We start from the raw sequence: 57,622 nt of genomic DNA on the forward strand, positions 1-57,622 counted from the left end.
AAGCTGTAGTCATTTTGACTATTTTAACAATGACTTTACTACTTTTCTGGACCTTGAATGACAATAATTATGTTGCTTTCTATGGGGGATTAAAAAAAAAAACTCTTGGATTTCATCAAAAATATCTTAATTTGTGTTCCAAAGACGAACGAAGGTCTTACGTGTTTGAAATGACACGAGGGTGAGTACTTAATGAAATTTCATTTTTGAGTTAACTAATCCTTTAAACGCATTGCATAAGCAAAAGTTTAGTTTATTATACCTCAATGTTTATATCTCTTTAACTAAATAAGGCAGAGAAAAATTATGTATTTCTGTGTGATTTAATTTGCATCCCAATTCATGCACTTATGCACTATTCTATGCCGTTTTATAATGATGTGTTCACGCCATTTCATAATTACCGTAAATAAGATGAGTAAATGAGATGACAACACGTGACGCTGTAATTGGAGCTGTTCACGTCTTTGGATTCGGACTTATACATTTCTCTTGCACAAATAAACCTGCATTGGTTGCATGGTACAGCGGTCACATGGTACTGTAGCTGTAGCTCTCAGAAAATTACAAGCCTAAGGTTTTTGTTACAAGTTCTACAATCACGTGAATGTTTTTTTACAAATCAGAATAGTTACGGTAGAATGTGGTTGTGAACACACCTTAAATAGTGTGAGTAGTGTGTTCACACAGAAAATCCTACATTGAAAAAAATGCACTTTTAATACCTGGATGATGCACTTAATTAACTGAAAAAAAAAAACAAATTGTGGAATGTTGTGCACTTCATGCACTCAACTGTTGCAGCTTTATTTACATAGTAGAGGGGGGAGGGGCTAACAGACTCCAATGCTGAATGACAAAATAACCTAAAAAGTTCATACACTACATGGTTGTATACATAGTGCATAAGTGCATAGTGTATTAGTGCATAGTGTATAGTACGTCATTTGAGACTCAACTATAGTCTTCAGAAGCAAATCTATAATACTATTGGCAAATAAAGTAGATTTTACAAGTAGACAGTAGCATTACAAATAAGGCCACCGAGTGAATGACTTACCTTAAAAGTACTTTTGTACACTTTTTTTTTTGTAATTTTCTTCATAAATGCAAGAAAACTGTATGTAAGGATCATTAAGCAAAACTTGACACTTTCATTATATTGACAAATTTGTTTAAACCCAAATTGTTTTGTTTAAATTGTTTTGACCATGTTGAGTATCACTATATTCAATATACATTACTGTTTAAATGTTTGGGGTCGCCAAGTCTCACTAAGGCTGTGTTTATTTGAGTAAAAACAGTAATATTGTGAAATTACACAAATTACAGCCATTTGGTGCTCAAGAAACATTTCTCATTATTATCAATGTTGAAAATGGTTGTTCTGTTGTTATTATATTTATGTGGAAACGATGATACATTCAGGATTCTTTGATGAATAGAAAGTTCAAAAGAACAGCATTTATTTGAAATAGGAATCATACATTTCTTTACCGTCACTTTTGATCAATTTAATGCAATATTGCTGCTAAAAAGTATTAATTTCATTTAAAAAAAAAATGGTACTGACCCCAACCTTTTGAATGGTAGTGTACAAAAAAATAATACAATGATGATATGTTTGTGGTCATATCACACTCTTCAGAGGAGCTGTGAACTCAATGAACATGCATTCGGCTGGATTATCACTGTTAATCTGAGCAGATTTGTGTGGGTTTTTAATCTCCCATTTTGAGTTAAGACCAACTTAAGTGAAACTGGCACATTTTACATTGTCTTTTGTTTGTCAAATCATTACCATCTCACTCTCTCTCATCCACCAGGTCTAATAAAACAGCACGGACAGACTCTTGGCTGCTTAGCAACCATGCATTCTGATAGACACAGGAGGGCCCCTTATTTCAACAGAAGTTGTAGCCAGGAGGAGGTAATCTGCCCACCCATACACGCACTCACTCACACACACACACACACACACACACACACACACACACACACACACACACACACACACACATACACATTCTTAGTCAGCAGTGAACTTCGTGCTTTATGACTCATTGTTTGCCGCGAAAAGCCAAGCAGCCTTCAACAGTGTGTTTAATGAACATCTTGGAGTTTTATTTGTAATTTTATTGTATTTTTATCTGATGTTCACATGTATGTCACAGAGCAGGAAGAATTGTCCCTGCTGCTGCGTATGCTGGCATGGAGGGTTCTGGGTAAGGGGAGAAAAATGCATTCCAAGGCTACCTCGGAAAAGTCACTGGCTCTCTAACACATACGCACACAGAGAGACAATTCTGGTTGGTTACTGCGGCACGATTTGGCTGCAGCTAAAGTCAGAGGGGAGGGGTCTCTCTCTCTCTGAGTCTCCGCTCAGACTGAAACTGCGCTCTTGCAGTGCTTTTGCTGGCAGGATCACATGAAACAGGACATTCTGTCCGGGACGGGGTTACCTGTGGAAAATCTGTGTTTTAATAAGATGAAATGCACTCTTGGATTGATTCAAAACACTTGAAAAGCAGGTACGTTTTCTGTGTCATATATAAATCATTAATTGAGTAGTTGCATGAGAGAGCCTCTAACTTTTCTTCAGATGTACGTATGAGAGGGATGGTTTTCAAGTCAGCTGAAGCTTTTTCAATAGCAATCACAGTCTAATAACTTATATTAGGATTGGAATGTAGATGTTTATACATTCTTGGAGCATTGCGTTTGTTCATATTGCGACTTGTTACACCTCATATATTCTCCAATCTGTTTACTTGAATGGTGCCACACTAATTACATGTACAGTTATGCAATGTAATGTTGATTTGTTTAATCATGTTATACTGGTATTGATAGGTGTGTTCTTGGAATCTGAATCACTGCAGTATATATGAATGATGTATTTATTAGAGCACATCCTCTTGTTGGATGCTTTCCAGGGCTCTTTGACATAACCAGGGTGATCTATTCATTGATCTGGTGACGCATGTTTCCTTACCACAACATTACATGTACCAGCGTCAAAGTTAAAGTGCACCAGACACTATTGCTGCTTTAGAGGGACATGACACTGTGTGTGTGTTATAAGATTATGTGCACCTATCTTTATATATTTTACCCTACCTTACCTATAATTCATAACCACTAACCACATTTTTGCACTTAATTGACCCATAAATGTTGACAGCTATTTTACTGGAGCAGTGTAAAAATAATGTTTGGAGGCATTAAAAAAAGAGTCATCTGTAGAGGCTTGTGAGTATTTTTGGTGCTGGAGACACTGCAAATGACAAAGTAGACAGCTCATCTCTATGGCAACTGTTTGGTTCTGACAGAAGTATTTGGGAGCCGAAAGAAATCCAGAAGAATCGAAGGTGCCTTTACCTGTTTGAGAATATCCAGTGTGAAACTTCCTAGATTTATCGCATCAATGTTTTAATACAGATGGGTCAAAATGGTCTTCTTAACGAGATTGAAGTTATAATAATGCTCAAAATGTGTTAAGACACAATAACCTCGTAAGCACAAGTATATAGCAATTCAGTTTAATTAAAAAAATCGAATTCTGCATCATCACATTTTGATTTTGCATGTAGTTCTCATTTCCCATTTGCTCTCTGTGCTAAAAATGTATTGAAGTGTATTGAATGTAATAAGAACCTAATGGTAAAACATTAGATTGAACTGAGTTCAGTAAAAAAAAAAAAAAATGTTGCTATACACACACACACACACACACACACACACAATAGAATAAAAATGATTAGGCATGGTTGAAATAACTTGATCTGTATAATATCACATTTTGATTTTGCTTGTAGTTCTCATTTTCCATTTGCTCTATGTGCCAAAATGTATTGAAGTATATTGAACGTGACAAGAATCTAAATGTAAAACATTCGATTTAGCTTATTTTTTATTAAAAAAATAGTAGAATGGTAGAGTAAAAATTATTAGGCAATTGGAATTACTAACTTCAGTATAATTAAGCTGTGTGTTCAACTAATCACATATAGGCATGTTTGAATCAATTTTGTGCAACCACTTAAATTAAAAATCTTTTTTTCCCATTGCCGTTCGCATGTATATTAAGTGTGTCATCTTATTAAAGGCACAATATGTAAGATTTTTGCTTTAAAATATCCAAAAATAGGCCAATAGGCCAGTATTATATGTTTTGTTCACATGAGTACTTACAATATCCCAAATGTTTCCAACTATTTGTAAATCGTGAGAAAATTGTGATTTTAACCAAGGATAAGGGACGTGTAAGTAAGTCGCCTGTCAACGGCGTCATACATGCGTTACCATCGGTTTCTGGTTTTATTTTGTAGAAACCATGGAAAAACCAAAGACGCTTTAATATATTACATGTTTTATTAGACAAGGGAACATCTGCTTGGTTACATTTATAGACAGAAAACTAATTATTGTTATGTAGCTCAACATGTTTAGTCTTATTGTTTAAATCTAGTTTTTTTTTTTTTCGAGAGTACCATGCTTTACCATGCCTCAGAGAAAAACACTGTTTTGTCAAGTAGCTAACATAGTATAACCAGATGCAGCTTTATTTTTAGTAACAGTCATTTTTCAGGCATTTTCTCCATCATACAATACATTTTAATATTAATTGCATGCCATTTATCAACACATCCAACATTTATTAATATGATATTCTAAAATCGATCTATCTTACTGCAGTGTGCAACAGTGTCTCACAGCCGCCGCCGAAGGAACGCACAGAGTAACGTTATAACATCATTTTCAACACAGTCAAATTAATCTAACATGATAAACACTGCTGAGTTACCCCATAAACTTAACCGGAAGAAGCAAAGGCGGCGACTGCGGCATAATAAAAGTTCTGCTGCTCGCGAGGTGTGTCGCGTTCATCTCTCATTAGCAATCGCTCCAGCGCCCTCGTTTAGCTCCAACATCACTTGGCCCTGCGCTGCTTAATACTACAGTAATGTTAATAATCTTATCCACGAACATGATTTCTGCCCGAGTCCCACCCCGATTCTTTTCCACTGGCTGTGAGGTGAAGACGACATTTCTCAAGATTCCACGCTCAAACTCGGCGTCATCAAGTTACGTCTTTTTTTTAATAGGCGACCTCTAGTGGCGAAAATCTACATATTGCAGCTTTAATATGTCATCATCATAACCATGAGCATTATATGCATGTTTTTTTCTAAGCAGCATAATTACAGCTCATAAACTACAGCACACTGCATATCTGATCATGTATATGCAAATAAGCAATTACATTCTTGTTTCAGAATATTCATGGTATAGCATCAGTTTTTTTTATTGTATTTTGTGGTATAAACCACATATATATATATATATATATATATATATATATATATATATATATATATAATATAATACAGATATATTGTAAAAAATGCACAAATATATAAATGATTAATATGTTGAAAACAATATGACGATTAACAATATGAATTAATACGATGGTTTTGGGGATAACATTATTATGCGTGCCAGAAAAACTGACTAAATCAATATCAACTGACCCAGAGTCCTCTGACTTTTAGTTCATTAATGATTGCCTAGAATTAAGCACAAGTACTCCTGTAGCTTTTTCTTAATATGTTTAGCATTTCTTCCAGTCAATTTATGACCTGTGTTGAGTTGTGCAAATCTGGGCTTGACGCTAAGGCATTACAATAAGCCTATGAGATCAGTTTTGGCACCAAGAGCTACTAAGGGGAATAAACACCTTTTCAACTGGTGTAGCACCAGCCAAGCAAACAGCCTGCTAATGCTAAACTATGCAGTATAATTACACAGCATGGAGAGAAATAGAGACACAAAGAGAAGCCACAGAAACTAATACTCATTCTATGTGTTTCATTCTATAATTTACAAAGGAATCTGTTATTTTAAGTTTCACTGTACCGTTATTAGTATTGCTCTGCTTGTGCAATGCAACCAGACTGTTATCAGAATGCTTGCGTAAAGTTATCACATTGCGCAAAGTCCTTCTATTTCTGAGTTTGTGCTGTTTTCAGTGGAGCAGTTTTTAATGGAACAGCTTTAGTCCTCAGGCTACGTCTATGTTTACCTGACCAGGGCACTTAGACAGGTGTCTGCATGTTCGAGAGAGAGACCTCTCTTCCGTCCTTTGTGCCTGAACCTATTTTTAGGAATTAAATGGAAGGTGGGAAGTGGAATAAAACATGTAAGTATTACCAGTTTAGTTTGATTAAGTTTTGAAATTAACAGTCTTATTTCTGAATGAAATATCTAACATTTTTTAGGGTTTTGTGTTATGCAAGAGTGGTTGTTTATAGGAAACTAAAAGAGAGTGCTGTTAGACTGAGAAATAGAGAGAGACTAGCATGAAAATTGAGACATAAAAGAATGACATTTACATGGAGGTGTAACTGGCCACCTTAATGATTTATTCTTATTTAAGTCATCATCTACAAAGCTTTGGGATGTCTGCACAGGCTTTAAGTGGTAAAGTAGAGGTTGCAAACATAAGGAAATGCATTTCGTATTCTTTTATTTGTCTCATTTTTTAAGCCAGAATTTTGACAATGCTTAAAGTAGCCAAAAATAATTGCTAAGAGCTTTGTCAATTCATGCATATGTGGTTTAAGAGGGCACAGCAGCTTTTCGTCCTCACATGCTGAAATATTTTCGTTCTAGGTCATCAGCATCATTCCTTGTTAATGGGAATACTCGCCTAATTACTAAAAACCATGTTACAAAATGGCTGCTGTTCCCAAATGATTTACCTGGGGAATTATGCAGGTGCTAAATGTGAAATGATGCTAAAGATGCTGTGCAGAAATATGATCAGATATTCTGTAAGGTTATAGTGGTGGAGTATGTTGTCATTTTTGTACTGGGAAAGACAAATGTATTGTGTATCCCATTGACAAAGAAACTGTGATTTTTCTGGAAGGTCACTGAAACTTAAGTCCCGGGTTTTCCGATACTGAAACGGCTCAGTATTGATTATATAAGTTCATAGGCTATCTTCTGTTGTTGCTGGGGCCCTACAGGCACTGAGAAGTGTTCTAGAAATCCACTCAGTTCAGTCCTAGTACATCATATTCATTCTCTGGATCATTCTGTCAGGGATGGAAGCATTAACCACCCTTCGCTTCACTGTTCTTTTTGCCCAGAGGGCTAGTGGGCAGACTAGTAAAAAACTGGGTTGATGTCAGTCATTCACTTGTGTGACGATGCCATAAAGCACCATTCCCATTTAAAAGCACATGCTTCTTTATATTTTTTAGCCTGGTGGATTTGAAAGCAACTTTCAGAACACATTTGTATGTTTGATAGTTAAATGTTTAGTTCACTAGTTCATCCAAAAACATAACAAAAATAACGACTTTATTCAACAAATTCTTCTCTCCCTGCCATTCTCTGTTTTTACATTCAGCACTTCCAGGTTCTACATCAAAATGCCGTCTCAGTATTGGCCGACGCTGTTCACGTGAGCAGCATGATGCACGCGTGTGATGCTGACGCAGGAGCCGGCCAATACTGAGCCGATGTTCTGGTGTAGAACCTGGAAGCGCTGAAGGTAAACAGTGTTGGAGAATGACGGGAGAGACGAATTTGTTGAACCACTGTAGTCACATGACTATTTTAACGATGTCTTTAAAGGGTTAGTTCACCCAGAAATGAAAATTCTGTCATTAATTACTCACCCTCATGTCACTCCACACTTCGGAACACACATTAAGATATTTTTGATAAAATCCGATGGCTCAGTGAGGCCTCCATTGCCAGCAAGATAATTAATACTTTCAGATGCCCAGAAATCTACTAAAGACATATTTAAAACAGTTCATGTGAATACAGTGGTTCAACCTTAATGTTATGAAGTGACGAGAATACTTTTTGTGCACCAAAAAAAACAAAATAACGACTTTATTCAACAATATCTAGTGATGAGCGATTTCAAAACACTGCTTCATGAAGCTTCAAAGCTTTACAAATCTTTTGTTTCAAATCAGTGGTTCGGAGCATGTATCGAACTGCCAAAGTCATGTGACTTTAGTAAACGAGGCTTGACTGTGACTTTACATTTTTACATGTCTAAATATGCTGAGTTCAATTAAATTAAATTAAATTAATCTTTCGCAGATTGTTTTAAATTGTCGCCATCTGATAATGAAACTGACTTTTTCCTGTATAACACAAAAGGAGTTATTAAAATGTCAAAGCTATTTTCCATATAAAAAAAAGAAAATTAAAGAAAATTACATAAAAATAGATTCAAACTGAACCCTCATGTATTATCTCACAGATGTATGTAATGATCTTGTCAAAGGATAACTTTCATAAGTGCTTGGAAAGAGGAGCAACGCCTATAGCTTGAGGATGATTACTGGGATAGAGTGTTAGATAATATACGCACCACCACATCATGTGTCAGGCTCAGTTTCATACAGTTTAAAACAGTCCATATAGAGCTCATCTTTCTAAGACTAAACCTAAAATATATCCCAAATTCTTGACATATGTAAAAAATGCAAACTTTTGCCCTGTAACCTTAGCCACATGTTTGCACTCTTTCACAAATTGCAGAATTTTTGGAACTCTTTCTTCAAAACTGCCTCTGATGTCCTAAGAATTAATTATTTTCATTTGGGGTTGTTGTGTTGATGTTGGGTAGGGTTGAACATGGTGGTTGGGGGGAAAAAAAGAAAAGGAAAAATAGATACAATTACTAAAATGTCTGATAGTTTGACACCTTTCCACTGTCTTTTAAAATACACTATCGTATAAAAGTTTGTAAACCCCCCCTAGTAAGAATTAACTAAATTGATTGAAGTGACATTAAAGACATTTACATTTCAAATTAATGCTGTTCTGTTGAACTGAGTAATGGCTGATGTAAATTCCGCTTTGCCATCACATGAATTAATTACACTTTAAAATATGTTAAAAATAGACAACAGCTGTTTTGAATTCTATTTCAGAATATTGCTATTGTTACTTCATTTTTGATCAAATAAATGTAGCCTTTCATTAGCAGAATTTAAATGTGTTCATTTCGTTAGCAGAGACTAAAAATTGTCTTTTATTTATAGTAATAGTATAGCAGTTCTTTAAGAATTTTAGCTGTGTATCTCTGGCCTTGAGATTTGTGATCTTTCTATCTCAGTGTGATGTCCGCTCCAAGTTATTCCAGTTGACAGGCATGCAGTGCAGCACAACAGGGCTCACATTTCTCGTTAACCAATGCATTGTGTGTATGTGCACTTAAATGTTAGAAAACTATGGAAATCTGTTGGTGTTTGGAGACAGTGTTGAGAAATGTGACATGTCTTGTAACCTCACCTTTGTTAACCCAATCCATTCGATGTCCCTCTCTTATTCTCATCACAACCCCGGGGGTAAGAGGACTGAACCTAACACAGCAAGAATCATTACTGCAGTATGTCTCTCTCTCACACACACTCTGTCTCAGGCTATTTGTCTCATCGCTATAATCTGGGTACACAGAGATGGTAAAGCAAGTGTAATTATCAATCTCAGAAGATTATAGTGGCCTTGGACAACGCATGTAAACACATTGCTGTGCAGGCCAGGGTCATGTACGTCATGTTTAGTATCCCTATCTATCTAATCTGACCACATATAGGAAGCAAGAAGTTGTTACATAATATATAGTCACTGAATGTACAGTGATGTACAGGGCTGTTGTTGGTTGTAAACAGTACTTTTAGGATTAAAAAAAAAAAAATTGTTTTCTTGTTTTCTGATTTAACTGTTAATTCAATGTTTTTGTTTCTGCTGGAATTCGTAGTTCCATTAACATACAAGACCTCATATTTCAGCACTGAGGGGTTTAATAAAAAATGTTTTGTAGCTTTTAGTCCAAATTTTTTTTTATCTTTGAAGTCATCTTTATGCAAGCTCTATAAGGCAAAATAAAGAACATACATTTTCCAGATCCCAAGTCCCTTGATTGGAAATAAGTCAACACAGGAAAGAAAACTACTTTCATCAAACACTTTCACAGAGTATTTGAGTCCTATAAGCAACCTACCAGTTCTAAAATCACTGATTCACTGTCACAGCCATATCACCCTGTAGCCCAAGACTGGTTGTCTACTGAAGCTAAGTATGGTTGAACCTGGTCAGTAACTGGATGGGAGACCTTCTGGAAAAACTAGATTGCTGCTGGAAGAGGTGTATTACCTTCATGTAATTTCCACTTCTGAAGTCGTGATTATGAGCTTGTCAACTTTCGAAATGGGAGGGCGTTCATGTGCAACTTTTACCTAGGAAACTCGTATTTACGATAATTCCGAGAGCATGTAAAGGCAGCATTAGTGAGGCCAGCAGGGGGTGCTCACCCTGTTGGTCCTAATGCCCCAGTATAGTCCCTGTCCTAAATGGCACCCTAATGGCGTCTCATGGACTTAATCGACACGCACATGGCAGACATTGAGTCCACAAGGCCGAAAGTCCATAAGAAGTGTGCCATTTGGGACAGGGCCACAGTGATGGGGACACTATATTATACCAAGCACCTTCCTTCGGATGAGATGTTAAACATGGTCCTGACTGTCTGTGGTCATTAAACATCATATGGCACTTCAAGTAAAAGAGTTGGGTTGTAAACCCTGATGTCCTGGCCAAATTCCATCCACTGAACCATATTAATCATGGACTCCTAACAGTGGCGTAACTTTGTTTTAAAAAATGGGTGGGACGGGAGTGTCTGTGTGTGTATTGTGGGGGATGCTATATCAGATATGTACAATAAGAATGGTAGAAAATAATAACATCACTATGTCCAGAAAACAATTTCCATTCAACTCATGTGTAATTCATTCTCGACTGTATCCATAATACAATATATTGTTAATCCCAAGATTCTTCACATTAGTGAATAAATACATAGATCTGCAATCAGCATTCGGATTCCTTAATGGTCTGGTGGTAGAACTTTTGTTAAGTGTGTCAGAGGTTCCGGGTTATAATCCGCCCTTGTGTAATTAAAATCAAAGATGTTCATCAATGATTGTATATCAAGAGCAGGGACACGTTTGTGCATTTTGTTTTGTGATTTCACAGCAGAAAAAAAGAATAGAGTCTCTGCAACGACATTAAGCGTTAGATTGACATGTCTGTGTGAAGACTGCGCACGAGCCAAAAGAGAATGTTCCGCCACTTATAAGACTGGCAACGAGCACTCAGCATGATTTAAAAAACAACACATTCCAGTGCCAGATTGCATCTTATTTAACACAAATGAATGCCAATTGAATATGTTTCATTTGCATTAGGTATATCATGTGACGAAAAAATTTGTGGGGACAATATTGACCCTGACAAAAGTTGGTAGGGACATGTCCCACCCGTCCCGGCCGCAAATTACGCCTAGGCCTCCTAATAATCCCTATCCACTGAATTAGCTCTGTCTCTCTCCTCTCCACCTATAGCTGGTGTGTGGTGTACTGTGGCTGCGTTCGCATCGACCCCCTGATATGATTGTAAAGCACTTTACAGTAGTACATAGTAAAGAGCTATTCATTCATTGTGTGGAACATTGTGTAGAGGTATGTTGAAACTAGTTGAAGGGGGTCAAATAAGCATACAAAGTAATATGTTATATAATAATTTGCTTTTTAAACATCTCATTAGTTTTAAAGGATAAGATGATCCGATTTAGTCTCTGTTCTGCATCATTAAGTTTGCTCATCTCGTTCTCCGGAGTGATATAAGAGCTTGCGTTGTCAGCATCTCTCTCAGCAGTAGCCATATCTGTCACACAAGCATATCTCAGGAAAGTCAACGGAGGATATTTTTGCCTACAACTTATTTATTGTCATGTCAGTTAGAAAATGCAATTATCATTTGTGACATTTTCAATAACTATAACCAATGTAACCTACCATTACCTGTATATGATTGACACCCGCAGTCCCATTCAATACTTCACAAATAATGCTTGAATTTTTGCAGTGTCATGAGATCATGCACCAGCTCTTAGAAAGGGCACAGATGCATTTTGCCACCCACTCATCCTCCCAACCCTGGTAGATATCAGCCTGTTCTTTGTGTTAAAAGATGACTTTTTTGTATATTCATTGAAAGGTTTTTGTGAACAGAACAATCAAGGCTCTTGGTCGGGACCATTCAGCATTTGTCTGGAAGCACAAGGCCACCATTGTAGAAGTAACTGTCACCATTGCCTTGTGTGTGAAAGAGAATGCCCTGAATATCAAAATAAAAGCCTTCTCCTTTTATTAGCTTTAGTCTGACCTACATTATCACCCACATTTAATTGAAAAGTGTGACTCTGACGTAACGCAGACTTGATTGTGCAGGTGTACTATCATGTGTGTGCCTAAACTATGCAAAGAGTGGCTAATTTAATGGGAAATTTCCATGCTGGCAGCTTTGAACAAGCTTTTCCATTACTCAAGCAGCCTGACAGATTTAATGCGTAAACTTAGAGAGAGATAAAGATTATTATATTATATTATATTATATTATATTATATTATATTATATTATATTATATTATATTATATTATATTACATTATATTATATTATATTATATTATATTATATTATATTATATTATATTATATTATATTATATTATATTATATTATATTATATTATATTATATTATATTATATTCTTGTTAATATACAGTACAGTCCAAAAGTTTGGAACCACTAAGATTTTTAATGTTTTTAAAAGAAGTTTCGTCTGCTCACCAAGGCTACATTTATTTAATTAAAAATACAGTAAAAACAGTAATATTGTGAAATATTATTACAATTTAAAATAACTGTGTACTATTTAAATATATTTGACAAAGTAATTTATTCCTGTGATGCAAAGCTGAATTTTCAGCATCGTTACTCAGTGTGTCACTTCAGTGTCACATGATCCTTCAGAAATCATTCTAATATGCTGATTTGCTGCTCAATAAACATTTATGATTATTTTCAATGTTGAAAACCGTTGTGTACTTTTTTTTTCAGGATTCCTTGATGAATAGAAAGTTCAAAAGAACAGCATTTATCCGAAATACAAAGCTTCTGTAGCATTATACACTACAGTTCAAAAGTTTGGGGTCAGGAAGAATTTTTATTTTTATTTTTTTGAAAAGAAATTAAAGAAATGAATACTTTCTTTAGCAGTAAAGACATTTATAATGTTACAAAAGATTCAATTTCAGATAAACACTGTTCTTTTGAAGTTTCTATTCATCAAATAATCCTGAAAAAAAATATTGTACACAAATATTTTGTACAATTGTACACATTAAATGTTTCTTGAGCAGCAGATCAGCATATTAGAATGATTTCTGAAGGATCATGTGACACTGAAGACTGGAGTAATGATGCTGAAAATTCAGCTTTGCCATCACAGGAATAAATTACTTTGTGAAATATATTCAAATAGTACACAGTTATTTTAAATTGTAATAATATTTCACAATATTACAGTTTTTTACTGTATTTTTAATTAAATAAATGTAGCCTTGGTGAGCAGACGAAACTTCTTTTAAAAACATTAAAAATCTTAGTGGTTCCAAACTTTTGGACTGTACTGTATAGCAATAGTTAGATATAAAAGCTAAATGTATAAATCAACATATGTATAATGGCAGCTCAATATATTATCTAAGCTGAACATTCATTTCTTACAGAAGCAAAAAAAAAAAAAAAAAAGAGTTTGTAGAGGTTTGTGCTACATTCTCTCCTTTGACTTTTCCTATATAGAAGAGTAGTTACCAGTAGGGGGCAGTGCAAGTGAAATTGCCAGTAGGGAGCAGTAGTGCTCTTTTTTTACACATCCCTACAAGACAGCATTTGCTTCATATTAAAAAGTATTATATCTCATCTAGATTTAATACATTTTAAGGTATTTTTTAAGGTATCTTTTTTCAAATTCAACATTACCTTTGGAATTTCTTCTTCTTATATGATCCTGCTTTCCCTGTGTTTAACTCAGGCTCTAAAATCTTTAAATATCTAACAGTACAGATCAGGACTAGATGAAATGCAACTGACATGCTGTTATCTTTTCGTGTTTTTAGAGCCATTAAAAGGGTATCAGCAAAACCATGGATGCCATCTTCTGAATGATCAAAGGAACAGACTTTCTATGATGAGAAACACCTTAATCCCATCTTCTACAAAGTTGAGTATTTACTGTCCGTCAGTGCTGAATTCGATCCAGCTATGGGGGATTTGAATGTATGATAGTGTCTCAACCCACGTGTCTCATGGAACTACCATCAACCAACAAGTCTGAACTTCCACCACCTGTGCTTCCCAAGAGACCTTCTCAGGGATCTCAGCATGGGATGTGTCTCCCGTTACACAGTAGTGACCAGAGTAACAATGCTTTCACCTCTGAGTCCTCCCTTTCATCATCAAAAACCTTGCTTCTGTACGATAGAGGTGAGACATCACCGGACTCCATGCGTAGCTTGAGCAGCCTGAGTAGTGCCAGAACAGATAGTCCTCTGGATGTGGACATGCCAGACTTGGAGATGGGAAAAGCAACAGCCAGCAGTGATGATTCAGGCATACAGAGCCCAGAGTGCAGACCAGACTACTGTGAGGACAACGACAACTCTGTGTCTGTCTATCTGGATGCTAATGAAGACTGCTGGAGTGACAATGACAACAATAATGTCACTTTGGTGGTGGCACAGAAGGTTGGTCAAACTAATGGTGATGATACATCCTTGTGCTCTTCAGGAAATGGTGGTGGCGATGATGATGAAGACTCTAAAGAAGAAGAAGAAGAAGAAGATTCTTTTCTTTCTTTACCCTCTGTAGATTTAATGATGAAAAGCCAAGTTGTTGTCTCTGCTCTGGAAGTCTCCACCAGCTCTGAAGTGGTAATGCCAATAGACATTTCTGAAGGCCAACAAGCAGAAGTGCCTAACATGGCTACGGTGAATGAACCCCAGAGGGAAGTTGTCTACGAAAATGGGGAAGTCTCTGGTGAGTTGTCATCAGCCATTCAAACAACTGACATAATGAATGAGACAGTGGTGTCTCTTGAAAACAAAGTCTTTACTCCCATAACAAGTACCAGAAACATAACTGCTTTTCACTCATCCATCTCAAAAGAGGACAACAAGCCAAAGTCCACAGCAAAAAAGACCAGTGATCTGGCAGGACATGTTTTTGCCAAGCCTCGTGCAAGGGCTGCTCTGACCAAAGCCACAAAACCTGAGGTGAAGAGGTACCCCAGGCCAGACCTGAGGAACGTGAAGGCCAAGATCATCTCCAGGGCTGCTTCTGTCCCAAGATCAGCCAATCCAGCAAAAACAAACTTGAATGTTAAGCAGTCAGCTTCAGGAAGTGTGAAGGTTCCTGCTAGTAGGAAGGTGGAAGATAATGCTGTTGGAAAAAGAAGCAGATCATCATCAACCCATACAAGAGGGAAAGAAACAAAGACTTGCCCAAGTTCAGAGGTTGCCTTCAATGGCGGTCAGGAGAAAGATGTAAACACTTTATCCTTGCCAACACAAGGAGAAGAAACGGCAATGAAGTCACAATGTCCTCCTTCAACCGATTTTAAAGATGAAGGAGAACTTCAGCTTGACAAAGAAGCAGGGGAAGAAACCTTTAAGAGTAACAGCAAGGTTAGTGATTCAGTTGTCATCTTATTCAACTTCTCTCCTGCGGTTTAATTATTGATTGTTATAATTGACTTTTTATCATCTAATTTTTTAAGCTCAAGCATAAAAAAAATCCATTTGTTTATTAGAAGGACTTATTTCTCTGGAGAAATGTGAATTATATTTAGTAAATAAAAAAAAATAGAGAAAAGTTTTTACATTTTGATAACACTTAATAAACTTTAATTTAACTTTAATAAATTATTTATTTACATTTTACTATTATAAACTATTATAACTATTTTCTACATTTAAAAACATTTTTTTATTAACAATGTAACAGTAGTTACATTAGGAACAGTAACTTGTATTATTAAAACTTTTAATAAGGTTTATTACCATTACTGTTATCAAAATATAAAATATTATTATTTAACTTTTAATATTTTTATTATTATTAATAATAATAAAACATCTTTGTTATAGTTTATTTAAACCTTATTAATATTAAATCATTTATTCATGTTTTTAGTACATTTTAGTAAAAACAAGGTGTATTTCAATTTTACTATCCTTACAGCTTTTATTGGTATTTTATATAGTGCATTTAGAACGTTAGTAGGTTTATATCAATTTTACTATTGCTTTTATTTAAAGGTTTATTATTGTTTTTTTTTATTTATTTATCAAAAAATATTACAATTAAAGCAATTATTTATATTTTTATTTAGATTTTTTTTTTTTTTTTTTTTACATTTAGAATGTGTTTTAGTATTATTATGAAAACATTTAGTTACAGGTTATTTATGGAGTCAAATGAATGCCTTAAAGTTTTGCACAAAAATAAAGTTTTGCAAAACAAAAAAAAAAGAATTGAGCAATAAAAAAAATTTTTGCAAACAAAAATAAAGAATTGCAAAGGAAATATAAATTATTGAGCAGAAAAAAAATAAGTTTTGCAAACAAAAATAATAAATTGCAAAATAAAATAACGTAGTGCAAAAATAAAAATATAGTCAATTACAAAAATCAATGACAGCTGTAATCCTATTTTATCTTTGCCACATATTTTTCATGCTCAAACCTACTAAATCAATTGCAACGCTCATTTTATTCTGCGTTTCAGTCAAGCGTGCGCTCACGATACCAGTTTTCCTTTGCGCTGCACTTTTCTGTGCGGTTCTCTTTATGGCACTGGTTTGACGTGGGGGTGGAGTCAAGAAACGGGGGCACGCCCCCGCGAAACACGTCATCGGCAGGAGACCCAGATCGGAACAGAACAGATCAAGCATAGAGACAGAGCGCGTTTATTATAATCTGAAAACCACGCCCACCGGGGGGAAAACAATCCAACCGTCTACAGGCTGCCTTCTTGTCTTTTTCTGACTCATTACAAAAAACAGAACAATGCCTAAAAGGTGCTGTGTGACAAGGTGTACAACTAACAAGCTAAAAAAAAACAGAAATAAGTTTTTATAAGCTGTCGACCCCAAAAAACGAATGTTTAAGGACACAAAAGTGGATACAGGCAGTGAGACAGAGCGCAACGAGTCATATTACTATAAGAAATGCATTGGAAGGGGTCGTAATCGGCGACAACATATGCTAAACAAACCAACAAAAACAAACCATTCATTATTTTTAACCATGTCAAAGAATTATTTAACCTGTCGCCGATTACGCTCCCCTCCAATGCATTTCGCGGAGGCGTGCCCCCGTTTCTTGACTCCACCCCCACGTCAAACCAGTGCCATAAAGAGAACCGCACAGAAAAGTGCAGCACAAAAGAAAACCGGTATCGTGAGTGCACGCTTGACTGAACCGCAGAATAACTATTGAAGAATAATAATAAGAATTGACTATATTTTTATTTTTGCACTACATTATTTTATTTTGCAATTTATTATTTTTGTTTGCAAAACGTATTTTTTTCCACTCAATACTTTATTTTTCCTTTGCAATTCTTTATTTTTGTTTGCAAAACATTTTTTTTATTGCTCAATTCTTTTTTGTGTTTTGCAAAACTTTATTTTTGTGCAAAACTTTACGGCATTAATTTTACTCCATAGTTATTTATCTAAAGTTAATTATGATTAAAAGTTTTAAATATTTTATTTAGTACATTTAATTTTCACATTTACATGTCTAATGAAGCATTTTTTGATTAGTCAAATAAGTTGCACTGGGATGCAAAAAAAAAGAAAAAAAAAAAAAGAGTCAGACTGGGACCTTAGGCAGTTAAAACATATTTATTTTTCATCTCCAATGGAAGAAATTATTAATGTTTAGGAAGTATTTTTGATTCACAACTTGTGTTAAATGTGATCCGACAGACCTTTAAGATGTTTGTGTCCATTTATAGACATGCATCCAAATCTTGCTCTACTTAAACTGAAATGTTCATTTAAACCAACATATTAATAGCAGCTGTCTGTTTCCATGTCAATCTTCTCTTTATGTAGAGAACTGCTTTAACGAGTCCGGCTTTATACGTGTCATCACATGATTGTGCTATGCTGTTACTCAGGCTTAAATGTGTTATTAGCTTGGGTCGAACCAAATGCCAAGAGTAAATGTAGACCTAAAAACAGGTTTTTCAAACGTAAATACAGTGATTAAAGTTTTTCTATATCTGTTCACTATCCAGAGTCTTACAGCAATTGCTTTTGCATGTTTCTGCTTTATTATCACTGTTAAAAAAACACCCAAGAGCCAATTCCCTCTCTCACTTTCCTGCCTTTTTCAACTTGGTTAGAGAACATGAGTGAGATGTTTTTGCCAATAAAACAACTGTCTTGGAGGGAAAAGAACAGAATGCGGAGGGAAACATTCTTTAGTAGACTCATGAACACTGATTCAGACAACAGAATCTTTCCACAAACTCACTCCATGTGTGTGTTGAGTGTTTAAAAGCGAGGGGGAGAAAAGGAAAAGATCTGGGCTGGTCCTGGCATCAGAAGCCCTGAGGGAATAACACAATAGAAACGTTTTTCCCTTTGCTTTTTTCTTTTTTTTTTCTTCTTCTGCTTTTTGGAGCTGGCGAGTCTTATTTCCCCTCCCTCCTTTCCGCTCCTCCTCCCTCTCCTTCACCGCTCTCGCTTCTCTCTCTCTATAAGGCTGCACATTTTCTGTCTGTTCTGTGGAATGGCCAACACTATGGTTACCCTGCGGCGCCCAGAGTTGGGATCTCTCGCTTGGGATGCTGTCACTAACCAAAGACTCTTTCTCCAGACTGTATCTTCCAAGCTGGGACCATCTCTAGGGACTAACAGTACATCCACTTCTGGACCCCCAGAACCCAGACTGAAGCCCTCTAGCAGAGAAGCCCGACCCACAGGTAGTCTAGGTCCACCGGGAGGCAGAGCGGTTCAGCCAGCTGGTGAGTTTTGCTTGTTTAGCACACCACATGCACAGAACAAAGTCTCAAAGGCATTGTTTAAGGAAGTAGACAGAGTGAACGCTACAGTGGAAGAGCCTGTAGATTTGTTTCGTTCAGTGTAATGTTTCCTGTAAGCTTATACTGATATAATATGTGTGATTATTTTACCTGCATCACTGTCACAGTTCAGGTAACTGTGTTGAAGTGAAGAAGTGAAGAGTGAAGAAACTAAAATTTACTGTCTTTCTTCTGCACATTTGCTATTTAATTTGATACTGCATGTTTGTGATTTTTCAATGTGCATACATATTGTTTATATATAAAGCAAATTATTTATTTATAAAGCTAATTAAGCTAAGCTAATATTATTATTTATGATTTTAATTGTACTTTTTTGGGTTGGGGGGTCAGGGAGAATTTTTTTTTTAAAGAAATTAATATTTTTATTTAGCGAGGCTGCAATAATGATCAAAAGTGAAAAACAATTGCAAAATATTTTTGTTTTTAATACTGTTCTTTCTATTCATCCAAGAATCCTGAAAAAAAGTATTACAGTTTCCACAAAATCATTAAGAAGCGCAACTGTTTTCAACATTGATAATAATAAGAAATGCTTCCTGAGAACCAAATCAGCATATTAGAATGATTTTTGAAGGATCATGTGACAATGAAGACTTGGTAATGATGCTGAAATTCAGCTTTGCCTTCACAGGAATACATTTTGAAATATATTAAAATAGGAAAGAGTTCAGATAATATTTCACAATACTGTTTTACTGTATTGTGAGCAAACGAGACCTCTTTTATAAAACAGAAAAAAACCTTTTTAAACTGTATAATAATATAATATAATATAATATAATATAATATAATATAATATAATATAATATAATATAATATAATATAATATAATATAATATAATATAATATTTTCTTGGATTATTTTTTATTATTTTAAAATTAATTTTGTCAAATAATCGACTTCTATCCCTTCTTCAATTACTAACAATTTGACAAAAATAAATGATAATACCCGGAAATAATAAAACATAAATAATTACCTAAACCCAAAAGTAAACTTTTTGAATTATGTTGTGTAAAAAACATTATTTATGATTCAGGTTTAAGGATGTCCTTGGGCACCCTCAAATGAGAGGTTTCAACATATTTAACTTCTTAACTTTTTTTGCCTCAAACATGCCAAAAATGAACTTTTATAGTGGTCCTCATTATTTTGAAGGATCATAAATATGTTTCTTGCTCTAAATCGATTGATATCTACAGGTTTGTGTGAGAATTAGGGTTGGCGTAAAGCCAAAAAATCGAATCCATATGAAAACCATTAGGCCTATGAAATGTCCTTCCTTACTATAGTGAATCTAACATGTGTCTGGGTTATCGAGTGAGCGGAAAGCTACAGGTGGTGTTAATAAGCCTGCAGAATTCAACACTTCAGAGTCCAAACTCTGCGTAGTGTTACGTAACTCTCCTCTCTTTCTGTGACCACATGTTCATCATTTAAAGCCATAACACACACTTGAGTTTAACACTTCACACTTAACTATCTCATATTGTCCATTTATCTCTTTGTCATTCTCTCTCTTTCCCTCCTCCCATCCCATCGTGTGTATGTCTGTCCATTTATGTGTGTAGCCTAAGGCAGTTTTCCTGTTCTGGTCAGAAAAAGACATCTCATTGTGCTCAGTGTGTGTATGTGTGTGTATGTCTACACTTTTGAAAAGTTTGGGGCTGTCCCGTAACTTAACCTTCCTCTGTGACACATCCTTTTCTTTCTTTGTCTCTTTTTGCGTGTTTCCTATTTCTTTCTTTACATGTGGATGCAAGGATATGTTTGGGTGCATGTGGTTTCAGGGGCCATATTCTATATGTTTGTGTGTGTCATGTTTCAGTGTCAATGAAAAGTAGTATTGAATCAAGGAGAGAAGGTCACATTCCTCCTAGACAATCGTCGTCTTGTTTCTTCACAGAGACCACAGGCCCACACTGACTTTTGCGCCACAAATTAATAGACAATCAGGAGAAAGTTTTTTGTTGAAGGATATCTGTTACTCTGGGGTCAGTCTCAGGTCTCAGTGCCATTTTTTACTCTTTTTAGCTTATAATGCAGAGGACATTTAAATATATATAATTAATTTAATGGAAATAAGGGACTGACATAATAAAGGTGTAAAGTTTCTCTTACAATCTTTATCAGTTTTTTCATTTTTATCAGTTTTTATAATGTCACTTATTGGCCACATCAAGCTGAATAGTTCAACTTTGTTATGAGGATAAAATTAGTGATTTTTTCCCCATAAAATATTGTTTTTTATGAATAATTTTTATAATTATTCTTTGTATAAAGCAGAAGATTATTGATTGTAATAAGTTGTTCAATATGTGTAGTGTGTTTCAATGATATTTACTGGTTAAGGACATATTGCACCTTCAATAGCCTATGAACATATTAAATGCATTATGCAATATGTTCATATATAAATTTCACTCAAACATGTTTCTGCTCAACAGTTATTTTATTAAGATTCGTATTTATACTTGGATATCATAAAAGTAAATCTTGGATAATAGGCCTAAACTACCTTTCAAAACTTTGGGGTCGGGTTTTTTTTTTTTTTTTTTTGGAACAAAAGAATATTTTTATTCAGCATTAAATTGATAAGAAGTGAAAGTAATCATTTCACATAAATACTATTGTTTTGAACTTTTGATTTATCAAAGAATCCTGAAAAGAAAGTGTATTACAGTTTCCACACAAATATTAATCTTAACAACTGTTTTCAACTTTGATAATAATAATAAGAAATGTTTCTTGAGCACTAAAATCAGCATATTAGAATGATTTCTGAAGGATCATGTGACACTGAAGACTGATGCTAAAAAATCAACTTTGCCATCACAGGAATAAATTACATTTTACAGGTGCTTGATTTAAATTAAAGGTATTTTGAATTGTAATGATATTCGCAATATTACAATTTATGATGTATCATCATAATAAATAAATATCTTCAAATTTACATATGACACTATTTCCTATGAAATATCCTGTAAATATCCTGTTCGTTTTGCCACAAAAATGTAGCTGCACCACTTTCTATGTGTTTGTTTGCTTTCCTTATCTTATTTTAATAGTTGATAGTGATCAGATAAGCACTTTCAGATTAAAAAAACAAAGTCAAGACTTTGCCTGGAGGTGAAGCAAAAGCAAAATGTAGTACCATGTGTTCTCCAACAGGTGGCATTTATCCCATTTATTATTGGTCTCACTGCTTTTGAATTCAGTGCCACTTAAACACTTTGGAAAGGAAAGAGCAGGGGGTTCAGAGAGTGGTTTCTGGATCAGACTGTGGAGAAAGTGAGGAATTTCTCTGTACCAGACCAACAAATTCAAACCTGCATGTAAATACACCAGCTGACATAATATGTGTTTGTGTTTGTTGGTCTCCATAGCAGTGCCCCCAGATGACCTTACATTATGTACAGTACAGGATGTGCTGCACTCTTTAATTAAAAAATAAAACACACACAACTTCTACCCACTGGAGTGAAACAAGTGTTCTCACACATAGGAACCGATCCGTAGTGTAGAGAGAGAAACAGGATACAGGAAACACACAAAGATTTCCCAGCACACTACTACACATTTCACAAAGAAAAAGACACAAACACAACTTCCCAGTGGTGGTACTACTATAAAAATCATCTGTGTAACCATTCAGCAATCAATTAACTGAGTAAAATTGCATTTAATGGAAAATTAATTACGTTTTCACTGTGGTGGTAAGGAAAACATATGCACATTTGTGCATATTTGAAATGCTTTGTCTTTGACCTTTATCTCTATATTAAAAACATGTTAACATTCATAACACCAACGACATGGAATGTGTTTTATGCATATTCTTTTATAATATTATTTATGCTACCGTTCAATGGTTAGGTGTCATTATGATTTATTTTTAAGAAATTAATATTTTTATTCAGCAAGAATGCATTAAACTGTTCAAAAGGCATTTATAATGATAGAAACATTTTTTTTAGAAATCATTCACAGTTTCCACAAAAATTAAGCAGCACAACTGTTTTCAGCACCATCATGTGACACTGGAGTAGTGATGCTGAAAATTCTGCTTTGCCATAACAGGAATAAATTACATTTTAAAATATATTAAAATAAAATGTATACAATTTAATAAGAAATTATTTTAAAATATATTTCATAATATTTCAGTTTTTTTCTGCTTTTGAGCATAAGATACTTTTTTTTCAGCTGTTAGACATTGCACTAAACTAGGAAAACAAAATGAGTGAGAAGCCATTTTTAGGCACTTGACAAAATCATTTTTTCAGAAAATTAAACCATCATATTTTATAATAACATGCTAGATTACAGCACACCTGCTTCTATGCTGAGCTTCTTGATACTTCTTCTAAATCTTTTACAAGAGAGGTAAAGTGATGAGTAGAGAAAAATAAAACTTGATACAAAAGTCAGTGAGGGTCATCTATACTTTTGAGAAAATTTTACATCTCCTAAGTCAGCTATACGAATCGTTATGATGTGTATGGAGGTGCTCAAGATCAGCATGGCTGAATGCACATTGATATTCTTTATATAACTGCAGTCTTCATTAAATAATTTAACACTCTGTGAGCGCAACTGACTGAATAGACCGCTTCGAAAATATATTGAGTCTAGCTGGAATATGCTTTGGTGTCAGTTATGATGACAAGTAGAATTTAATTATAACTCTTTTGTTTTTTTGTGTTTAGGTATTCCAAGGATGCGCACCACAGACAAGTCCACAGTACCCTGCAGCCCAATGTCTGTTTCCAGCTCTTTTTGTAAGAGTCCTCAGAGAGCTGCCTCTTCCAAACTGCCTGTCAAAGGCCTACCCACAAGCCCCAGCTCCTCATCACTGGGAAGTACAATCAGTGAAAGCAACAGTATTGCTGTAAACAAAGGTGTGTCTGTGTAGAGTCTCAAGTCACCACATGCATCTTGACCGTTTTCAAGAACATACTTGAAAACTTCTTAGTGCTAAAATACATGCCTTCTCACACTGTATATAATCATTTTCTTAATATTTTTTTTTGTCTTCTTTTCCCGTAAAAAATAAACAAGATGAATTTACTTGATAAATTAAACGTACATAGTAGTCAGTCATTTGTATGATATATATCAAAGTACTGTGGTGTTAACATTTGAGATACATAGTTTCTCACACTTTCTCTCTGAGCTTTAATGAAATCTTCAGGGCCCAGACTGCCCTCATTCCTTTCCTCAGGTCAGAGGTCACATCTGCTCCGAGTTTAGCAGTGACTGTGATCAACAGTCATATACAATACAATTTCTGCCATTCCAAAGCTATGTGCTGTAGACATTAATCACAACATCCTCCACACAACACTCTCTCAGAATCATGATTATTTATTCCCACACTCTTCGGCTGTCCCACACTCTGAACTTAAATACAAGAATAATCAGGATCGCCACTGGGTTGCCATGGTAAATTGGAATGCATGTGAATGTGTTTGGATAATGACTAAAGAAGGTTTTCAAGGTAAATTGCCCATTAATATTGTCACAAAAGCCTTTTATTTGAATGATTAACTGATAAAGTAATCATGTTGTTGTTGTGCCGTGTGACTATTTGCTTAGCTTTGATTGTTACTGATCTAGCCTTTTACTAATTGCATTTTTTGAATATTTTTGAATCATTTGAAAAATTCAAGGAATTGGGACTTTCTTTGAGTTTCTTAATTAGTGGCATGTTTCTGCACACATTAAGACATGTTATCAGAGATATATTTATATAAAGAGACATTTAAACAAACTTAAAAACAAATATCACTACCTTTAAAAAAGGGTTTTATTACATTGTGCACAATATTATTTTATAATGTGTTATGATGATTTATCTTTGATCAGTTCCTGTTGAAGGGATGAAGAGTGAGGAGAAGTCTGTCAAACAGTCACCCACATCCCAGAATCAAGGAAAGTCTCTAGTTAGCAAACCTGTATCTGGTCACCGCAGCAGAGCGAGCTCCATACCGTCTAAACCTGTGGCAGGTGAGAGAAATGTGAAGTTTTAATCTTATAATCTCTCTAGCAATCACACTTATTTTCATATATTTATCAGGGTCCACATTCATCTGTCTCTCATCATTTATTATTTACACATCAAAACAGCCTCAAAGGAAAACTCACTCTGTTGTTGTCAGATCTGTAATCATTAATCAGTGGGAAAGCTCTGATTGTCTTGAGTTAATGACATTGCAATTTGCACTTCTTTGATGATATTTTAGTTCAAAATCATAATCTGATTACTACCATATACCCCTCTTAATAGGTTTTAAAAAAGATTTTAATACCCTAATTCGTTATTGTAGTTCCACTTCTATTGTTATGATAGAAATAGATTAGATTAGATCTTTTAATATGGAAGGTTAAAAATATGTCATGTAAATCTTACTCAAATATACTCTTCTTTAGTATTTTTATATTATTTAAAAAATATCCTTATAACATTCATAAAACTAGATACATTTTCCATAAAAGCAAAATGTATATATGTATTTATATATATATATATATATATATATATATATATATATATATATATATATATATATATATATATATATATATATATATTTATATACAGTATATTTTTTTTGAAATATTTTAAGCACAAGTGCCACAATAAATGATCTGAAAACAATTAAGATTAATCACAAAAAATCATCAAAATCTTAATATGCCTTAATCTAAATAATTAATCTTAATATCTTAATTATCTTAATAATCTTAATTAATCTTAATCTTAATAATTACCAGTGAAAAGTTTAGGGTCAGTATGATTTAAAAAAAGAAATAAATAAATGAATAGTTTTATTCAGTAAGGACACATCAAATTGATTAAAATTGATAGTAAAGATCTTTATAATTTTACAAAAGATTTCTACTTCAAATAAATATTGTTCTTTTGAGCACCAAATCAGCATATTAGAATGATTTCTGAAGAATCACGTCACACCGAAGACTGGAGTAATGTAATGTATGCTGAAAACAGCTTTGCCATAACAGGAATAAATGACATTTTAAAAATATATACAAATAGGAAACAATTAGAAAACACAATTATTTTAAATTGCAACAATATTTCACAATGTTAGTGTTTTCACTTTATTTTTTTAAAGAAATTTCTTAGAATAACATTAAAATATCTTACCAATTCCTTACAAAAAAAATGTGTTTTAGCATTAAGTGAGTGTTTATAGTTAATATTGATTGTCTTGCTAATTGCTTGGAGTGTAAGGATGGTTTTAACAGCATTCTTTCTGCCCCGCCCTGTCCCACCCACTGCCATTAAAACACGCATGCACATGCAACCTTTACAGGACATCTGACTCAGTCACTGAAATCTGCCACTGCACAGTCTGTTAATATGAAGTTTGATTTCTTCTGCACTGTTTCAATAGGGCTGAAGGCCCCAGCTGTGACCAGCCATATGACGGCTAAGACTAACCAGAATGCTTTGCAGCGCAGTGGATCTGCACGCTTTATTCGCTCATCATCAGTAGCAGGTAAGGAGAGAATTTAATAGTGTGTGTCTGTATGAATTTACATTCTACCGCTGCTGTATTGTCTATAGAATAATGTGATCAGTCTGCTTAGACTGATGTGTTTATTCAGTCATTTTACTTTTCTACTTGCCTTTAGTTCAGTTATAATCAATAAAATGCAGTCATGAGTAAACTTGCTGTATTGCAGAGGTGTTGCAAATAGCAAAATTTCTAGTATGTTTTTCTTCTTTTTCGTTTAAAATTGGCATTAAATGGAAGTTGCGATAGTCTTTTCTTCCCTATTGTGATGTATATCTGGTTAGCCAACCGTGCTGAGAATTCCATGATGAGAACGGTTTGTAATTGTATTGTGCCGAATCAAGCTCAAGTGAAAATATAACTGGAACCATTCCTTACCATTCTTAGAACCATTCAGCCTGACGGTGGAAAAACGGCTAAAGATGGTAAACACTATGGCTCTGTGGCAATATTTAAATGTTTCTCTGTATGTTTAGGCATCCTGACCCAAGGGTTTGGGGTTTGCCGGTTAGCGTGGGTTGTTAACTATGATATTCTGTGGTTTCATTCTCTTTTCTTTCTCAGCTTAATGCACATTACACAGTGTTTCTGTTTATGGCAGTTTACAAATGTGGACATCTAAGGGTGTTTTCACACTTTAGTCCTCTTTAAAAGAACCAAACTCTCCTTTAAGTGGACCAAGAGGTGAACCAAGTGAAAAAGGACCCAGTTCTCTTTACGTTCACACTGTCCCTTTCCCTGAAAGAGGAATCAAATCCTTTTTTGTCCCCTTAAATAGGAATGTGGACTCAGACCTCTTTGTGTTCATACTACTTTTTTGATCAAGTCCAGTTTATATGTTTTATGACCCTATGGTCTTCAAAATTTGATCCCATTCACTTACATTGTATGTGCCTCACTAACCATGATATTTGTTTGTAAAGATTAATATAATTATTTTGTAAAACAACATTGCTACAAATGCTGCTGAATGAGCGTAACTCTAAGTTGTTTATCTTGTTCACAAAAGTATACATTTTGTTGCAATACTACATCCATATTCTTGCACCCTATCACACATACACCTTTGTAAATAATATTTTATTTTATGTATTGCAGAAGGCAATGATAACATTAACAGAGAAAAAAAATAGGACAAATACAATAAAAGAAAGATACAAATGAAATAAACTGCTTTAAATTTCCCAGGTACAGTATGTATACCTAAAAGCAGCATTTAAGTAAGAAATGAAAAAATAAAACTGAATATTATTTACTGTATGAATAAAACGTATACTGATTCCACTGATTCTTATATTAGGCTGCTGTCACTTTAAGAACTACAGTAATGCACGGATCCAACGTACTGATACAATTACATGAATTCTTTCCCAGATTTTTACATCCACTTAAGACAAAACCAACTGCTTATTTGAACCTTGTGTGTTTTTGACACTTTAAACACAATAAGACTCTAAAGAACTGATTTGTGTTCACAATGGACATTTTAAGCGAACTGTACTGTTAGTTGAAAGCGAACCGTACTCAGAACTCCTCCCAAGATGGTCTCGGTTTGGTTCACTTTTAAGGGGTCTGAGATAGTTTGGAGTGTTCACATATGGGCAAAAAATCATGCAAACCATGCTCAGCCCCCTCCCTGAAAAGGACCAAGTGTGAAAACAGCCTAATACTACTTGGGTCAAAAGTAGTTTAGCTTAAAGTGTTGGCATTCGTGCTATAACATTACTTATCGCCATTTCAGGAGTTGTCAACTTTGTAGTGTGTATGTGACCCTTGTGAAGTATTATGTGAAGCAAGTTTAATTGTGGGTTTAATTCACACATTGATTTTTCCCTTTTGTAAACCCTCAGTGACTTTCTGTGCAGTGTAGAACATAAATGCCATAGACATCCTCAGGCCAAAATTCCAGTCACATTCGCAACAAGTTTAACCAACCAATGCACATTTCTTGGTATTTCTGGCCTTTCCGTCTTGTTTTACTTACAAACATCTTGACTTTAACAGAATTTTACCGACAAGCACCACCTCCACCCTTGACTGTTACTAATTTATGTTTCTCTGGCTGTGCAGCTGTTGGCCTTTAGTGATGAATAAGGAAGCACAATAGTGTCAGAACACAGCCGTTCATGTGCTGCTTGACGTCTCTCTATTCAACAGTGTCACTCATCAGTATTCCGAGGCGTTTGTTTCTCTCTCACTCTCTCTCTTTCTCTCTCTTTCTCTATTTCTTTATCCAACAAAGGCATCCATTCAGGAAGCTTGCTGCTTGGAAGATACGTAAATGTTAAATAGATTTCTGAAAAAAGGGAGGAAAGAGGGAGAGAAGAGGAATTAAAAAAAAGATAATGAAATGAGGCAAGAGTGTGGGCTAATAAGGACTTTATGCCTGTGAAATATGAAAAATGAAATATGCCTAGAAATAATTCAGAGAGAATGTACACTCTAAAAAATGCTGGGTTAAAAACAACCCAAATTGGGTTGAAAATGGAATGTTAAATGTTTGTCCAACGTGCTGAACAGTTGTATTTATCCCAACTATTGTTTAAAAATTACTATATGACTGGCTTAAAATGAACTCAAAATAGGTTGGAAATTAAAAATCAGACACATAATTACTAGAGGCAACAATCATAATCAAAAATAAGCAATTTAATAAAAGTTAATTTATTAAACATATTAATAAATGTTAATTTCCAACATACTTTGGGTTCATTTTAAGCAAGCAATACAGTATTTTTTAAACAGTAGTTGGGGTAAATGTTAGTTTTATCACTTAACTACTAGGTTAAAATAACCTAATCACTGGGTTTGTCCATTTTCAACCCAACTTGGGTTGTTTTTAACCCATCATTTTTTAGAGTGTAGGCTTTCAGTGATCAAGTATATTCAATAAAAGGAATAAGTTAAAGGAATAGATCATCAAAAGTATATATATATATATATATATATATATATATATATTGAAAAATGTCTTGAAAAGTGTTTTGATGTTTTTTTTTTGTTTTTTTTTTAATCCATACAATGTAAGTTAATGGGGACCAACATTGGACTCCATTGACTTTCATTGTTTGGTGAAATTCTGAAATTCTGTTAAAGGTGCCCTAGAATCAAAAATTGAATTTACCTTGGCATAGTTGAATAACAAGAGTTCAGTACATGGAAATGACTAAGCACTAAAACTCGCAGTTTTAACTAAATGCACCGGGTGGCGCTGTGGAGCGTATTTAACAAGTTTATTTTATTTGATCATCACATAATGTTGTCGTCTGCCTCGCAAAGTTTGGAATTACTTAGATGAAAATGATCTTACAAAATGGAATTACTTTTGATCAAATTAATTAACGAAACCGAGTTATCATAATATCAACACCATAATGAGAAAGCACATGAAATCTAAACACCCGTCGAGTGAGGAAAGACAGCTGTCCATCAGTGCATTCACGACAGGTAAGCGCAGCTTTAAGTTATCCCCTAGTGAGCCAAGATGATAACTTATCTGTTAGCAAAATGATTTTGAGACATATGCTACTTTAAGTTTCGTGGGGGGAGATATATTTACGAACAGAAAACAAAGTGCTGTTGTTAGAAACTTAGCTTAGCACACCGTTATATAGGCTATTATTATCTTTGTGTCTCTGCAACGTCTGTCAGCACGGCTCGTTTTCTCACCCGAGCATGTGGATATTATTGTTTTTCTCAACATGAACATGTGAAACAATATAAACACGATAACCATATACTGACTTAAGTGTCTTATGTACCTTACGTTTTGTACAATAACTGGCACTGTCTGCTTTATTAGTATTTTCCCGCTCGCGCTGCTTGAGATTAAATGCTTTTGTTCTTAATATTTTCTGTTTACACATATTGTTTAATGCTTTGAACTAAAAGAAAACCTTAAGATATAATGTAAGCTTGTTGTGTATATTGCTTGTATAAGCTTGTTCAAAAATGGTTACAAAATATTGATGAATATAAAACAATAACGTCTTTCTCGTTTAACCTAATTTAAATAAACAAATATTAGAATATTCGTTTTTTTATGAGCTCAAATATTCGAATACAATATTTTGGAAAAATGCCCATCCCTAACAGTGAGTCTCAAACACCATTGTTTCCTCCTTCTTGTGTAAATCTCATTTGTTTAAAAGACCTCCGAAGAACAGGCGAATCTCAACATAACACCGACTGTTACGTAACAGTCGGGATCATTAATATGTATGACCCCAATATTTGCATATGCCAGCTCATGTTCAAGGCATTACACAAGGGCAGGCAGTATGAAAATCTGGAGCTGTGCACAGCTGAATCATCAGACTAGGTAAGCAAGCAAGAACAATAGCGAAAAATGGCAGATGGAGCGATAATAACTGATATGATCTATGATAACATGATATTTTTATTAATATTTGTATTTGCGTGATTTAAAGGGGCTGCAGCTTGAATCAGTGCATAGTTAATGATGCCCCAAAATAGGCAGTTAAAAAAATTTACTAAAAAAAATATATGGGGTATTTTGAGGAGAAACTTTACAGACACATTCAGGGGACACCTTAGACTTATATTGCATCTTGTAAAAACTGGTTCTAGGGCACCTTTAAAGTCATCTAGGCATCCTGAAAACAAGATTTTTTAATTTATTTATTTTATTTATTTTTTTTTTTTCAGAGAATATATCTTGAATTAAATATTAAAGTAGGCTATTTTTTTGTTGTTGTTGTTGTTGTAGTTTTAAAGTTCATCCAAAAATGAAAACTGTCATTATTTACATTATTTAACCCTCATGTCGTTCCAAACCCATAAGACTTTCCTTCATCTTCAGAACACAAATGAAGATATTTTTAATAAAATCTCAGCCAGTTCTGTACTCTCCATTGACAGCTACGCAAATACCACTTTGAAGTTTCAAAAAGTTCATAAAGAGATTATAAAGTAAACCATATTAATTGAAAGTAGTTTAGTCCAAATTTTCTGAAGAGACACAGTCGCTTTATATGATGACCATGTTAAATTTAGGCTTTTATTCACATCTTAATTTTTGGGTGGACAAACCCCAAAAAACCACACCAAATTGTGTTACATTTAAAACACTTAAAACAAGAAAAACAAAAACTAGGCATATGAAGATACATTTAGAATATTCTCTAAAATTGAGTCTTTTTTCACAATTTTGCTTCTCAAATACAGGATGCTTTATAGACAAAAATACTGATTGACTTTTTTTTTTTTTTTTGCTGTGTAATTGTAAAACGCAATCTTTAATCTTCAAATGCATCATCTTCCATCATCATACCATAATCATACCCATACTGTAGCCAAGAGAGAGGGAGTGAGAGAACAGCATTACTCATAAACCGCCAACTCCCCGCTCTGTGCTCACTCCCTCCCCTTCCCTTCTTACATTGCCTCTCTCCCTCCATCCCCCCTTCTGAGTGCATGAGTGTGTGTGTGTCAAACTACAGAGAGCTTGGCTTTGAGTGTGTATGTGTGTGCATGTGCAACACACATAAAGGATTAGCGTGTGCACGTTTGCGCGAAAGAGAGAGAGAGGGGAGCAGAATATATGAGACACTGGCTGGTTCAGCATCCAAGAGGATACCGCTGAACAGAGCGGCTGTTCCCACAAGAGCTGCGCATCATTCCCAAACCAATCTTCATCATCACCTTGGTGTTTCTGTAGGAGTATCTTTCTTGATTTTTGAGGGGAGATTTTGAGATGTTTAAAAATAGCAAAATTGCTTTTTTTTTCTTATGTTTTTCTTTTTTTTTCACTTAAATTGTTGATTTGATTTCCCCCTTCATCTTAAGAAGACTTTTGCACTGGAATGTGACAAATCTAAAGCTTTTTTCTATAGCAAAAATTTTGTTTTTATTATTTAGCTTCTTTCTTTTTTTACCCCCGTTTTATTCACTAGAGAAATTCCTTCTTTTTTTCTCTCTCTATATTTTGTGGAGGATTTTCCTCCATTTGGACATCGAAGGTCATGTTATGGTCTCCGAGACTTTCCCTTTCAAACTTTCATGTGAAGCTCACGGCTAAGGGACTATTCCGCAATCTCCAGCTACTGCCGGGATGCAAAAAGACCACGGTGGTCTTCCATGCAGGTTGGAGAGCGTCTCTTCTCCCTTCCTCCATCTCTCAATCTCTCCCATCATCTCTCTCTCACCATACGCCCCTTCCCCCCTCCCATATTTCTCTTTTTAACACCCGTCTCTCCATAGTTACCGTTGTTCCATCCGTGATTTGAGGAGCATGTGGCAGCCTTCACCATTGTTTCTTTTTACAGAAGATGCTTACAAAGAATCGTGTGTGTTTGTGTGCGTGTGTGTGTAATGTAGTGAAAGGCCCGGTCGCGTGATCTTTAGTGGAGTGATGCCTGTGCCAGTGGGCACCATGTGCAGTGCCACAAATAGAAACCTCTTGCTGTGTTTTTAATGGGTTTATCTGTGCTTTGTCTGCATTCTGATATTCATATGTAAACAAGATATTTATGTAAATGGAATATATTGGAGTGTTTATATAAGCGAGGGGAACAGTATTGATTTTTGTGCTGGAAGTATATAAAGCACAGATTAATGTGATAGTGTGTGTTTATATCAAGACAGTAAGGGCTCAGATGATTGCTATGTGTGTTTTCAGATACACGTATAGGGTATAATAACTTAATTTCACCTCGCCCTAGCCGAAATTCTCCACCGCCCTACTTCTTTTTGTGTCAAATGAAATTTAGGTTAGGGTTCATGTAAGGAAGCTCTCTCTCGTGTAGGTCTGTCTCTCTCTCTCTGTGAATCTGTTGGGGAATTTCAGTCATAGAGGTTAGTATTTCATGTAGGAATTTCTCAAAATGTAGTTCTTAAGGTCTGTCTTCTTGATTATCTCAACACTTTCGAGTACTGACCTAAATCATTTTTTATTTATCACGTCTTGATTATCTTTCTGAAAAGGTTTTAGCAACTGTTGCTTTATCTGCTCGTCTATTAATACATAACCACAGTGTCCTTACAATTTTGAAAAAGTGTGGTTAAATCTCATGATAAGAAATGTCAAATTTTACACAAATCTCTCTCTCTCTCTCTCTCTCTCTCTCTCTCTATATATATATATATATATATATACACACTATATATATATATTAGTGCTGTCAATATATATTAGTGCTGTCAAACTATTAATCACGATTAATCACATCCAAAATTAAAGTTTGTTTACATAATGTATGTGTGTGTATAAATACACATGCATGTATATATTTAAAAAAATCTGATATATATATATATATATATATATATATATATATATATATATATATATATATATATATACAGTATATACATGTACAGTAAATATTTCTTAAATATATACATGTATGTGTGTGCATTTAAATAAACATAATAGTTATACACAGTACACACATATTATGTAAACACAAACTTTAATTTTGTATACGATTAATCGTTTGACAGCACTAATATGTAGTTCCTTCATTGGATTTTTAACTTAGATTTTGGATATGATTAATCACGATTATATATAATATATAGTCAAACCAAAATTTATTCAGGCATCTTGAACATTTCATTCATTAATACAGTTTGTTCACTATAGTTTAAAAAAGGTAATAAAATATGACAAGATCTCAGAGTTAAACTGTCAAAAAAAAATAATCTTAATTATGTCATATAACATTATAGCAAAACATGGTCAGGTCAAAGTGTCTGAATAATTTTTGGTCCCAATTTTCTTTTATCAATTTTACTGGTAGTCCACTGTATGAAGAATTTTTGGGTATAATATGTCACAGTTTACTTTATTTTGCTATCCTCACTTACATAAATGAACTATAGTGTCCTGCACCCACTAGTAAAAAAAATATTAAAAAATATATCTAGTGTCTGAATAATTTTTTGTTTCACTGTTTGTATGTATGTGTGTGTATATATATATATATATATATATATAATTTCTGGGAAAAATTATGCTATAACTGTCAAATAATGTAAAAATGTAAAATCAATTCAAGTAATTGTACAATGCAAAAAATCTTAATGATACTAAAATAGGTTTAATTTTCTTTATGTAAACTATAACTTGTTATTATTATGTGGCATTATTATTATATTATCTATGGGTAAATGTGTGGGTAAAATGAAATGTGATATGGTCACAATATTTATCTCTCTTCCACACAAGTAGTATAGGTATAGCAGTCTACAGCCTTCACCCTAATGGAAGACACAGTGGAAAATTCCAGAATATTTTTGAACACATACACGCAGAGTGCAGCATCTCCTCATGGTTGTCTCCATAGAAACTAGCATGCTGGATCATGCAGTGCTGTTATTAACAGAACTGATATATGTGACCTGAACAGCCGCTCTGAGTGAGTGTGTCAGAGCATCAGGAGAGAGAACAGTTTGTACATGCTGAACGCTCTTGTACACAGCGCACGTGATATCAGTTCAAATTAATCTTTATCTGAGAACACAGCCTCTCTAATCAGACCAAATGCTTTACAAACCCTACTTTTAGGGATGTAATGTTGTGTTAGTGTATGTGTGCCAAATGCATGGGAACACAGTGTACTCAAAATGGGCCACCAAACTCAGACATTCATTACAGCCCCTTTTTTAATCTATTTATTCATCTGGATTTGATGGCATGCTTTGGACTTGTAGTTTTCATCCCTCATCATGCGATTTAATCTAAACACTACCGCTGGCCTCATTCTTATAATTCCAATCCAGATTATTTCCCAGGACCCACCTTCTTGTTATGTACAGTACATATCTCAATAGCATTCTTGTGTTTGCATGAAAAAACTGCATCTGTGGAGTAAATGGCTGTAGGTTTTTTTTTTTTCTCGAATATATGGTGCCTAGAAGCAAAAATATGTAATTGCTGCTCATTTCAAGAGAAGTGTCAAATGAAAAATAATTCTTTTTTAAGCAACTTTCAGTTTTTGCCTGGTGGATGATTAAGGATTACCTAGACCCAAACCATATATTGTGACCATAATATAGAGACTTGAGAGTGGGCTCTTCTGACTTGTGACAATAAGCAACCACCTAGCAAACACCCAGTAAACCTTAAAATGGCATGCCAATGCACTTAAACCACTCACAACACTTTAGCAATCCTCTGACAATCCATGGCACACTGTTGGTGGGGAAAAAAGGATATCCCAAGCCCTTTAATATCCACAGAAAATCCAAATGAATGCATGTGTGTATGTGTGTAATCACACTTATCCTCTTCAGAATTCCCTTTGACTTTCCAGTGAGCCATACCCCTTGATTACACTGATTCTAATCTTAAATAATTAATAAATATTCAAAGTAATTGATTGAGGTTGTGATTATGGTGGTATGTCATTCTACCACAGGCCCTGGATGTCGCTCTCTCTGTCCAGCAGACTGGCCACTTTCTGTCTGTCTGTCCAGCCATGCTCAGATAGGTAATCTCACCAAACCCTCACAACAGATCCTATTTTAGTCAACTTCCAGTCCTTTACACTGGAAAATTTGTGGTCAAAAGCTACTAAATTTCAGTTGTTCAGTGCTAGCATAGTATATGGTAAAATGCTGCTAAGAGGTTATAGAGGACGTTTTTGACGACTGAGAAACCAAAGTCACCAAATGTTTTTAAGGCCCTACCTCGTGCACAGATGATGTATATTGATATAATTCCTTTTAGTGCACCTAATAAATAGTCTTTTATCAGTTAGTAAAGACAGTTTCAAGTAATATTGCAAAAATGTATAAAACAAAACATCCTCTATAGCACCTTTAACTTTTTTTTTTTTTTTTTTGTCAAAATCATTCTTTATTAAGACTGAATAAATCAACAAAATCAATTCACTATGTTTATTTTAGCATGTACCATTTTAATACCATGTTTTTTGGACATGGTCCAAAGAATACATGGTATTCTATGACATATCCTATAGGACCGTGTAAATACCATGGCATTTGGTAATCATATATCAAAGTACCATGGCATTTCTAACCGATACCATAACTGTACTATGTTACATCCCACATTATTTTTTACAGCATTTTTAGGAGAGATCTTTTAGGCTTTCTTGTGTCTATTTGTATTCCTCACTTGTAAGTCGCTTTGGATAAAAGTGTCTGCAAATGAATAAATATAAATGTAGGCTGAATAACATAACAAAAAAATAACTTGAATTAATAAAAGAACAATTTGCTTACTTATGTAATTTTTACACTGCTGTTCAACATTTGGGATCAGTTTTTTAAAGAAACAAATAGTTTTATTCAGCAAGGATGCATTAAATTGATCCAAAGTGGCAGTAAATACTTTTACTTTATTACAAAAAAAATATTTTCAGTGCTGTTCTTTTGAACTTTCTACTCATCAAAGAATCTTAAAAAAAAATGTATCACAATTTCCACAAAAACACTAAGAAGCACAATTGTTTTCAATATTAATAATAATACGAAATGCTTCTCGAGCACTAAATCAGCATATTAGAATGATTTCTGAAGGATCATGTGACACTGAAGACTAGAGTAATAATGCTGAAAATTCAGCTTTGCCTTCACAGAAATAAATGACATTTTGAAACATATTAAAAAATAAAATAGTTGTTTAAACTGTATTTTAATGAAATAAATACAGCCTTGGTGAGCATAAGAGACTTCTTTCAAAAACATAATCTCACCGACCCCAAATTTCTAGCTGCATGTTTCATTAGAGAGTTTTCTCTTCCTGTCACATTTTTATTGAGAAGATGTGCTGTAATGTGTTTGAATATGTCTCCTCTTGAATGTGTTCTGAATGGGCACTGCTTCTGTCTAAGCGAGATAATTCTTTCCATTAAGCAAAATGTTGAAACGTTTATTCAGGCTTTCCTTCAGAACGGGTGCATAATTTCCTCATCTGCCCTCCAGTAATTATGTGGAAGAGTGGAAGCCTTTTTTTTTTCCTGTGGAAGGCTTGCGGTTTGCTGGTTGTATGCGTGTGTGTGTGTGTGTGATGAATAATCTTGCTGTGTAATGAAAAGAGGATTGCTAGAAACAACAACATCAAAGGAGCACCACTCTGTCTGTTAGCATAACCGTGAACATATCCGGCCTGGGTGTGGACACGCTTGACGGAGCTTGTGTTTGGACGCCTGTGGTTGAGACCTACTCAGTGTGTACGTGTGTGGTAGCTAGTTACGGTCTGTCTCCAGTGGAGTGTTTGGGGGACAGCAATCACAGCATGTCTCCTGTCACAGTAGACCATCATAAACGCTTATTATGAGGCCTAGACTGCACACTGATTACACGGTACTCATGGACTTATCCTGTTCACACACACACAGACTCTAATTGTATGTGCACTAGCCCTAATTTCACACGGAGTAGTGATGCTATTTTTGAGTTGCTTTGTGATCTAATAAAGCCACATTCACAAGTTCATATTGTACACCTACCTTTATTTTTTTTTTATATAATATATAATCCATTTCAACAAACTTTTAAAAACACATCAATCAAATACTCAGACATAGTAGATAATCAAGATGCAGCCAATGGACCCTTTCCATGGACCTTCACATTTCTAGTCTTCATAGCTGGGTATTCTTCTGTAGTGGTGAAAGGAAATTACAACACATATATATTTTTTGCATTCCTATTTGCTCAAATAGCAAAAGAGAATTTTTTATTTTTTTATTTTTTTGAAAAATGCTAGATTTAAAATATTAATAATTGTAAATGTGTCATCACAGTTTGTGAAAAGGGTCCATACATGAGTTTTAGATTTAACTATCTTATATATATATATATATATATATATATATATATATATATATATATATATATATATATATATATATATATATATATATATATATATATATATATATATATACAGCTATGGAAAAAATTAAGAGACCACTTAACATTGATTTCTGAACTTGGAGTGGTCTCTTAATTTTTTCCATAGCTGTATATATACACATATGTTAGTGCCATTTTTTTTGTTTGGATATGTGGCATAGTGGAACTATCCCATATAGCAAAAAAAATAAATACAAGTAAATAAATTTATATATATATATATTCAGAATATACAAGAAATTGGCTAAAATGTTATCTAAAAAATTACATTTTCATTATTTATCTTTTAATTTTTTTATTTCAAAACAATGTATACACACACATTGTAGACGTTCCTTTGTAATTTCATGGTATTCTAGAGTAACATGTATGTAAATACTGTACCATGACATATAAATGTGGTAATCATTTAGTATTGTTAAATATCACAGTTACCATCTGAAACCTCAAATCTGCCACTGTACAGAATTTCTAGTGTTTTGAGGACAAAATGTATCTCTGTACCACAATGATGTCTGTAGTAGCGGAGTATCTCAGGTCAGCAGTGATGTGATCAGAGCTGATGACACAGTCCTTTAGAGTAGCAGATTGTGCAGATGTGGTCATGTGACCACAGGCAAGGGCACTGTTTAACATGATGCCACTGGGTTACAGTTATTTAAGGACGTTACAGTTACCTCAAAGCACATATCCCCTCACATCACATTGAGCCAGAAAAAGGACTGCAGCAATCTCGCTATTTCAAGCCTGCGTTTAAATAATGTAACAGGGACATTCGTCACAGTGATCTTTTCATTATACATCACATTTTGGTTTGGACTGTCAGATTTAGAAAGAAAATGGTTTTACTGTGTCTAAAAAAGAACTATAGGAAGAATTTTAATGATAATTAGATGTGCATTGATCAGAAGTAGGATTACATGTTTCTATTTATTTAAATTGATTTAATCAGTAGTCGAAAATAAAGGAAGACTGCACACAGACTGCCTTCTTAGTGTTGTAATTGGATGCACACAGCAAAGAAGATCAAAGACTAATATGAATGTAGTCTTGTGTATTTGTGTGTCTGTGTAATTTCTACTGGCAGTTGATATATTGCTATATTGACACTTCAAACAGTCTCCCTTTATTAAGAGTGATAAATGATTTGTAGATGATGTTTTGTGTGACTTAATTTCCAGAATGCACATAAAAGCAGCTATGTGATCAGAATATGAATGTCAACTAAAGCCTGAATGTATCTGCCAGCAGGGGGCATCAAAGGGACTCTGTGATTCATGGAAGGTGGTTTAAAGGAGTAGTTCACCCAAAAATGATTTAATGATTTACTCCTGATTTACTCTCCCCCATGTCATCCCAAATATGTTCCATGAAACACAAAAAGGGAAGTTTAGCAGAATGTTGATGCTGCTATTTTCTCTTATTTTTGAGGGGGGGTTGTCAAAGCTCTTACAATTATATTCAGCTCATTATTGAGATATATAAGTGTTCTGAAGCCATACGACAGCTTTGTGTCAGAAACAAAGTAATGACACAATTTTCATTTTTGGGTGAACTGTTCCTTTAAGGCCAGCTAGGAAATGAGAGTAATATTCAATTTGTATCTTTTTGGCAGATTTGTTTGTGGAATATTTTAAGGTTGCTGTGTAAATATAGACTACATTTAAACAAGGACTAAATTACCATCCAAATTACAGTTCTTGTTAAATGTCATACCTACAGTAGTCCTGGGAGTTTGAGAGAAGAGAGAATACCAAAAATGTAAGTGAATGGGGATGGGGGTTTTAAAAGCTCCAACACCATCATAAAAGTACTATACATTTCTTACAGCTATATTCAATATTGAGCTAATAGCTATATATAACTGTTCTAAAGCCATACAACAGCTTTGTGTGAGAAAGAAAGTGATGACAATTTTCATTTTTGGGTGAACTGTTCCTTTAAGGCCGGCTACTAGGAAGAGAAGCCAACAGAATACCAAAATTATGGACACATATTCTGCCAGCCTTCATCTGTCTTAATCCTCATGATTTGAATATCCAATTAATACATAAGAGAGATTATACATGGGTATTTGACATGTGAAGCAATGACAGCATCACATCAATGCCTGTACATAATTTTTCTAGTTTGTGTACAATTATTATACATTTTATGACCTAGTATACTACATTATACTACAATATTTGATTATAAATTTTAATAATTTGTCACACTGATTGGCTATCTAATTACAATGAAATCTTTAAAACATTTTTTTTTTTAATCTATAAGGTGACTAATAATAGTGAAATAATATATAGTCAGATATACACTTTTGTACTTTGTGTCTTTTGTATAATTGTCAATAATTGGGAAATTGAATAACTAAAGGGGATTTTTGGAAAAAAAAAGTTTTTATAACGTTGTAAAGAATATCATTTTATCAGAATCATTTTATCTAATACATCTACATTTCATATGTATTCAGTGTAAATTCTGATTATATTATTGCTCAGTATGCAGTTTGAATATATGGTTATAAACTTTTACTGATTTAGTAAGTTGAAAATGGTTGGTATAGATGATATATTGATTGTTTTCTGTATGAGAGATCAAATTATGGGATGGGAAACCTTTCTTTGACTTCAGTTAGCCTGTAGAAGATGGGTCCAAAATGCACTCTCAACACACACACACACACACACACACACACACACACACACACACACACACACACACACACACACACACACAGCCACTCAATCTCTCTCTTTCTTTCTAATGCACTCTTAATGTGCTCTCTGGACCTTAGTGCATTATCATTAAGATTCAATCCCAGCATGCACTAGGACTTTTTTTTTTCTGGATCAACTCAAGAGAGGGCGTATGTTGTTTGTGTGACTGGGTTTGTTGCTTCAAGCTTTTGTTGCAGAGCTTTTCTGTTAATCATGTTTATTTATTTCTTATGATATCAAAACTTAATATTCTAGTGTGTGGGTGTGTTTGCGTTTTCTTTTTCTTGAAAACTGTTTTTTGCTTTGAATTGAGGAGTATATGATTCTGGACTGTGAAATCATGCTGAATTTAATGACCACACTGAACACGTGCTCTTTTACAGTGGACAAGAGCTCCAAAGGGCCAAAAGCGGCTTGGCCAACAGCTGGACGGACACAGCAGCACAGCCCAGCTAGTCAAGGAGGACCGACGGAGGAAGAGGAAGAGAGAGATCTTCGTCTTCAAAATGAGAAGAAGAGTCAATGCATCCTGCACCTCCGTAAACTCATCACAAATGGCAATCGGCGCCTGGAGGCTCTCGCCTTGGTTGTGCAGCACATCTTCAGCGAGGTTGGAGAGTTTTACTATTTAATATTTTCTCTCTTTCTTTCTGTTTAGATATTTCTGTATGCAGGTTTTCTCCCCATTCATAGGGTATTTTACTTCCTTGCAGTGATTATTGCACATCATTGTTTACTTGTAGATGCTCTACGTCCAGAGAGCTGCCAAATTGGGGTTTTATATGGGACTATGTGTGATAAAGCACTAATTTAAGGTCATTTAAGTCTTTGTTAGTCTTCCTTAATCTTCTTAAGTAGGTTTGAACTCACCTATCTCATTAAGTTAAATGAAAACTCAACAGTTAAAAATATGTATAATTCTGTTTTGGCTCTGTGAATTTCTCTAGAACTAAACTCTGAATTTCTGAATGAATTTCTCTACACCTAAATTGTGATTAGTTGTGTTTAGGGAAGAGATTTGGCATAATTCAAATAAATTTAATTTCAACATCAGTAAAGATATCTAAATTAAGTTTTACTTTACATCTGACTGGAATTAACCTTTTAGAGAAAAATGTGAATGCACTTTCCATTGAACTTGGTTGATTTATCTTGGATTTTTAACTATCAGCACATTTTCAGATAGCTAAATTATAATTTTGATGAGCTGAAATTTCAGTATTATGTATATATTATTTGTTGTTTGGGGTCAAAACATTTTTGTAATGTTATTAAATTATTATTATTATTATTTTAAAGAAGTCTTGTACACTCTCTAAGGCTGCATTTAGTTTATTAATACTACAGTAAAAATGGTGACATTGTAAAATACAATTACAATTCATGTTTACAATAACTGTTTACAATTTTAATAAATGTAAAAAATTGAGTTCACAATTTAATTTTGTCACATGATCCTACAGAAATCATTCTAATATGATGATTTGATGCTCAATATACATGTCTTGTTATAATCAATGTTTAATATTTTTGTGGAAACCGTGTTTTTATTTCAGGATTGATTGATGAATAGAGTTAAACAGCATTTAAACAGCATTTATTTGAAATAGAAATCTTTTGTAACTGTCACTTTTGATCAATTTAATCTTATCGTTGCTGAATAAAAGTATTCATTTCTTTCAGAGAAAAAAAAATCTTACTGAACCCAAACTTTTGAACGATAATGATGAAACATCATTAGATGATCTTATATGATGATTATTCAAATGATCTTCTTTATCTTTTCTCTTAGTCTGATTATAATTGCAGATATATAAAATTTTCATTTCATCCTTTCAAGCTGTAATTGGGTCAGTCGCAATTATAAACATCTGAAATGTAATTATGGATAATCACATGCTACAAGAGCCTGTCATAGTATATGTGCCTGTTTGTTTTGTCTAGAAAACAGAAGTAGGAAACGTTTTATATGATGGTACCATTAACCAGCATTTCCAGGTGTATTGGAACTAAGAGGGCTGCGGGGGGATGTTCTCTCACATTCACTCTAGATGTCATGCATGATTGGGGTTTGACCTGAGCCTATCATGTGATCTGTTTGAAATCCACCGAAAACACAGGTTCCTCTATTCATTCATGCTCATTGCCATCAGACCCACACATGGGCCTCTTTAGCTCGATGTTGCACTTGTGCATTGATCTTCCTCCTTTAATTTACTTCTTACCCTCAGCCATTGTTCTGGAAATGGAATGTGGCTACAGTGTAGCTTTGATAGGGACTTCAACCAGCACAATAGAAGCCACACAAGTTGAAAAGGAAACAGTCAGTCCTATTGGGGTCTCTTTGACTAAATGTCAGCCATCAAACTCTTAGTATAGGGCCTGGCATGATCAAATATCTGGGAGTGTCTGTAAAAGCCTTTTATTTTGTGATTGGCTGTATCCTGGATACAAACCTGTCACAGTGCTAATCTCCATTTGCTTTCTTTCAGTTTGCAAATATTTGCAGATAATTGAAGCTGTCAATCACTAGGTGTTACTAAGTATTTAAGGGTTCTCGTTGGTCTGAATACATCAAGCTAAACGCTCTGTGAAACAATATCAGGATAGTACTAGAGTTGAAAAGATCAGAATTATTCTTTTTGGATGTCTCAAAAAATTACAATTAAAACTGAAATTACAACTAACCAGTTTTAAATGTTAAGCCTCAGGTATTTAGCTTGCCAAACCAGTAAAACGTAGTAATGAATCACCAACCTTGACATGTCTTTGCCACACTGCTCAAGATTGATTGAGTGCCTGTTTAATGTTTTTAACATCTTACTAGGGAGTTTCTCAGATGTTTGTGAGGGTCTTTTTTTAAGGAAGACTGGGATGGTGAAAGCTACAGACTCAGTCGCAATTAGTCTTGAATATTACTAGTCTTTGATCTCTCTGAAATGTCTGTGGTGAACATAGAAGAAAAGTGTGAGAGTGAAGTTTCATAAGTCTACTGTTCATTTGATTGGGGCGTATTAACACCCTACTGTTTTGCATTTGGTTTTTCTGACAGAGTAGAAATATGCGTAATCCCGCCCTCATAGGCCCTGAGGCAGAACCGCTGACAATAAAATCATTTAGACGTACAATGTTGAACTGAATCATATACTGTACTTTCTGATGATGTTTGATCATCTGAAACCATGAACCTTTTACTGTATTTCCTGCATGGTTGGCAGAAATTTTTCTTGATTTTGAATTTTAGGTGCGATTAATTGAGGGCGGAGTGATCAAAGTGAGAATTTTTTTAATCCAATTTCATCCATCTAGAATTGATTGGATCATGAAAAGTGCATACTTCATAAAAGGACTGGTGCACATAGGCTGGAGAAATAATGCCAAAAAAGGCGTTTCAGAGTTCAGAGCAACTTATTACATTTGAATTGCATTGTTGAAAGTTTATGACAACAAATATTTTTTTTTCTTTGAAATAATGTGCAGAGATGTGCCAGAAACATGTATTAAGAGAGTGAATAGGGTCAATTTTGATTTTGTGTTGACTTTAAATTTTAAACCTGAACCCACCTATAGGTAAACACTATTGGCTAGGTTTAAAGTAGGGGACTTATGTAGGCTTATGTGTGTAAATGTTAGTGTAACTATGTTAATAGGTTACTCAATGTGCACCCCACACCCATTCTGGTAATCTTGACCCCAGGCGTACAATTACACCCAGAAACCCACAACTTCTTTCTTTCTTAAACCTCAAATCAGTCTTCTATCCATTTTTTTCCATCTCATTCCATGCATTCCTCAGCGTCCTATATATAATGCAAATTTGTTATCTTATCTCCTAATCTCTCAGTAATAGCAAGTCGTCCCGCAATCAATTCTTCTTATCCAAACAGGTTAAAAAAAACACCAAGGATACTTCACAAATTTTAGCACTTCTACTCCAGAAACCTCACATACCGTCTAGGAAACGCACAAATATTTCACTTTCTTTCCACTTATTAAAAAAAAGAAAGACTTTACTTTAGGGAAAGTTGACAGTTTTAGCACTTGTGTCACCCACAGTGATTGATAGTGAGCACAAAGGAGGTGAGATGTTGCTGTGAGGAATGCACCAGCTGCTACTGAGCCCCAGGGGGCGGGACTTGTAAAAAGGGCGTGGTATATTTTCCCACCTCACAGCTGTTTGGCTGATAACAGTAAAGCAATGTTTCTCTCTACCCGCCCACCCCTTTTCCAGCATACCGTATTTCATAGAATAGAGTTACATGTCGTTTTTAATGGAAAATGTTGCTTTTGAATGTCTACCGAAAAACTATTTTTTTTAATCATACCTGATAACATTAAAAAGCATTTGAGCACATGCTAATAGGTTATTTGCATGTGCTTGAACTGCCATCAAAACTATTGCATTTGGATTTGATTAAAATCTGTTTGGTTTTGCGACTTATTACTATTTCGTTTTATTACTTACTCGTTTGTCCTGATCCTTCATATATTTTTTTCTTCGCCCTGTTTATATTTGAACAGTTTTGCAAACCTGTGGTCTTCTGCAATGTAACAGTTCCCATGTTGACCATAATGTTATATAAACTCCAACGCACCAAGCACAATCTCATTTATAGAACAGCCATGTTATGTAACTCTGATATCACCTTTTGGACTTACTCCTTTCCATGTACCCTGGCAAAATGTGATTCATCTATTACTTTGCTCTCAGTATATCAGTAAGGACCAATCAAAAGGTTTTCTTTATAACCATGGAACTGACTTTTCCACCTACTCACTCTTTCAATATTCATCTTTCCATTTTCTCTTATCTGAGAGTTTCCGCTCCCTCTCTCTTAGGAGGAATACGGGGGCAGGTCACTGATAGGGAGGGAATGGTTTCTAATGCAGCGTGCTTGGAGACTGATGCTGACAGACCAGTTTTTAGACTAGAGAAGGAGGAAAGTAGTTGAAGATTGTTGGGTTTTAGGGGAGAGGAGAGGGCAGGAGGAGAAGATGGGCTCCTCGGGTAGCAAACCTGGCCTAAAGAAGCTTCCTGGCTCCAAGAAGAATCAAAAGGTGCTGTCTAGTTTCTCTCAATTTTGAGTGGTTATTTTGCAACTACTGGTTTGGAAGATTTACTAGTTACTACTCTGTTTCTCAGCAACTTCTTTCTCAAAATGTAGGCTTTTTTGATTCTTAACAGCAGAACCATTGTTAGGTTTGTTAGGTGATTGTTTGGGAAGAGTTGTGTATCATGTGTTGTTCATCTGTGATTACGTTTGGAGTAATATATTTTGTTTATGGTTCACATTCCAGTTTATTATCAGAAGTTGTATTCAGAATTTAAAACCGTATAGTGCACAATCATGTCTATGCATTTTCCCAGTCTGTAGAAAGTGTTTGTTGTGTGTTTTGTCCATGCAGAGTGTGTGTTTAAGTAATTCAGAGGTGTAAACTCCAGTCCTCTTATCTAAGGCCATAAATCTGAGTGTAAAAGTAACAATATCATTGAGTTTGACTGCAGTATGGAAGTGAGATTTGTGTGTCAGCATGTTCTGTTAAGTTTGTCTATCACGTGTTCGGCAGTCTTTGACAGTGTTTATCATAGTCTGGGAGAGATTACTATGTTCTATGTGATCTTTGGCTATGTAGAGGTTACTGTAACATTAATTGTTGCTTGATCACAGACACACACATACGTCTTTCCTGGAACATTTAAATCAGCCTCACACTGACCCTTGATCACACCTGCTGATAAGAAACTGATTGAGATGGTTCATATCCAACAACAACAGCCCATTCTGCCCATACTGACAGTGTCTAGCTGAGAGCCACACGTAATACATGACATCATTGCAAAGGCTTGGGGATTGTAGCATGTTTAAACATAGTTAGAATTTAAGGGTGAGTAAGTGTGTAAGATGAATAATAAAATGTGTTGGCTTTTTTAAATCATCTGTGGGGTTGATTTGAAGCATATCTTGAACTTTGTAGAAGTTTTGGGGAAATTTCAGTGAGTGATCTGCAGCTTTCAGTAGTTCTCAAAGTTTGGACCACTGGTGGTCTGTGAAGGATTCCAAGTGGTTGTCTCTCTCATATTTATGTTGCTTCTAAATAAATAAACTTATTATAATAGACAAAAAAGTACCAACATTAAATGACTGATTAATCAGTGAATTAATTGATTAAGTTAGCATTAATTTGTGATTAAACTGTGTCTGATCCAGTGTCTTGTTTAACAAACAATTGGCTCATTTAAGTTCTTGGGCTATAAGTATAGCAATACTTAAAGGTGCAATATGTAAGAATTTTGCAGTAAAATATCTAAAAACCACCAGGTCAGTTTTATATATTTTGTTCACTTGAGTAATTAAAATATCCCAAATGTATGCAACTATTTGTAAATCATTAGAAAATTGCAATTTTAACCAAGGCTCTGTCCGGGACGTGTGAGGAGTCGCCTGTCAATTGCGTCATACCTGCGTTACCCTCAGTTTCCTGTTTTATTTTGTAGAAACCATGGAAACACCAAAGACGCTTTAATATTTTACATGTTTTAATAGACAAGGGAACATCTGTTTTGATACATTTATAGACAGAAAACTAACTATTGTTGTATAGCTCAACCTGTTTAGTTTTTTTTTTTTTTTTTGTGAGTACCATGCTTTACCATGCCTCAGATAAAAACACTATTTTGTCAAGTAGCTAACACAGCAGCTTTATTTTTTAGTAACAGTAATACAGAATTTTCTCCATCATACAATACGTTTTAAAATTAATTGCATGCCATTTATCAACACAAGCCATCCAGCCATCTAGTTTACTGCAGAGTGGAACAAGTGTCTCACAGCAGCCACCGAGCGAACGCACAGAGTAACGTTATAACATCACTTTCAACACCAAATGTATCTAATATGATAAACAGAGCTGTGTTACCTCATACTCATGACCGGAAAAAGCAGAAGCGGCGCCGGCGACTGTGGCATATTAATAGTCCCGCTGCTCGTGAGGCGTGTGTTGCGCAGTCACTCCAGCGGCCTCGTTCAGCTCCCACGACACTCGGTCCTGCTCTGCTTCATACTACAGTAACGTTAATAATTGAATCCATGAACATGATTCCTTCCCCAGTCCTATCCCAATTGTTTTCCACCGGCTGTGAAGTGAAGACCACATGTCCCAAGATTCCACATTCAAACTTGGCGTCATCAAACTACGCCTTTGTTGTGAATAGAAAATTTTACATATTGCAACTTTAATTTCAATTAAAGAATGGAAAATTTGGGGTATTTGGTCTTTTGAATTAGTTCTTATATTTTTATATTCTCAATTTTCCTCTATTCACAGTTTAATTTTTAGTGTAAGTTTTAGTGATTTTGTCATGCTTTTTATCTTTACCTTTTTTAAAATATTTGTTTAATTTTTTTTTTTTTTTGTAGTAATTGTAGTACTTCAGCTTAAACATTTTATTTCTGTTAGTTACAAGTGTTCTAATATATTTAAGTTTTTCATCTAATATTTATATTCAATTAAAGAAAATGCGTTTTTTTTTTTAATGAATGAAATAAATAGATAAAAACATTGTCCCCTAAATTTGGTTTATTAAATCAGATCTGCCACATGAAAAAGTTTTAAGAAATATTGCAATGAGACAAGCTTTACTTCTAAAAATATTTAAAACAACACTTTTCTTTTTGTATTATACATTTGTATACATTTTGTATTATACAAAAATTATTCAGTAAGCTAGATGGAATATTTATACTTTCAAAAAATATATTATCTTAAAAATTATTTACTCTATATTCTATTATTTTGTATTTTATTCTGTTTATTTTATATATTTAAGTCTAAAATCTTTGTTATACACGTTATCAGCCATCCTTTTACATTTTCTTAAATGGTTTGAATGACTGTTCTTTGGTTTTGTTTCTTCTGTCATTTGTTACAGCGTGAGGTGGCAATCAAACAGAGGGAAGAACTTTCCGTTCAACTCAACAACCTGCAAGAGCAACTGGGTAAGCAACACATGTCCAGTCAAATACTCTAAGGCTTGGTTTCTATGTCCCTTCCCAAAGCTCACAGAATGTAAGCTTTCATCTTGGTTAGATAGCTGTCATTTAGCAGGTGCTTTTATTCAAAGTGACTTGAAGAACACTAATTGTAGGGAAAGTCTCTGTGAGAAACCTTGGGATAACTGCTTTGCTCAAGGGCACAATCCTGATAAAATAGGGCTGAGTGAGTGTCTAGTTTCGGGGTCACACCTACTTGAGATTGTAGAATGTTTTTTTGGGGTTTTTTTCTTACAGATAATTTACCCAAGCTATATTTAGAGGCCAGAATATCATCGAAACTTGAGATTGGGCTCTTTTGGGCTAAGCCCTGTCATTGTGGCTACAAGCATCACTCAAATTGTCTTTAGAAATGTAAAATTCTAGTAATCTATGTATTATTTCATTGTCTATGTTATCATTGACACCATTTATCATGTGTATGAGGCTTTATTGCCTTGGCGTGATTTGCCAGTCATGTAATTGCTGTTCGATGATGTTCCTACATTCCACAATGAGGCTGTTTCGTGTTTTATCCTGTTGTATGCTCTTCTGATGAGCGTTGTATTGATGGAACTGTACAGCTCAGTGTTTCGGAATTAGGAAACCGATATGAATTACCACAAGGCAATTACACTCCACCTGTTTTATTACACCCTGTAGACATCTGGAAGCCTTTTACTATGTTTGGAGATGGTGTATTTATTTGTATGTGTTAGCAACAAAATATGACTCCTCGATGCGTTTGTACCTTGAACACAAATACACACACATTCTTGGCAAGCCTGGACACACACATTTCTAATGCTGTAAAATGTTAAGGATGTGCTGCTTGTTATGTTTAATTAGTCTGGCCTTACGAACTGTCATGGCCTTTGGCTTCAGGACAAGTGTGAAGGATGTGTGTGGCGAATGAGGAATTTTTCACTCACACTGGCTTCTGTACGGTGTCTGAAGGTGCAGTTGGCCAAGTGACACTCTGATCCTAAAGTTTACTGCCCTTTACCTTGCATAATTCAAAGAAATATTTATCACAAGTCTTCAAAAACATATGCTAGCTAATACATGCATGCTAGACTTGTCCACTGAAAATTTGAGGGGATTCGTAACTTCACTCTTCAGACCTTGTAAATGTAATTTTGGTGTAAATGTATAGACCCCTTAATCGTCACTGACGTCACCGCTCCGATCATAAATAATACTTGTGTTTGCAGTGCACACTTCATTCAGGTAAAATAATCGATGCATATGTAATGGTGTGTTGGTTTTATCTTGTACAAATCAGCAAGTTTCTGTTTTATAGGTGAAAAATCGCCAACTTTCAGCGCACTAGCTAGCTTAAATGTTAAACAAACATACAGCGATAAATGTGTGTGCCATCCTTTGAATGGTCTCTTAAAATAATCCACATTGCTAGCCATAATCATAGTTAGCCCAGCGTTAGGTTACATTAGACAATAAGCCTTGACAAAATTCCCAGAACCATCCAAAAGTAATTCATATCTTGTCTAGGAAATATCCAAAACTTAAGTTAATTTACAAAAATAGCTGTCACGGTCCCGCAGAGTCAGTGACTGTACATATTCGGACAGTTCTGAACCTTCTTCTGCATCTATGTTTAATAAATCCCTCCTAAAACATGCTAGCTTACGCTTGTCAACATTGAGTCCAGCGTCTCTTTTTGCCTCCAGCTAAGCCCCGCCCACCAGGAAACGTTGCAATGTTTACAAACTTTTAAGGGGTCTATCCGCTTGTTAAGTCATGACGTAAGGAATGCCGTTTCCGGGTCGAAGCCTCGACTCATTTCACTTGAGAATGCCATCGACGGCCGTTTATGAGCGCTAATTAGTCATATTAAACATTAATCATTTTAAAAAGTTAAACATTTTAAATACTTACAGTCTACACAACAGTCTCCTTGCTCACAGCGTCACAGACATTAATATTTTAACAATTTATAAAAGATGATTCACTGTCTGGATATCTGGAATTTTGGTGTGGAGATAAAGGTTATGATTATATTTTTTTTGTAGTATTACACCACATCGTGTATGTATATTAGCACCATTTGTTGTTTTCTTGTGTTATTCTTGTGGCGTTAGGACCCGGAAGCGCTGCCGTGTGATGTCAGACTTAACAACCGAATAGGTGGTTCAATCCTCTAGATTAGAATATAATTCTTATACCACAGTAGGTTTTAGATTTTAATCTGGATTTTAATCAATATTTAGGGAATTTGGTACACTATCATTCAAATGTCTGATATTGGTGAAATGTTTTTTTATGTTTTTTGAAAGAAGTTTGCTCACCAAGGCTGCATTTATTTGATCAGTAAAAAAGTAATATTGAGAAATATTATTACAGTTTAAAACTTACTATCTTGATATATTTTGAATTATCATTCCTACATTCCTACAGTACATTATATTGGCAAAGCTGCATTTTCAGCAGCCATTACTCCAGTCTTCAGTCACATGATCCTTTAGAAATCATTCTAAAATGCTGATTTCATGCTAACATTTCATTTCTTTTTATTATTGATGTTGAACACTCTTTTTTTTATTTTTATATATATATATATATATTACATTGTAAAAATTTACAATGTAATAGTCTTTCCATTTACATTCACTTTTGATTAATTTAATGTGCCCTTGCTGAATAAAAGTATACATTTTTCAAAAAAAGAAATACAATAATAATACTTTAAAAAAAAAAAAATAATAATAATAAAAAAAGACCATTTAGAATTGAACTACCCACGCAGGCCTTCTAAATGTCATTTCTGGTGTAAATGTACTAGTGGTTCAGTTACTAGTTACCAGTGTGTTCTAGGTTCCATTCAGATTTCAGAAAGACTCTTTTGTGAATTGAGCCACTGGTACATTCTGGATTCTGTTAGAAGATTCTACTGACTCTTTAGAGAATGGAACCATCAAAACCTTCTAGACTTGATTCAATTTGAGATTTTTAAACTATTTTTTGTCAGTCGGTAGAATTCTGACTCCTTAGAGTATTTTTCCACCAGTACATTCTAGATTCTATTCTGGATTTCTGTTCTGGTGTGTTCTAGATTCTACTGTCTCTTTAGAGAATGTAACCATCAGAACATTCTAGATTCGGTTAAAATTAAATTTGCAGTACAATAGTCAGTACACTTTAGAAATAGAATCTAGAATGTACTGATGGTTTCTAGAATCTGTTCAGGGTTCCAAAGTTAGAATGAAGACCAGATCCTTTAAGACTCAAAACCAATACCGAACTCCCCAAGGCCAAGGTTTAGGTCGAGACCTGTTCAAAATGTATTGTAGTGAACTGAAAGAGAAAAGGCAGAATTTATTCCAGCATTCATTTCAATTAACCATAGTGTGTTAAAAATAAACTGGAGACCCAGATCCAGACCGAGCCACTGAGCAATAAGACCAAGGTCAAGTTCATATAGTCTTGAGAGTTCTGATGACCAAGACCACAAGTTTAAGACTCATCCTCTTTCTAACATGTCCCTCTCCTTCACTCATTCCCCAGGTAACTCTGTCTCATGTTGTGAGCAGTTGGAGAGAGAAAAGGAGGAGGTGCGTGTGACTTTGGAGGCATTGTTTCAGAAACTACAGGAGCAGCATCAGACAGAACTACAGCAGCTGGAGGAGAGACTGAAGGACTTCTACTCTGCAGAATGGGACAAGACCCACGAGGCCTATCAGAGAGAGGCGGATAAATGCAGGGCGCTCATGCAGCAGCAGGTAGGATCTTACCTGGGCTTATGTCACAAAGAAATCACAAGTGTTATGTAATCATGTTAAACTATTCAAATCACAGAGCTCTAATCATGCAATTATGTGTGAGTGCTTTTTTAATGTTTGCACTCTTTTTATGTGTATGTCTGTCTTTATAAATTAATCATGGATGACTGTGAATGAATGCATCTGCTCTGCAGTATCAACCGGCACAATTCTTTCATTGTAAGGTGGCAATGATGATGAGTATGGTTTCTACTGACAGGTGGATGATGTGAGGAACAAACAAGAAGCTCTGAGGAACCAACAGGAAGTGGCACACTCTGAGCAGATAGCAAAACTGAAACATGAACATGAAACTTCACTTGCAGGTAATTTCACTGCACTCATGAAAAAGCCTATTGTTTAACCTTTCATTTAATGTACTGTATTTTGAATTTTATGTAATCTGTTCTGTCAGACGAGGAAGAGCAATCAGATTTTTGTTGTTCCTTTTCCAGAGCTCAGGAAGAATCATGAACAGGACATGCAAGAACTTGATAAAACAGTGAAGGAATCTGAGGCTATGCTCAATGTATGCATCACCATCTTACCATTTAACTTTCAAATATGAATAATATGTTAAAATAACTTGCTATTAAACTTCTAAATGTATAGTATTGAGTTATTTACACAAATTGCAAATTGAAAATATTGTGTACGTATCCTGGCTTTTAGGTGGTTGTTTATTCAATCACTGTTCTCTCCCCTACAGGAGAAAATTCAGACTTTGACAGCAGAAAACAAGGCTTTGAAAGAAAGATTGAGAGAGGAGGAGGAGTGGAGGAGAGCTCTGGCAGACAAAAGTCAGGTAAAATTTGCACTTTTGCAATGATTTGCATTAATCACAGTAAAAGAACTGAGCTGGTAAACAGTTTGAATTTAAATAACTGGTTTTATGTGTATACTTACCACAAGAAGTCAGCACAAAAAACTACCAGTAATATAGAATTACAGTGTTTATCAATATTTTGAAGTGGCTTTTGTATTTATATCTTCACTTTTTATTTTCATTTTAATTTTTATTAGTTTATATATATTTATATTTAGGGTTATTTTTTATTTAAATTTTAGATAGTAATTTTAGATGGCCTTGTGATGCCATCCCAAAGAGACACAAAATCACTTTCACGGACCTTTACCTTGATAGCTGTTTCATGCTGGTGTAATGACCTGCCTAACTCAATCCGATCTGCTTAGTATTTACCCATTTTCAAGAAACGTCTGAAGATGCATCTTTTTCATGAACACTTGACCCATTAATACTAACACTTACTATTATATATATCTTTAAAAAAAACACCTTGTTACATTTACTGTGCTAGACTAACTGGGACTAGTCACTTATATATTGTATATATTGGGACTAGTCCCTTATATATAGCACTTATATATTGCCCTATTGTTGGTTTGATTGCTTCTATTTTTCTTTCTCCTCATTTATAAGTTGTTTCGGATAAAAGCATCTGCTAAATGATAAATTAAATAAATGTAGTAATATAAATGTAGTATTTTATTTCACTTAATTGGCAATGCTACATTTCTAATTTTTATTTAAGTTTTTTTAAGGTTACATTTTTTCATCTAATATCTATATTTTATTTTATTTCAGCTATATTTCTATATAAAAAAATAATTTGTAGTTTCAGTTTTATTTAACAATAACAATAATCTACTAATGCATCCTAATACAGTCCATTACAAATGTTTTCATTTACATGGTTCTTTTGCTTCGGCAAGCTTGTCAATAACAACGTCCCCAACCGTACTTTCGAGGGGGCTACTGTGACCCATGCCAAGCCTGTGATCTGTAGAGACGTTCAGTGTACTTTTTTGTAGTCCCATGCGGTGTGAAACACAAACTGAGCACCTGTTTCTCTGTGTGCAGAAGGACGCCCACACACTCTATTTGGAACAGGAGCTGGAGAGTCTCAGAGCTGTGCTGGAAATAAAGACCAACCAGATACACCAGCAAGACAAGAAACTCATGCAGATGGACAAACTGGTGAGATGGTGTACAGATGTTTATTTATATATAATATAATATAATATAATATAATATAATATAATATAATATAATATAATATAATATAATATAATATAATATAATATATAAATATATATATATATATATATATATATAATATATAATTATACCCTGTCAGATATTTACTGATTGATCACCTTATAAAATAGTTCATTGCTTTATTTACTTTCCCTTATGTCTTTAAATTTCACACTGAGAAATTTAAAATATATTCTTTTGCGTTCTTTTGTGTTTGTGAATAAAGAAATGCATGCAGGTTTGTAATGACATGAGGGTGGATAAATGATAACAGAACGTTAATTTTTTAACAAACTATCCCATTAGGGTAGTAACATGCCATATACAGACAAACCAAAATGTATTCAGACACCTTGAACATTTCATTCATTAATACAGTTTATTCACTATAGTTAAAAATGGTAATAAAATATGACAAGATCTCAGAGTTAAATTGTGTCAGAAAAAAAAAAATTATCTTAATTATGTCAGATAACACTTAAGCAAAAATGGTCAAGTCAAAGTGTCTGAATAATTTTTGATATAATTGATAGAATAATTGATTTTTATCAACTTTACTGGCAGTCCACTGTATGATGAATTTTTGGGTATAATATGTCACAGTTTACTTTATTTTGCTATCCTCACTTACATAAATGAACTATAGTGTCCTGCACACACTAGTACAAATATAAAAAATATCAAAAATGTCTGAATAATTTTTGGTTTCACTGTATATGAAAAATTTCTCAAGGGAGCATAAACTCAATGCAAATACATTAATTTAATTTAATTTAATTTTGAGTAGTATACATTAGTATAGTGTCTGTTTCATTAATAAATATGTTAATGTTTTTATCATTTTTCACAGATTGATGATAATTTGAAACTGGAAGAGTGTTTAAAGAAAGTCCAGCAGGAGAACGAGGACTACAAGGCTAGGATGGACAAACACGCTGCACTTTCAAAGTAAGATTAAAAAAACTGAGGCATTTAATTTGTCATCTTCAGTATTTCTGGGATCCAGCAGCATTTTCTTTCTAAAATTAGTGTATTATTTTCTCAAAGCAGAGAATTTCAAACCTTGCTTTTTTTCTGTTTGACTGTAGGCAGCTCTCCACAGAACAGGCTGTGTTACAACAGACCCTACAGAAAGAGTCAAAGGTCAACAAACGGCTATCTATGGAGAACGAGGAGCTGCTGTGGAAACTACACAACGGAGACCTCTGCAGCCCTCGACGCCTCTCACCCTCCTCTCCCTTCCCCTCGCCCCGAAACTCTGCCTCCTTCTCCACAACCCCGATATCACCCAGATAACCTCTGTACTCAGACCACCCTCACTCAGAGGCACCTATGGACCTTTTGGCCATTTTATTCCTATACTAGGACTTGTACAGTTTGTAAAGACTTGTAAGGTTTATAAATGTTCCCTTTCCCAGTTAAAGACAATGATGCACAGTTGCACTTCTAGATCAAGGAATTGCCTTGTTCAGTTACATGCTTGTTTGTTCTTTTCTGTATGTCTGTCTCTCCCTCTCTTTCACATATATACTCACAGATTCCTCTGAGGAGGGAACATACCTCAGGGCTTGTACATAGTGTACCTCTTCCTCGGACTGCCATTTTCTGTTATACTTGTGCTCTATCTTTTCTTTTTTTAATTAAAAATGGTTTGTACATAGTAAGTAAAAGATGTAAAGCAGTCCTTTCTTTGTATGCTCACAAGAACACTATGATATTTGCAAAAAGTATGGAAAACAGGATGCAAAGTCCTCTATTTGTTTGATTTGATTATTTTTTTAGAGCGTGTATATAGAAGGTTTTGATCAGATAGGGAAAAAAGGACTTCTCAAGAAAGAACCATAAAAATGTCAACCTCACCTTTAACTGGATTGCATATAGATCCAGATTTCTGTTCCTAATATTGTGGAATGTATTTTCTTCTCTCCCAAACTGTGTCCAGTGCCCCCCACATCCAGAACGCTTTAGGTGTGAATGTGTCCCTATCTCAACCGCAGTGCCCTTCTTTGTTTTATTTTATTATTATTTTTTTAAAGAATGCATTAAATTTCTGGATGTTTATCCTTGTATTTTGTCTTGTTTATTGTAATGCAAATAACACATGTTTAATTACTTACTGATTATTACATTTTGCAATTTGTTTAAAGGAGTACTAAAGACAATGCAATAGAGATGAAATACACAGATGAAATACCAGGGAGTTAAAATATGACAAAGATTTATGAGAAACTATATTCTGAAGAGAGCATCACAAAATATGATATTTTGAAGAATGTTGATAACCAGTTTTGGTTCCCACTGACTTACATTTGTATTATTTATTTATTTATTTTTTAATAAAATGGAAGTCAATGGGAATATATTCCGTTGGAACGACGTGACTGAGCAAATAATGACAGAATTTTCATTTTTGGGTGAACGATCCCTTTAACCTACTCTGCCACCTAGTGGTTAATGTTAAAACTTTTCACTGTAAGCGGAATGGCAAATCATGTATTATTCATTGCATGAGAGTGACCTCTAGTGGACATAAATGGAAATGCAAAGTGTTGTGCTCTGTAAGTGGACTACTGA

The 57,622-nt window shown here is 34.5% G+C and overlaps 1 protein-coding gene across 2 annotated transcripts; it reads left to right on the forward strand.

Moving 5' to 3' along the window:
• Positions 1-2,392: 2,392 nt before the first annotated feature.
• Positions 2,393-57,095, forward strand: mtus1b (microtubule associated tumor suppressor 1b). 2 transcript variants are annotated; one of them, XM_067403769.1, is made up of 15 exons: positions 2,393-2,531; positions 14,064-15,629; positions 18,837-18,984; positions 23,779-23,970; positions 24,938-25,078; positions 26,491-26,595; positions 41,564-41,790; positions 49,111-49,177; positions 52,736-52,950; positions 53,210-53,315; positions 53,445-53,518; positions 53,699-53,794; positions 54,872-54,988; positions 55,899-55,996; positions 56,137-57,095. In XM_067403769.1, the coding sequence occupies exons 2-15, from the start codon at positions 14,226-14,228 to the stop codon at positions 56,342-56,344; spliced, it is 3,198 nt and encodes a 1,065-aa protein (XP_067259870.1). In that variant the 5' UTR covers positions 2,393-2,531; positions 14,064-14,225; the 3' UTR covers positions 56,345-57,095. The 2 variants fall into 2 exon arrangements, with proteins under 2 accessions (XP_067259870.1, XP_067259871.1); XM_067403770.1 differs by lacking the exon at positions 2,393-2,531 and adding an exon at positions 6,066-6,205.
• The last annotated feature ends 527 nt before the right edge of the window (positions 57,096-57,622 follow it).

Source organism: Chanodichthys erythropterus, chromosome 12 (assembly GCF_024489055.1).
Source record: "Chanodichthys erythropterus isolate Z2021 chromosome 12, ASM2448905v1, whole genome shotgun sequence".
Classification (NCBI taxonomy): domain Eukaryota; kingdom Metazoa; phylum Chordata; class Actinopteri; order Cypriniformes; family Xenocyprididae; genus Chanodichthys; species Chanodichthys erythropterus.

Bases quoted from the DNA above. Each gene is read 5' to 3' on its own strand.
- mtus1b (XM_067403769.1), top strand. From the start codon at position 14,226: ATGATAGTGTCTCAACCCACGTGTCTCATGGAACTACCATCAACCAAC. The intron at 15,630-18,836 runs GTTAGTGATTCA...CTCTTTCTCCAG, and splicing joins CCTTTAAGAGTAACAGCAAG to ACTGTATCTTCCAAGCTGGG. The intron at 53,519-53,698 runs GTATGCATCACC...TCTCCCCTACAG, and splicing joins AATCTGAGGCTATGCTCAAT to GAGAAAATTCAGACTTTGAC.